Consider the following 72,089-nt stretch of genomic DNA (forward strand, 5'->3'; position numbering starts at 1 on the left):
CATTACTAGCGCATCACAGTGTGCGATTAGGTCCGAACCCTTGGAAAATAAATAATGCAGATTTTTTTCTTAAAAAAGGACGATTTTAAAACTATTTACATCAAGACTGTGGTTCGTTTGTGTAGATGCGGCCTTGAGGTTATTAAGAAAAAGAATGGTCTTCCCAGAAAAGTCTGCGATTAATATATTCGTATTGGTATATATATATATATATATATATATATATATATATATATATATATATATATATATATATATATATATATATATATATATATACATATACATATACATATACATATACATATACATATACATATACATATACATATACATATACATATACATATACATATACATATACATATACATATACATATACATATACATATACATATACATATACATATATATATATATATATATATATATATATATATATATATATATATATATATATATATATATATATATATATATATATATATATATATATATATATATATATATATATATATATATATATATGTATATAATTTATAATATTAATATGTACATATATATCTATGATATCCTTTTTCACGCATACGATCCATCATTTACACGTCACTATCACGCGCACCCCATCAGACACACCGCACCCAGCGCATCCTGATCAGGAAGAGATGCAAAAAATGGAAATAATAATTTAGATTTTTCGTATTATTATTTATATAATCAATTGCAATAATGATAATGATAATAATAATAATAATAATAATAATAATAATCATAATAATAATAATGATAATAATAATCGTAATAATTTCAATTAATCATAATATTTTTTAACATTGCATCAGAGCGCAAGAAAAACACTAAGATTGTTTTAAAAGTTGATATAACATAGATGATTTTAACCCGCGACGCTAGATGGCGCCTTGTGTGTGAAATAGGTTCGTGGCTCCATGGACAGGGGCGGATCCAGCAAATCATTTACACCCGAAACTACCGCCGTCTAGCGGTAACAACCATGTGCATTAGATAATTGTGTATATTGGGGTTTGGTTTTTGCGGTAACTCGGATGTACAAACGCCAAAAGAATCTTCCCTGCGATGTTTTCAGAATATTTCAAAATATTTATCAATATTTCTCTAAGAAGCGCACCGCAAACGTAAATATAATTCGTCTAGTGGCCACCAGAGGGTGTTACTGCCAAAGTGAATAAAGCTACGTTCAAAGCCAAGTTATTTGATTTGTTTGCGGTTGTACTTTCTTTTTAATTTGATTTATCAGCTGCTATAGAATGTAAATATATAAATACAACTTTTACAAAAATGATGTGCAATACGTTATAATAATTACATTCTATGCGAAAATTTCAATTTTCTTTTCTCAGTAATTTTATTGTAAATAGTGTAATCATCTACGTAAGCGTGTTTAGAGTGTAATGAATCTTATCTTTTCTTGTCTTATCTTTAAAGTGGGCACGTATGATGTACTTTATTACAATATAGCACGGTTAATCGCTCAACGCAAAAGATTCTGGCAACTTTGTCAGTAATTCACGCCAAACATGTCGCAAAACTAAATTTCATCTTTTTCGGAGAAAGCTTGCAGAAATGTTTGCGCCGAGCCATCGTGTAAAATAAATCCAACGCGAGCCTTTTGGATCCGACCCCCGCTTCAAGAATGCGATTATCATGCGATAATAATGATATAGCAATTAATATCATTTAGTAAAAAAAAAGTCGCCACTGACGACGACGCCATAGAAATCGATTTTAAGAAAAAAGTATCAACGTCCAAACCACGCAGAAACACTAGAGTTCGCCGAGGTGTAAAAAAACATCAGATATGTCGATCCTCTAATCGGCCATTTTTGTTTGCATGTCTCTTCCGGTTCACACGTAACTGACTTCCGGTTTCCAAGGCCTTTTGGCGTTTTCAAGTCTATTTCTGTAAGGCCACGTGGTTTTAAAACTAATCGACGTCATCTTTAAAGCAGCGTATTTTAAACACGAAAACCGGAACCACGTAGGACATCATAATACGCGCCATTTTGTTGACGTCTTTTTTTTTTTGTTCAACGGATATGCATCGGATATGATATCTAGTAATATCTGAGCGCCACGCCACGTTACTTACTGAAATGCCTGAGCCCCTTCCCATCGAGATGGTTAACCCCTTCATAGCTGTACCCGAGATGGTGCCGAGTCACGCGCTTTAATGTTACCAGTAGAGCATGCGCGCGGCTCTTTAGTAACATCCGTTCGATATGTTCGTACGTATTGATATATGAATGGTTTTGATTGACAAATCGCGACATCCGCTCGACCGCTTTTAAGACGGCGCGATTTCGGTTGAAAAATAGCTCCGTCGTGTTAATGGTGTCGAGTTTGTTCGTTGAGTTTTGATTGAGCACGTGAGCTTAAAATCGGAGAAAAATATCGAATAAAAAGGAATCGATCTCAGACATATCGGATACGTCTCGATAAACTTCGGCAGATTGTAAAATGCGCTTATTTACTTAGTGCCACACCGAACCAGTAAGAAAAATATCTTCAACATCCTTCCAACATCGAGTGCGTCGACCTGCTGAGTTTGTATTTGAAACGCGTCAGCCATTTTATTCGCAATGCTAATTCCGTATCTCACCACCAGGGTTCGCCGCTAGCTAACCACGTGGTTCTTCGCCTACATCGCCGACATTTTTAAATTAATTTTGCTAAGGCCCCATTCGTAATTGCACAGTGTGCGATTGCTTCACGACCGTTGACTGGCCAGTCAACCAGTTCCGTTTGAACCAGGACATTACAAGCATTTTGTTTGGATTCATGATACATAACAAAGATACCATTTTACTTTCTTCTTTAAGTCTTTTTTCTTTCTAAACAGCTCATCGATAAGCTCGCCGCTCGTTCGCGATCAGCAGAACCATGAAAAAAATGACGTCGTCGTCGACGCGCTCAACGACACGTCCGGTCGCTCGTTCGCACCCAGCAGAACCATGAAAACAACGACGCAACGTCCGAAATGACGGATTCATCCGCACGCGTCATATTTTCCACCACCAGCAATTTTTATCACAGCTTTTGTCAACAGGAAAAACACAGAGAATCACCCAGAAAAACAATCAAAACAAACAAAACCAGAACAATCGTAGTTTGTATCTTGGTTGTGTTTGCGTCGTTGGCGACCACATGGTGGCGCTTGCATCTGCGCGAGGTCGATTCGATTGTTTACTGTTAGATGGCGCCACCATGGCGGCGGCTGATCACATTAGTATATAGCATCGGCTCAACTCGATGATATAAATGTTCATAACTTTTTATTCCATACTACACGCGGTCGGTGTGTTATGTGTTCACGGCGACTAATGCGTTTTGCGGTCTACTGCCGGTAGGTGACGCTCGTTGATTGCTGATCGATCGTCGACCGGAAGTGGGAGTGTTCGGTTTAGTGCCGCCATCTGTCGACGATTCGTTGACCCCGTTGACACCTGGCGTTATCGAAGTTGGGGACGCTGAAACGAAAAGACAGAGACATCGAATTAATCGAAGAGACAAAGGAAAATTAAGCGGCCATTTGAAAAGGTTTTTTCTTGAAATCTTCTAGATTACGAAGCGACATGGTTTCCGAACCAATGGCATTTTAACTCCTGTCAAAGAATGGACGAACTCTTGACTCCATGCCACACTTATAAACTTTTACCCTTAGTACTTTTACACAATTGACCCTTCAGTAGCTATAAAGACACGACGGATCAATCGAACCCCTAAACCCACGCCTATTACGCATACATACCGCAAGCTACGCCACCTATATTTCTAAACCTAGATTTTATATTGATCTACTATGCGTTATCTAAGGTGTGCTGCGTGAGTCGATGTGCATTGCGTGATCGATATTCTGGCGTTTCAAAATAACGATATTTGTGTATACTGGCATTTTATTTCGTAATCTAATAAATTCCATAGCTCCTATTTTCTGTCTAATGAATTCAGATGTCTTTTGAAAAATAGATTTTAATGGCAATTCAGAGGTTGTTGTATAGCACAATAAGTGAATATCTCTGCGTTCGATTCAATTCGACATAATGAAGTTCAATTTGAAACTTTTATTGAAACTATTTTTACTCAATATTCGAACGTTATTTCTGACGCTTTGAAAAAGTCTTGATATTGCATTTGCCGATGATGAATAGTATATAATAAAATAGTATAGTAAAATAATATCAAGGATAAAAAAAAATCGTTTTTTAATGTGACTAAGTTCGGCTTTCCGATTATCGGTCTCGATTAGTTCGCAAATAGTCCCCAATAGACAACCCATCCCCCGTCGGAAGGGATTCGAACCTGATGGCATCGCGTTAGACTCTGCCACGGCACATACCCTGCAGATGCCATCCTCGCTAGCCAGGGCTTGATAACCGCCAGCTGAAGCTCACGCCGACACAAACCCTGGCCGCAGACCCTTCATCGATCTTTTACACCGCCCACGATTTCTTTGGCGGACAAGTTGCCGCTCGGCGGCCACTAGTCTTTATATCTAGCCAATCAGATGCCGGTGCGTGGTATTTATAAAAAAACAACGCCGCTGATTGGCTTTATATGTAAACTAGTGGCCGCTTACATGAATATTTGACAGTGTAAATAGATTAACAGGGTTTGCGGCCAGGGTTTTGTGTTGGCGTGAGCTTCGGCGGGAGGCAAACAAACCCTGGCAAGTGAGGATCGGGAGGACGGGTAACTCCGATATAAAACCGTATGTCAATCTCCGTGCGTGTATATGTAAATCGGGTTTCTAGGCAACGCGTTAAACTCAGGTCCTCTGTCGGCGAGATAGAGAGCTCTAGCTACTACTACTAATATGCTATAATAAACAGCGGATCGTTATAATTGATATAGATCGCCGCGTGCGCGCAAGTGACCTTTAAAATACCAGGTTTTATCGCATGTTAATAATAAACGCTATCTATGCGTGGTAGTTTTCTCTCTGTGAAGCGACGAGTGTCGATTTCTATAATGTCGCGATGTGTTCATCGAATCGAGAATAATTCATATATATGCCGTTCTATTTCAAGAGAAAGGTCACATTTTCACCGTGAAAAATGGGCGCTTTCTTATTGATAAAGGACATGAAAAAAACATGAAAGTTGTATCGAAATTTTAAGAAATATCGACCTGAATTTTCTTACGCTGACTTTTTGAAAAGCACTTAGAAGATTTTAGGGGGTTCGGGGGATAACCCCCGACCCTCGGCACGGGCCTGCTATGCACGAATGTGTTTAAGACCCCCGCCCCCGTTAATCTCCCTACGACATCTTCAATTTACTCCCCTACTGATCCATTCTAGTCCGACGCACACGCAGGGAAACAAGAACACACGAGAGTAAACGCTTGGAAACATGTTTCTGTCGCTTTATTTCGACGAAGATGGCTGTACCCTGCACGTATCAATACCTCGTCATGAAATCGCTCGCTTTCAGTCTCTTCAAGAAATGGCTGTCTGCGACGTCGCTTAACTATCTCTATTGCCCGAATTTCCCCTTACATGCCCCTACTAGACATTTTCAGTAGGTGCCTCGATAGATGCTCCTAAGATATCATCAAATGTATTCTACAGAGCCTTCTAAAATACTGACAACACGTTCATCGTGGAAGGCGGCCTTTTAGAGTGACTACTTTTTGTGGATCTACGGTTCTGTTGTTTTTTTTCTTTTTATTCTGTTTTTACAAGTGAGTTCATCTTTACCGGATTTTACACGTCATTTATTTCCGTTCATCCAAGCGACCTTTTTACTATTGGAACCTACAGTCGAGAATCAAAATAGAATTACAGTTCAAGTAATATTCATCATTATCATCCACCAATCGGGGATTCGAACCTGATGGCATCGAGACTCGTTACGGTACAAAACCCCGCCACACTAAACCGAATGCGCAGCTACACGCGCAGCTTAGAGAATATCCTCATTAGCCAATCAGAAATCCTGATCCACGGGTTTTGCCATTTACAGTTCGTCCGTGGAATTCGCTCAGCGATTACACAACGAGCAATCTGATTGGTGCCGCAGGTTTTCGCGCAGAAAACCTGCGCACCTGGGCTATATAGTGTGGTTGGGGTTCGTGCCGTGGCTGAAGGTAGCGATGCCATCAGGTTAGAATCACTGACGGGGGATGCACCCGAGTCTGATCTGATCAACTCAGATAACCATTCGATTCGGATGTCTTTTAAAATATTGGTTGTGACTCTTCATATGAAATACATAAAATCCAACTCGTACATCACAGAAGTCGGACAGATTTTTACGGTCCCAAAAGATCAGACTTTTGCGAAGTCTAACTGTATCTCATATCAAGGCGGGAGCGTTCGATTACGAACGATTCTCATCAAATCACGCGATGTTTTAACAAAATCCTGGAGTTGTCATACACGTTCCTAGCCCGTTGGTATATTCGAACTCTAAACCTCACGTTTACCAGACTGGAAAATTTAACACTTCGCTTTGGCGAACTTCGGTTTTGGTTAGTTAACAACCACGCGTACGACCTCCTTTACCATTCGATTCAGAATAAGATGTATGTATACATTTATGAAGTAGGCACCGTACGTGGCACCGTACGTGGCACCGTACGGTGGAGCCATCTATACTTACCGTCAGTGGTGGCGTTCGCGGCGTTAGTCGTCGGTGTCAAATTGATCGTAGGAGCAGCATTCATGTTTATATTGGAAGATAAAGTTGTATTCGTCGTCTGTCCATCTGTAAACAACAACGACGGCAAAAGATTTAGATATCGTTTCAGGTTGTTCGATTCTATAATTATCCCGGATGAGGTCGATAATTTATTACGTATAAACTTGTTGCGCGTTCCCTCATTTTCGTAATGCATATATGCAGGTATCAAGTTGTAGCGCAGGAGCGCGGATTTAGAGGGTGGTCTCGGGGGTCGGGACCGCTGCCTTTCCATTGAGGTTGCACTTTTCGTCAGTATAGAGCTACCGGGTACCGTAGGCCTAGTTAAAACATGCAAATTCGACACTCACGTATCGGGAATTTGCATCTTTTAGGATTAATGTCTTAAGAAACATCTTAATACCGAGGGCAACTCCCGCTGGTGGCCTTTGTCATGGCTTCTTAATCTTATTTTCTTCCGGACCCAAGCCTTCAAAATTTTCCTATCCGCCCCTGTACAATCCGTTCGGACAATTCGGCAGCCTAGATACATCTTCACAGACAATCGTACCGAACATACAAACAAGAAGTCTGGTCGATGAAAGTTGATGAGCACCGAAATAATGGCGACAAAGTATCGAATGTTTGAGAGGTGCTGGTCCAGGTTGACTGCAGAACGATACCTACATAACGGAAAACGTTTGAGGATATCGCGAACGTAATAAATTGAACGACGTTCTTTATAAACTAAAAACTGAAAAACTAAAATATATAAAACATCCAGAAATGAAAAACATATTACTAACGTACGCATGAACATATTATGCGAAAACACCATTTCGAATCTATATAATGGAACACATGATAAAAGCCCAGCTGGAGGCCAGCAACGGAAGAAAAAACATTTGTTTACGATAATGAGGACCAACAAAAAAGTGAACACCTTCCCCTCAAAGGAAAATTTAACGGCAAAAACCTAGCAAATAGGCGCAGACAGAAAGAATGACTACAACTATAAATCTTCAAATTACCCCTGAAAACACATCTAGTAACTATGTCTGCCATCGATCCCCTTACGACATCATCAAATAACACCTAGAATCTTCTAGGAAAAAGATCATTGCATCAATGGATCCCCATTTGACACTATCAACAAATCACTGCCTTCGTAAATCCCTCGTTGACACCACCAAACAACCCCTGTCCATAATCATACGGGAAATATGGCTGGCTTCATTTTATTCCGCTAACAACTTCACCAAATTACCCCTTTAAACGCTCCTAGACAAGATGGCTGCCTCGGTTTAAATCCCACCATGACACCATTAAATCAGCCACTAATGGCGGCTGTGGTTTGATTCACTTATGTAAACCGCGTTACCGTAGAACACATTTTCCGCAGCAATTGACACATCTATCTTTGGAAAAAACGAGATATTTTTATATTTTCATCAGCAAACAAATAACAACTGGGTGGGGTTAAAGACTGCGCGCAGTCGTATCGAGTTTCATTTATCAGATATTGCGTTGTATCTTTTTTTTAATGTCGAATGCATTTATCAGATTAAACAATCACGGAATATGCTTCATTCGGCTGCGGGTAGCCACCTCGTTCAAATTTATATAAATATATATATATAAATATATATATATATATATATATATATATATATATATATATATATATATATATATATATATATATATATATATATATATATATATATATATATATATATATATATATATATATATATATATATATATATATATATATATATATATATATATAGGATTCCGCTAGGACCCGACGGTGTGTCCCCATTCCTTTAAAAGTATTAATGATAATAATAATCTTGAAAATAATTATCTTTGAAGAGCGCCTGTTTCGTTTATAAACTGTTCACCGGAGCGCTTTGTGGTTAGTGAAAACTGCATCTATACAGTCCATACGCTTTACAGGAAAGCAGAAGTTTCAGAAGTTTTTAATGTGTTCAGATCAGCAGTTTTCCAAATCTATGAATCGAAAGTAGGTCACTAATTTCAATTTCGACGACGAGTCTACTATGGCAGTCTTGATAAATGATTTTGAATCCCTGCGACGAAGGATTGTTGCATGGCGCCACCAGGTTTAAATGCTTGCAAAGGGACGATGGACTACTGGGGCAGAGGCTTGTGACGTCACTGTCTTGTAATGCCATCATTTTCTGGGGAAGAATGGGTCTACAAGGCCTGTTGTGAGGGGAGGGACGCGTTAAATGCGGCAAAGCCATCAGATTCGAATCCCTGCGAGGCAGGAATGTTGCAGAGCCTCACGACGATGCTATCGGTTCGAACCCCTTCGAAGGATGAACGTGGCTGCGTCCCCGATGTCGTCGGGTTCGAATCCCTGCGATGGAAATACGCGGCAGAGCCTCGCGATGCCATCAGGTTCGAATCCCTGCGGCGGAAGAACGCGACAGTGTCTCACGATGCCGCCAGGTAAATGTTAGAGGAAGGGCGTGGCGATTAAATCAAAGCTGATATAGAGCATCGGGACTGACCGTGGATCTAAGGCCGAGCCAAATGATGTTGTCAGGCTTTATGGCTACCTAGGCTTCCACGAGTAACGATTCAAACATTTCCAGAGAAAGAGATAGATTTGGTGAGAAAAGTTGATACAGTTTAAAGAACGATGATTAGAATTAGTGAACACGAATGGTACATATACACATATAGAAAATTACACATTTAAAACATCTACAGAAAATTCATCGACCCTACACAGAAAATATGACTGCCTTCGTATACTCCCCCTATGACGTCATAATCGTTTTGCCTATAATACCGATATCACCGCATATACCATAGAATTAACAGAAAAGCCCGTATTCGTTTCAAATCACCGTGAAAGTTTAATGTGGCTAATCTATGACGTCATAGGGAGATTATGGGTAGGCGCGCGGCCATATTTTCATGAAAGGTCTCGCATAGTGATCGCGAAGTATACAGAAGGCCGTTCACACTTGCTGTCGTGAAAGGTACGCTAAAAACCCGTTCCTTTAAAAAAACGAGAAATCCCACCACTATTTTACGAGAAAGGAAAAAATGTGAAAGTTTTTAATTTAACGCAAAGTCCTTTTGCGAACTTGGTCTGGAAATATTTTTTTTGTTCGGCATTTTAAATACAAGATTTTTAGGGTCGTCGTAGGTATGGTATGTAAATGTACGAAAGTGATAATCATAATAATTATAATCATAATCATAAAACGTCGAAATACCACCAGCACAACACCCAATAAATATAGATAAACTATGAAATATTTTAAGAAAAGTACGAAAAGAGTTAACTACCATAGAACCGATACAAAAAGCGAAAATCGAATGATTTAGTTGTAGGTTTTTTTTTGGTTGAAGATTTCGAAGAAATAATAGAAAAGGCAGGATATATAAAAATATAGACAAAAACCAAAATAATGCTTTAAGCAGCAACGAGCCTCGTAATAGCGGAAAACCGAGCCGAACCGAACGAATATAGTGTCGCCCCCTAGCGCTTTCGATCGGAAACGTTACGCTAACAGCCCTTATGAACGCGAGAAACACTTCAAATATCGACCCGCAGAGTGCTTCCGTCGTGCGCCAGGTCACGCACCTGTTTTCGTCACGTGGTACGTTGCTTAAGTACCACAAGGGAAATTTTCGCAGCTTTCACAGTCCAGGACCAATTCAATAGTAAAAACATTTGAAATCATATATTTCGACTTGAAAGTCAAATCTAACCCCACGAGATCCCTTTCCACAAATGTCGGTAAGATTTCGGCTAAAAATTGAAACCTGGTTTCTCATTTCTGCTGTGCTCGAAAGCTGACCCAGCCGGCCGCCTACATGCCCTGTACATCATTTTTTTAAATCTTCAAAATATTTTCAACTTTTACCATAACACAACTATAGAAATGAACTGGATTAGAAATTTTATTCGGGTTTATAAAACGACCCGGTCGATTAGGAGAAACGAGGTATCATTTTTAGCTTTAACTCTAAAGTAAAATTTATTGATTTCAAACTCTTGAGTCGAACAACCGTAATTCCAACCCAAAACTGTCGAAACAGGTTCGTGAGCCAGCGGGTCCGGGACGTGAAATGCAAAATATTCCAACGGAAATACACGCATTTTACCTCGGATTCGGCTCCACAGTCGAGTGGATTAGATTTGTCTCTGAACCCAGATTGTGAATTAGATCAACTACGAGTTAAAACTAGTGCTTCATTTTCAGTTAACTACTAGTCGAATCCTAACTCACAACACAGCAACTAGGTCATGATAATTAAATTCGATATAGTGTATTTTTGGAATCTTAGATTTAACATGAATCAAAATTGATCGTAAATTATTGTACAGCTGACACGACTGTGGAAGTGGGTTTTTTAGTATCGAAGCATAAAAAATGCGTATATTTTATAGATTTGTGGGGTTTTTTCTAGTACGACTCGGTTTTCCCCTGTAAGCAGGCGGCGCAGTTAATACCTGGATTAGACCCAACGTCCAGAAGACGAGGCGCCGAGAGTTTATCGACCGTCCCAGCACTATTACTCTGAGGTCGGGTCCTTTGGTTGTTCGAATCATCACTTTGATGATTCAACATCAACATGGGGATCATTTCTTCACCATTCCCTAAAGATTATATAAACCAATCAGTATCGTCGAATTATCATTTATCGATTATCGATTAGTAAGCTTTTATCGGTTATTATCGATTCTAGGCTGAATATTCCGCCTACGACACGGAAAGAGATGTCCGTCGATTTTCGTTCGAATTTTCCTTCGAATGCTGGAAAAATATCGCGTCGGAAAAAACGAACAACACGGAATCGCTGATGCGATCGGTTGTCGCAATCGACAAATCGCGTGCGGTTTCGCGTCGTTTCGGCCAATCAGAGTTGTTAGAAAAAAATTTCGACCAATAGAATACATCGTCCTAGATCATTTACATACACGGAAATTCGAATTCAGAAAAAAAATTGAATTTCATTTTTTCTATTAATCTTAAATTTGTTTTTTCTTCTTTTTTTTAATTTCGTCGATCAAAAACAAAATCGATATTAATGATAAGTTTATTTGGAAAATGGAATCAAAAAATTCTTCAATTTCTCTTTTGTCTAGAATGCATGCGAATTCTAGCAAGCTTGTTTAATTTCGAAATTCTTATCAATAAGTTTTTTGAAAATATGCGATATGCAATTTAAAAGAATTTCAAAATGCCGTTTTGCCATAAAATTTGCTGCAAGGTGTTTCGCCGACGCCTCATAAGCGGAATGCCGTTTCGTCGAATTAAAAAAAAAATTGATTACATTCAAATTAGGAAAAATTGTAGTGTAAAAATTACCATTGAGTGCTAATTTCTAAAATACAATTTTCATTTTAAGAAATTGTTTTTCTAAATACATGTAAAATCGAATAAAAAATGAAGTGCCACCATGCCAAGGAGTTAGATAAGTATGATTATTTAGTGATAAGTGATTGGTAAGTTAGCGTTTTAAAGATAAATTATTTCGGGTTCGGAGCAATGCTGAAAATTCCGTTCATCTCAATCGAATTCGCATTAAAAAAAAGAACATTTGAAAATTGGTTTCCTAAAATGTAATTTTTGGGGTTTTTAAGAACGCCTGCCCAATTACTACGGGCTAGTTACTTCAGTAAACGATCAATTAACTTAATTAACAATCGGTTATTAACTCGATGTTCAATTAATTAAGTCTAATCAATTAGGACTGAGTCATGTCAGCAAGCGTGTTCCAGCGTAAAGAGCGAAAGAAGTTCTAGCAATAAATATAGATATCAGTTGATTTACGGTTAACAGTATAGGGTGCGCTTCGATGCGATATGCAACAGCGGGGTACCGGCACCACTACCTGTGGCAAGCGGAGATTTTGGAAGGATCCGCTAGGTTCACCAGCAGTTATTACATTGAAGGTTAAATTTCTTCAACATTTTTAGATACGGCGCCAGGGCGAACTTTGGTTTTCGTAGTTAGTCGACTAACAAAGTGATCGGAACTAATAACCGAACGCACTATAGTTCGGCCGTACCGCATTTCAGTGTCGGTCTGAAACTAGGTCTCCGAAATTCAGCGTCCGTGCTTAATCCCGCGGTCGACCATATCCGCAACATAGTTCCGTCTAACTGAACTGACATTCGCTTTCGCTTTGAAACCGATAACCGAAGTTTGTCCGGACGCCGCAGTTCGAACTATAGAATTAATTTTGACAGCATTAACCAACAGTCAGTCACGCCATCTCGTGGCATAGAAATGTCAGCCTTTCATGTTTTCGTTGCTTGCTCGATAATATTGGAAATTGGGGAGTCAAAAAATACAGTTCGAGGCTTTTCATTCTAAACTAATTTTCACAGACGCCATCTGGTGGTGAGTGCTGGTACCCGATAAAAAGTGCACACATACAACTTAATACTACCGACATAAATAGCGATTTAATCCAGATTTTTTAATACGTGCATATCGAAAAATTTTGTATCGTGTCATTTAAGTTTTAAGTGTGTTGAAAAGTGTGTTCAGTCTCATTCTTTGCTATAAATATTTACTCTCCGTCTCAAACGGCAGCCATTTTGTTTTCGATGAGGTCACTTGACCGAGAGCGCGTGACCATACACGCTAGCAAAAAACAACAAAACAAAAACAAAATGGTTTGCGCCGAACGCTCACTTTTAAAACATCGATCGCAAACGAAAAAACACAATAGCTTTCGGAAAAATTTGAATTGATCAACAATTTGTGATAAAAGTAGGTAATCAGTGGTTAGCATATACTCATAATTATAATAGATAGTTAAAGAGTATAATCATAATTGAAAAAGTGATAATTTTCTGTGATATAGTTTTCGGGTGATATATTGAGGGTGTTGATAAAGGAAATAGATAATGGTAGCAATCATGATGATAAAAATGATGATGATGATGGTAACGGGAAGATGAAAGCCGATTCGGCGGACGGAAGCAAACGATGAAGCATGCGGGATTTGATTAACGTTAGGAACACCAGGGGGCAGTATAATACGGTACGACAGATAGATTTAACCTACGTTAAAACGAAAACCAATTCCCTAAATGATGAAATAGTCACCGGGAAGAAAGATATTTCTCGAAACTATTCTGAAATTTTAAAACTTGTTCAATCGATATTGACAAAATTGCCTATTCGGAATATCAATCTTGGCCGGGTATTTTTTCCAGATTTTTTGATTGGTCGGTTTGCGAAATAACTAACGCGCGAAGCCAATCAGTCGGATGTAGTGATACTCTTCCCATTGGTGGTTATATTCGATGATCTTGCCAATAACAGGTGGTTTTGCTTCAAATGTGAAAGCTTTGTGTTTTCAGTTTTCATTGGTCCGCAGCTAGTAATGATCGTAATCTAACCAATCAAGTCACCTTTACAAAGAATCTTACTTTTTCCCCAAACAAAAAAAAATGAATGCAGGATTATCTTCATACAGTATGGGTGACGTCACTACAGGAAAAAATAACGCACAGAAAGAGGACGAACAGAAAGGTTGTAAACTACATTTTCGACGAGAACAGATAGAAAAAGATTAGAAACGAAATCTTATAAGTGGACAGGGATATTCTTGGATTTCTTCGACGTTCAGAACAAAGGTCTTAGTCTTTATCTCCAAGGCTTCGGGGTTCAGTTCCACAGCTTCAGCTGTGTGAACATATTCTGACTCTGAAAACAGTTCCAGAGCGGACTGGGTTTAATTTGACTTAAAGGATCGATTCGACACTTATGGCGGCTTAATTTGACTCTGGATCTAGTTCCACAAATTGTGTGGGTTTAATCCGACTGTGGATGCAGTTCCACAGTTGTGCGGGTTTAATTCGACTCGGATACAATTCAACATTGTGTGGTTTTAATTTTACTCTGGATCCAGTTCCATCGGTTGTGTGGGTTCAATCCCATTCTGGGCCCAGGTCCATAGGTGCTTTGGACTTGCAGATGTTATGTAGGTTTTATTCACTGGATCCAGTTCCACAGTCATGTAAATCTGATTGGACTAATGACCCAGTTCCACTCTAATTCCCTAACTATTCGGTTGAATTTTCAAGGCAAATGAACAACACAATTTTCTCATCTCATTCTCACGAGTTCATTGATCTATGGATCTAAGGAAAAATGTAAAAATATACAGTTTTGGGAATTCAAACAAATTGGGCCCGTTTAGGAAATTATGCAGTATGTAAATTAAGCAAGTCAACATCGTTAACGCGCGCGGTTATTCTTAATTCAAGTGTTACTCAGAGAACTAGATATCCGTCGTCAAGTTGTGTCTGTCAAGTTTGTAAAATTCCCTCGAAGATTCCGAGGAGAATAAAGATATGAATAATAGAAATGATGATTAACGTTATTAGAAGTGACTTAAGGGGCGTCCAGCCTCTTTTCTAGCGGGAAACCCGGGGAATAAAGAAAAAAGGTTAACCGTATTTCTAAGGAGCTTTGGAAACGGGTTTGGGAAAACCTAAAACTAATTCGGTAAACTCGCAAACCAAAACTCAGTTTTGGAAAATAAAATGTTTGAGGTAAATTTGTTGAAACGATGAATAGCATAAACCAGTGTTTGAATAATACGGCAATTATATAGTATAATTTTTCGCATGCATTTGGGTATTAAGCACTGGTGGGTGTTAAACACCCTTTCATCCGGCAACTGTAGACCCATGTTAGGATACAATGGAAAATGGTGATCTACGTAATATGCATCTAAGGTTAGGTCCTTTATGTAGCAAGCAATTAAATCATAAAATCGTTTCGTGCACGGATGAATAATACCATCTTCCCTGAGAATACTTTGAAATTACGTCGAATTTAGTTTAGAGCTGGAGCCGACGGTATCTATGTAAGTAAAGGATTTAAGGTGAATATGGAGATTTTCGCAAATTTGAAGCTTGCCACGAGCCTCTGCGACGAAAATTGCAAGGCGTTCATAGTGAATGAGGCCCCTGGATCCAGGTCCACGTGTTGAATTCGACTTTTAGACGCGATGTATTTTTCGCGATGTCGCCAACATAGCGGCGACCAATTTGTGAATATTCTTGAATAATTCTACCCTAATTGAAATTGAAGGCCGGAAATTGTATTCAAATTCCGACTAATTTCCGGTTGCCGGGCGATTCTGCTAAATATGGTTTCAAAACAAAATTTTCGAAACCATTCATTTTCATGAATATTGAGATAACAATTTTTATCTCTCTAAATAGCACGCTATAGTATTTCTAATACAGCCTTGTTAACTAAACAAACGGGGCATCCAATTTCACGATACATGAGTAGTTCTTAATATGTTCAGAAGTTTGGCGAAATCTTCGAAAATCGACAACTGACTCCGGAGTCAATATAATAGTTCGTTTCAGTCAAATTACTCAAAAGTTAATTTCAAATATTCAAATTTGAGCAAAGTCTCTGAAAAGTCATGAACCAGGTAAGATAGGGTGTTTACTGCGACGCGGTTCTAAGCCCACCAGGGAAGATGGTATTTTGGTTAAACGAGTAATCATGTTAGCCAAAAATTGGTCGAAAATCCGTTTCGATTCCAACCGAAAAAAAAAAATCAGAACACAATTGAAAAAAAAACTCTGGTTTTCATCAACAAGCGCCTATAGCCAAATATTAGTGATGCAAACAAATAACAGGACATGTCACTATGATACGATAGGCGGGCTCGAACTTAAGCGAGTAAGAGACAGAGCATCTGTATTTCCCAAATTCTTACTCGGTATTTGACACCAATTAGGGTAGAATTTTACCTAGTTTAGACAGTCTACCGTATTAATCATAGTTACAAGCTTGCGCATTCACCAAAACAACCCAAAACAGCCTTCCGGTTCATAGAGAATGATATAGGTTCGTCGCCGAACGTTCAGATGACGAACTAAATCTGTATCCAGTACAAGATTTAACAATCTATATTTTCTTAATGCTATGGTAAATTTTATCCAATAGGTCTATAATTCTGAATATGTTCAACAACCTTTAAGATTGGCCACGATAAAATCATATTTCAAACATAAAATTTCTAATTTTAAATTCGTCAAAACTTTTGGGATTCGAACCTGATGAAACAGTTGCAAATTCGAAACACTTCAACTCCCTGTGTTTTGTTTTAAAACATATCTCGAAACGTCTGACTAAAATGTCACTCAAAATTCATTTCATTCATTTTTAAAAATTGCCAAAGAATCGTTGAAACTACAGCACCCTCTACGACACCGGCGAGGCGTTTTTTTCGAATACAAAAAACCGATTTTTTTTCATTTTGTCATTCATTCATTCATTTGCATAAATTTGCATATACATTATATATTATACCATACCTCTTTCTACACGGGTGGTCAAACCTGCGTAGAGAATAAACAACAAATAAGAGAGAAGAAAATAATAGAAAAAGAAAGACCGTCGATTTCGTTTCTTTTTTCTCAATACAAAATATATATAATACGTAGCGACAAGTTCACTGAATATCACAGACGAAGAGCGGTAAGCAAATTAATAATATACGTAATCGATATTTAATTTCTATATATATATATATATATGTGAATGTTATTCGTACGCACATGTTACGCTACAGTGTTTTAATATCAATATCAAGATATGTATGAATATATTTGTAAATAGATGCTGTTAAATGATATTATCGTGATATGCGATATTTCATATGAATGATAGCCTTATAGAGAGACGGTCGTAGTTCGTTTTTATCACCAAAATTCATGTTTATACAATACGCGTCTTCCTTTATGACTAGTGTGCGCCTCGAATCGGCGAGGGAAGGGTATTTCGAAAAGGGGTATTCCGACAGATAGAATGACGTCACAGCAGAGTGAAGCTCTTACACGTAAAGAGGTGAGAAAAGCCGAGTAACGCACGCAATCGCGCAGACGAACAGATAGACGCGCTGACCGGTCCGTAAAAGATGGCTGCTTTCTCTAAATCACACTTTGACGTCACCAAATCTCCAACGTGCGATCAGATACACAGGCCCGACAAAAAAAGGAGAGTTTGGACCATATCTAATCACTAGAGGGCGATTCGATGAAGTGTCATTACGGTGATCTAGGAGGCAGTCACCTTTTACATAAGTGTCTATTAAGTGATAATCAATATATATATATATATATATATATATATATATATATATATATATATATATATATATATATATATATATATATATATATATATATATATATATATATATATATATATGAATCATAGTTAATCGTTATGTTTTAGGTTTATGCATTTATTTATTTGTGTTTTGGTTTATTCTAAACATGTATAGTCATTTTAAATAGGATCTATCTTTAGTCCGTGTGGTGTTTAATTTCATCCAAGTCATCTTGGATTCATCTAATTCAATATATATCATTTTAAAGAGTATTGTGACTATTTCGGTTTGAACACTGGGGCAACGTTCGGGACATACGTGACGTCATACGAAGCGCTGTCTACCGTTAACGAACGAAACGAACCACGTTCGAATTTTCCTAAGAATTTTGTTTTTTTCTAAGGACTCTAACCTTTATTTACACTATCATATCTAATATTACAACTTGCAACTAGAAGGCGCTAAACAACATCAAAAGGTACCAAGTTTTAGTGAAAATAACGAGCATCAATTCAACTCGCGAGGAGTTTGACACGACGAGGATGAGGGGCGTGGCTTGAATTATGAATGATAGATTAACTTCCACGGGCAATCGATCGAAGTCACATGAACTCGAACTATTCGATTATTTTACGTATATCGATTTTGACTCGGCGTAATTTGTTAAAAAAGTATTTCAACAATTTCTTAAGCGATTATCAGTGGTCATCGTGATAGTCATCTCGATAACACATCACGATAACATATTGTCTCAATTCAAAAGATCATTCTCTTCAATGCATTACTAATTCGTTGTAAACAAGTCACAGAAATACATTATTTATCTTTACGTATTAAATCTTAAATCAGTTTATCATTTGATTAACTTTCAACATTTTTAAATCGATTATTTTTTGAACACTTACTACGGAAAGGTATCATTTCCTGTATGGCCCCTCCTTGGGCTTAAAGAGAAAGAAAATAAAAGACGATAAAGCAGAGAAATCAAAAAATCAATTTCGGTTCTTACACATTCACAAGAGGGATCGACGACCAACAGACAGAGACGCCATTTCTAATAATAACTCGCCTCATCACCGCTAGAAGGAGCCAGTTTTAGTTACTACTGCCGTACGTTTTAAACAGCACAAAATTTTCCGAATGTTCAAACAAAGGCAATCGAGGGATACCATGTAAGCTTAAGCGCAGCATGGTAAAGTTTTTTTTATGTCGACTTAAAATACAGAGTACGCCATTTACGCCATCTGGTGGCAGAGTTTGATAATTTGTGCTTATAACTGCAAAATTAGGCTAAAACTTGATAAATTGTTTCTCTTTTTAGCTGAGCTTAAAAGGTTACCCGGTCAACCGCCTATATACCCTGTACAGTACTCCTTTCAAAATCACGATAGAGCAAAACAATAACACACCCGGTAGCTATCGAAATGAACTGATTACAAATTTTATTGTAGTTGTTACGAAATGACCCAGCCGATTGGAAGAAGCAAAGTATCTTTTTTTAGTCTTATGACATAAATTTCGGAGTATTTTTCGAATTCACGAACAGCTCAGATTTAGGGCTCCTTCTAGTCTCGGTAACGGCGCGACTTACTGTTTTATAACGAGGAGTCACATCGGTTCATACGACGATTTACGAACAATTTCGGGTTTTTACGATCGAATTACTTTTACAATTATTTTTCAATGTTTTCAACTAGTTATCATTTCGAACGATGAACGATGCACAATAAACTTTATGTTTTATGCAACCACGATTCGAACAGAAATAGACAAAAAATAACGGAAAACGAAAAATTTGAAACGTGCCTTTTTTCAGAAAACATCAAAACAATCAAAATGGTTCGTTTAGAATTTAGGATTTTGAAGCACCATTTTTTTTCACTTGCACACGTATCGAGTGCAACCTTTTCTAAAGATGGCAACCACGCTAGGCTATAGCATCGTGCGCCATTTCATACAATACGATGGTGTACCGCAAGGTTACGACCAAATACCACCTAATTTCATTTCCATAGCATAAGATACTTATTATAGAAAATTCATGCAAGGAGGGATACATGCATACATGCCATGCAAGGACGAGCTTCCAGTGATCGACATGCTGACATTTTCTGAAGGCTTTTGTCAGAGGAACTAAGGATCTAGCGAACGATTTAATGTCAATTTGAGGTCAAAGCGAGGAGGCTAATTTCTTAAAGACGATCTATTTTTGTTCATAACAGAATTTCACACTTTATAGTCTGGTATTGTTAAAACCACGCGGATGAAATTTATCTCGATGGGCTGAGCACGAAGCTAAAACACCGTTCTGAAACGAGCGACCTTCGATTTTAAGCCGATGGCAGTGGTGGTGGTAGTGGTAGTGGTAGTAGTAGTAGTAGTAGTACGACAACTACAATTATCACGTGATTCGTTGTTAATTATCAAGACGTTGACCTTCGAAAAAGATTCAAGGTCGTTGAGCGGCAGTTGTTATCGAATATAGAAAGACTTTCTTAATCAAAAGCTAATGACCAATTCTGATTTCAATTCGAATGCGCTGCTCTCTAGCGGCAAGCCAGAACACTGATAACGACGGTTACAATATTCACAAATTCAAATTCCGTTTGAATTCGATACCATCGGTATAACCGGATTACCAAATCGCGTCGGGTTTTCTTAATCTCGCGGAATATCGCGTTATCTCGCGGACAGGGAATGAGCGGAAGTCGATCGCATGCACGTGTGCACGATTCAAATAGACTACGGTTCGTTCTTGAATATTTGATGCTTTGAAAATGTCACTTAGAGCGTTGATAAACCGCTCCTGCGCCAGACACAATTCGATATCGAGTAAATTTTTAATATCGGTTTCTCCTAAAGTTTTGCGACAGTTTTCCATATCATGACGACAGAAATCCTGACGAAATCGACAGAACATAGATTCAATTCATTCAAATTTTTGGATACGCGCAATTTCGGTTCACAACAATACCAGACTGCGGTGTTTAAAACGCAGGTAACAATCTGCAGCCTGAACCATTCGATAAGACATTCACAAATTCTTATCACCATATCTGCATGATTACTTTTTGGGGGTCAGCGGATAAAATATCTTCAGTCCGTTGTTTGAAGTTCATTTCCGACGAAAAAGTGGTGATATCGTATCGAACGTTCAAAGGTTCTGCAGGTTCCAGATTGATACCCGTACTAGATCCAATACGAACTAATCTATATAGCATCCTCAAACCTATTTGACTTTCGTGTACGCTCGAACGACAGTGCTGACACCTGTCGTACGTTTCCTTAGTAACGCGTTGACAGATGATCGTGTCAGGTCTTATTGTGCCTATCTTTTTTCAAATTTAAAACTCAACGGGCGATAACGTCGGAAATGCCCCATTTGTCAAATGCAATCATGCCAAGGATTAGGGAGAGTAGTGTATGTCACGAGATTGAATCGTGTTCGTTAATTCAAAATCACAACTAGAGTTTTTAATTTCGTGCGGATGCTATTTTCGACCGTAGAAGATAACGTCGGATTTCATCAAATTAGAAGTGTTTTATCATATATAGATTGTTTGTTAGCAAGTTAGATTTTGATTGTGACAAACTGAAGTATCTGCTTACTGGGCTAAAATTGTGATGTTTACGATGAGGTTTAAGGCGACTTTCGCAATATCGATGACTTCGACGATTCGATAAAATCACGTTTTTTAATCCCATATTGACGACCTTCTGATTCTCGACGACCACAACGATTCAGTAAAGCGATTTAGCGTTAGTGTCACGCCAAATTTCTCCAGACTATCGTGCATTCAATCAAATATAGATCATCAGTGGCAGATCCAGAGGCCAAGTTTGAAGGGCCACATCCCAAAAAGGGCTTTGTGATGACAATAGGTTGTATTCCCGCACAAAGGGGATAATTTTGAAGATCCGCCCTGAATATTTGATTCAATGGATGACTCGCGAAATAACAAAATTACAGTTCTCGCGTAATACGAGATCTCAGCCGATACAGTGTAATATTGTCGTCTGGCCGTATTGACAGATCAATGAAATCTATTTGACCTGCAGGGATGATATATATTTGCGTAAGCGCCGTCGAAAATAGAAAATCGATTTTTCTAAATCATACGCTCTTATCGTCTGCCAATGATGATACATATTACATTCGGTAGTTTTTGATAAATCCGTTCAACTCGCATCAATCTTAATATCATCAGTAATTGAACTGGACGTGATACAATCGGTCCCTCTAAGCGAGCGTCGATCAACCAATCGCGTAGCTAGCTGATTGCCGTATCCAATCAGAATACGGCAAACGAGGTCTTTTTAACCAATCACGCGTGCAGATATTTTAAGCTTATTCAATGATCCCGAACAGAAGTTCACCAATAAGCGAAAAGGAAATTTGATTCGTTTACGAATTAAACCAATCGGTGCCATGCACTTGACACGTAAACCAATTAGTGTTACGTTGCACATTTGAGTCGTTATTAAGCCAATCAGCATTTAGTAGTCATTACCTAGCCAATCATATATGGCCGAATATTAGCGTATTCATTAGCTATCCATATCGCTTAGATGAGACCGGAAGCCAATCGGCATGTTAATAGAGCAGCCAATCAGATATTCGGATAAGGAAAATAAACCAATCAGCAGTTCGAAAAGTCACGCATCAGCCAATCAGGTACGCAGATACTTAAGTTTACCAATTACGTTGCAACACATGCAAGAGAGTTTGAGATTTTTCTCAAGAAGTGGAATATTAGGAAATATTCAAAATACGGTTACACTTTAATTTTCTGGTTTAATTCATCAACGTATAATTGTATATTATTTTATAAATCTGAGAAAAGTTGAAATAAAGAAATTTCGTTGAAAAATGGTTTGATATTGGTTGTTATTCATTATCATTATAATTCTTGTAGTACATAGATTTAACATCAAAAGATATATTTTTAGATATAAGATAAAAACTGTTTCGACAAAAATAACTCGAATAATATTCGCTCCAGCGCAAAAAATGAAACCCGAGTCAGCGACTTGAAAAATAAAATGAAATGCTATCCCCAGATTTAACAACGGGCGATAGGTCGGCCCTGGTGACCTGGGGATAGTTCAGATGCAGCCTCAATTGCACAGTCATGACTTAATGTCGATCTTCGGTGTAATGATGAATCTTGACTGCAACCCCGTTTTAGTCAGGACTTAACATTCGACCGGTCTCGTCTAGTTTTGGTTAGCATTATCCGACCTTTAAGATCAGTCTTAGGTTACTTCACTTTCTAGAGCCGATCGTACAAATTAAGACCGGTGTTTGAGCCATTTTGGTACGTGAAACATACTAATTTGAGACTGAAGTCATGCCTGCACAATTAGGGCACAGATGTAGTAACATGCAACCAGCAACATTCCGCAAATGGTTGGAAAACCGTGGCGCAAGAAACCGATAGGTTATAGAAGGATAGCGAGATGAGTGTTATAGTAAGTATCGATCAAGCTATAGATGTAAAGTTTTAACAAGAGATATCGTTAATCGAAGGGTGTTCTTGCTATGCAGAATTTACAGGTAAAAACATTTGAACATTAATATATTCGCCGTCGATCAAGGCTAATGCAAGTATCAATCCGCAACTCGGAGCCACCCTTCAGATAAACTACAATCCGGAACCTCGAGTTCAGACGTTTATAATAATTGGAGATCTATTACTGGAAGAAGGAGGAGGATCTAACGTCAGAAGGTCCAAGCAGCAGATTGATACTTGCATTAGACCATTCATTGTGGGCCCATTGCCAACGTTGGGCCTCGGGATATTACTGTCTTGGTTGGTTTCGGTTTTAAAGAACTCTCGGGAGCTATACGTTTGGAGTGTAAATTCAGACTAGTTGCCAAATCTTCCAAATCGCAAGCATTTCTCAATTGTGTTGGGGAGTTTCATAACTTTAGAGCCAGTAGCGTAGACCAGTTTTAACTTTGTTATAGGGTTGGAAGTCAACTTACAATGAAGTTTACACTGGAGCTTAAGTTAAGACCGATCTATTAAACTGGTGCCAGTGGACTATCTTTCAAATGAACAGTCAATAAAACCGAACCATATACGACACAAAAGCGCCAGAATTTGTTTCCTGACACCCTGGATCATGATCTGGATCCAAGGAGCCGCAAACAAAAGGGCGTCGACAGGAACAAGGACGTTTGATAAGTCGATTTGAATTTCCACAAAATAGAGAAGAAATTCATCCGACTTTTCGATGACTGTAGACCTGAAAATGAAATCTTTCTGTAGCATTTTACAGCGTAGAGACATTCACCATTCAATTTTACCCCATTTCCATTCATTCACACAGTAGAAATAGAACTCCAGACACATTCAACACCGGCCATGCTTTATCCAGAAACAACAGATTTTATTTCTACTAAGTGTGGGCGATATCACCGTTTCAATCGCTAACTCAGGACCCAGCTTCCAATGACATATAGGGATAGAGGTTACTGAAAATATAACCTAATCTTTATTATAACTTAGAACATTGTGGAACTGGGACAGACAACACTATTTGGCCTTGATTGTTTTGGCTTTGGCTTTGAAAGTTTCGGAGCTGTACAGGCCGCGGTATTGGATTAAAGCTCAGGTTTGATTTGACACTAACGATCAAATTTAGTTCATTTTCGAATGAATGCCCGAGTTAGATTCATCTCAGATTCTAGAGAAACTGGGTCCTGGTAATACATGTAATACACCGTTTATTGATTAAATGAACAAAAAATCAAATTAACCCTTTAAAACCGAAATGCGTTAAAATCGGACAATTATAACTAGAGATAAGGGTCACGATTGGGCTCAAAAATGTGTCCATCAAAAATGTGTCCTCGAAGCCAAAATTCCTGATTCAACTTTCGACACGTTTTCGGTGTTAAAAGGTCAAAACATCTGAAAAGATTCCTGAAAAAAATATCGGATTCTGAAACGCGTTTCGTCTGGGATTAGTTGCTCATTACGTCACCAGCAGACGGACCCGACCTTAACGTCGTCGTTTTGCTTAGTTCTTAATTCGCGGTACCTTTATCCCGGCATGCAGCGTGTACTTTTAGAAATTCTAATTACATGTACAAGTCTGATTCAATTGATGATTTTTTTCCCGAAGTACTTCTAGCTAGAATATCCGATATTCGACTCGCAACTGTAAACGTGGATCACGCACGACGAAACGCTAATGATTTTTGTTTCTTAGAAATGCTTTATGCTAATCATACATGCGTAGAACGAACGCGTTTGTTACGCAGAAGAGGTACTTATTGGTTCGAAAAAAAATCGTTCTCAATAGAAAGTCGAGGGTTTAGTTTTTTTTTATTTCAGTCACATTCAAAATCAACAACGTGCATGCATACCATAGAATGCGTACATACCCACCCACCATGCGTGTGTACAAAAATTAAGTGTTCGATGTTTGAGCAGCGCCACCTAGCGCTAATTGAATACAGTATCAAGGAATAGGGGAAGTTAAGGTGTACCGTGTAAGGTATACAGCATTCGGTATTAAACTGATTACTTCACTCAGTCAAAATCAGTTCATTTTCAGTAACTTTAACTATGAAGTCAAAAAATGAGTTCATTTTCAATTATTTTAAATCTACAGTCAAAATCAGTTCATCTTTAATTACATGTATACTGTAATCCTTCAGTCAAAATCAGTTCATTTTCAATCACTTTAACGATACAGTCAAAATCAGTTCATTTTAAATATACTACTTTCACTGTGAAGTCAAACATGAGTTCATTTTCAATGACTTTCATTTCTCAACTCACAGCTACAGAACTGACTGTAAAGACTGGACCGACAAATTGTGAAAATCCGCTTACTACGGATCCAAATCCAAAAATTGAGTCGATGTTTGAGTCGAAATGTTAAGACTATAATGTTGAAACTAATTTTGACTCTTGAATCGAGTTTAAACTCACAAGTGTTGCAGTGTGAAACCAGCTAATCTAGATTTTGCAGCAAATCCTGGGCACAATAGCACTTAAAGTGTCTTTATGTCGCATGTGTTCATAATTAGTCACTCGATATTCGGTAGTTTGCGTGAAAGCTGAATTGCGAAAGGAAAGTCAATGATCAATGTGAATTATCTACACTAGATATATACATATAAACATAGAGCTTATTCACTTAATTGATTGTCTGTAAATGTGGTTATACTTGAAACTCGTGCATGTATCAATTTGCTGTCAGGACCCAACCTTTAAAGATAAACTGCAGACTGGAACAACCCCTTAATTAAACAAGCTGCAGCCAGGAGCCGCCCATAAGACAATCTCCAGTGTGGAACCACCCCTTAGACAAGTTACAGTCTGGAGCCACCCCTTAGACGATCTGACGTCTGGAACCACCCTTTAGACAAGTTGCAGCCATGAGCCACCCATTAGACAATCTCTGGTCTGGAGCTACCCCTTCGACAATCTGCAGTCTGGAGCCGCCCCTCTGGCAATTTGCGACCAAGTTCTCACAATTTCTTTCACAAAGTGAGCTGATAATGTTTGGCGTCTCAGATGAAGTTCTGAACGATCACAGATTTGAGGAATGGCGCAAAAAGAATCGAATGTCTGAGAGGACGCGGGGTCCAGACAGCAGATTGACACCCTACGCGAAAACAAGCTCTTCCGGTATTCCTTGATACGTCGTGCGTTAGTAGAATCAATTTGCGAAGTGGAACCTGGCAGTCGAGGCCAAACGACCTTCGAATTTCCGCCTCGACCGACACTCGAAGATCGATTATCAAACAGCTCTTCGAAAACCTTTCGGGATTCGATATTTGAGATAAACTGTTCGATGTCCCGCCGCGGATAAGTCGGAAATAGAAAATGAAAGAGGGTCGGGTTTCCGGGAAATCTCGCGGGTAGAATAAGTATCGACGTCACCGAATTATGTTAGTATTTGCGTTATTGCACGTAGTTGAGTGTAGTGGAGAATACGAGTAGTCTACGAGCAATCATCTCTTCTGTGATGAATGCTCGTAGATGTAGTACAATGTAGCATAATACGTATAGCCTAACCGATGTAGTTGAATATAGTATATATGATTCAGCATACGCCTACAATGGACTACAACGTAGTTGTTAGAATATACTGCACGGTAGCATGCTATATACAATTTAGTATATACACCTGCACAAAAACGTGTTTAAGTTAGAATATTGCAGCACTAAGTAGAATAATACATATACCAAACGTAGCGCCGTATAACATGTACTCTGACAAGTTGTATAATATTAGTACAATGAAATACACAAATGTACGTTCTACTTTTTAGTCAAGTTGCCACAGTGGCAGGCCCGTAGCGTAGAGGGGGGAGGGGGCGGTAGAGCGTAGGGGAAGGGGCGTTTACGGCGAACAACCCAAAATCCGAAAAAGGTCCGCTGGATTAACCTATGTACTCCCGGTCTTATAGGTCTACGTACTTAGGACTTGCTTTGGACTCCATTTAAAGCCTTCAATCGCAAACGTGATTGTCGTTACAAAGCATTTTCACCTTTGAGCGGCGCAGTTTCCAAAGATGCAGGTCCCCATTTAAAGGAAAAGGAACTGCCCACAAATTCTGCCACGCTACGGGCCTGAAGTTATACAGTGTATACGTTATACAAAGTAGTAATATGTAGTACTTCATTGCGGAGTATTATATCAAAATACGTTATTTTTCGTGTTATATATTGATTATGTCGGAAAATGAAGTAGAATCGAGAACTGGAGGGTATTATCATTATTAGTATACGTACTGTTTGCGTACAGCGATCGTGGATAAACTGAAATAACGGTTGAATACAAAATAACTGCACAAAAACGATTACAACAACACATCACTCTGAAAGGGTGGAGGGATAAAACATTTAATAGGGAGGAGGTAAATATATGAATTACAAACGAGAACATTTATTTAATGAGTTATTTCGAATAGGCAGAACAAATTATCAATACACGTATGGTCGTTACTAACTAATCGATACATGGGACGTGTTAGCCGATTATTCAAATAAAATTTCAGATCAGTTTTCGTTTTTTTTCGATAACGGTGCGTTTGCGATGGTGCAAGATCGGGGAGAGGTACCGCGAAGAGCAGACGAACTCAGTTTCTGAAATCGCCGTTTCGATCAGATCCCAAATTCATTACACGTATTTCGCATTCATTCGACTTTTCTTTCGCGAGTTGATGGAATTTCTGAAATATATATATTAAAAACGCCCCTCTATCACCCGTAGGCTACCCTCCAAACGTTTACGACTAAAGACAGTTTGGTCGGCTGGCGTGCGTGGTCGTTCGCCCGGCTGAAAAGAAAAACATTCAGGCCGAACCCGTTTATCGATGACGTCATCACACCGCACAACACGACAACATTGAACATGGCGAACGACAAGCTTAAAAAGAGATACGTGATGAAATGTATATCAATAGAGAAGACATCTTTTAAATAATATACCAGGACAGACGCGAGAGTATTGCGGCTAATTTGCATGAAATAGGATTCGATCGATAATATCGACTTTTCAGTACACCTGTTTAGATTTGAATTCTGGAACGGATCCAAACGAACTGAAAAGACGATTCTCAGCAGACGAACAGATACAGATTGAAGAGAGCGTGCCCACGGACTATTCCAGAATTCGATTCTGAATGGATCCGCGGGCAGCCGTGAAGAAGAGATGCTAATTTCGGAAAGATGGCCATCTAAGTTTTTAACTATCAAATTGCATTTTCAGGTAATCGTGTAATATAGTAAGAAAATACAATGTGACGTTAGACACAACATGGCGGCCGTCATACTTACCGATGCGATTCAGCTTGGAGTCTAAAGCACCCGGATGATTATGTTTGATAGCGTTCATGCGACGATTCTGCGGCGCACCGGGTCCGCCGGGTCGATTAGCCGGGGCTTTCGGTCGCACCGCCTCGACGGGCAACACGCGCCGACGTTTCTTCGGCAACTTCGACCGCGCGGTCGTGTGACTGTAAACCATCGCAAAGTTACTAACTATAACGGGCACTGGCAGCGCGATGGTTAGTACGCCCAGCAGCGCGCAGAGGGCGCCGACGAACATGCCGAAGTAGGTCTTCGGCGTCATGTCGCCGTAGCCGACCGTCGTCATCGTTACGATGGCCCACCATAAACCGACTGGAATACTATTGAAATCGTTATCGGGGTTGTACTGGGTGCGTTCGGCGTAGAAGATCAATGCGGCGAAGAACACGATACCCAACGTCAGGAAAAACGTCAATAACGTCAACTCCTTGGCGCTGGCTTTGAACGTGTGGATGAGAATTTTTAAGCCCGGCGAATGCCGCGTCAGTTTGAACAGTCTCATAATACGTATGATGCTGAAAAACTCTAAAATATCGTTCTCCATTTCCAGAGTGCCTAGTAGAAAATCTAGATAAAACGATAGCGTGGCAACGAAGTCGATGACGTTGACCGGGGCGCGCATGAATCCCAGCTTGCTCGGCGCGACCACCAGGCGTATGATGATCTCGAATGTGAACCAGGCGTTGCATGCACATTCGATGTAGAAAAAGGCGGAATGTGGCTCGGTTTTCTGTTTGTCGAAAGTCCACGACCGGTTACTGTCGCCGAGGTCTATCGTTACGTTGCGGATGATCGGCACTCGCATGTCCGGGTGCGTTTTTAGGCAAAACGACAAAATCGAGATGAATATGAAAAATACTGACACAACAGCGATTATCTGAAACGAATAAGAAACGGAGAGATCAATTAGTTCATAGTTATTACCTAATCAACAAAACAGTGTTATTCACAAAATGAGCTAAAAAAAACTCAGGTCGTCCACCCATTTACAAATTCACTGAATGAATCAACAGAGATTTCTAGGTCTAAAATGCTAGAAAACACTAATTTTTCATTATAGAAAGACGTGGTCAATAGCACTATCCAAATTCTCTTCAAGTTTTCCTGGTTCTTGGTATAAAATCTATTAAATTCCCTGACTTTCTTTCTAAATGTTTCTGTGATTGCCTGGATTTTCCAGATCAGTGGCCACCCTGTTAATTAAAAGGAGCCATTGTGCAGTTCTTACTGGCCGCCATTTTGTTCGATAACTTCATGTTGTTATACGTAGCGATCGTTATCCCTCTACGAAATCATCGGATTTCCCCGTGTAAGATCATTCCAATATTCGATGATTGCTTAATCCCCCTATGACATCACGGGATTACCTCTGTAGTAGACACTTCAGAAAAAGATATCTGCCTCCATAAACCCTTATAACATAATACAAAATAACCCCATAAACACTTCCAGGAAATTTGGCTTTTGGCCTCAATAGTTCCCACTAAAAAATTATCAAAAATTTGCCTTTGCAGACTCTTCGACTTTTGGCTACGCATTTCAAATATCCGTATGACATCATCAAATCGCTCCGATAGACTCTACTAGAGAACTTCTGCCTCCTCATTCGCCCCTATGAGTTTGCCCTTGAAATCCGTCCCAAAAATGACACGCTGGCCGATAAAGCGTGGATATGGCCTCATCGATGAATTCCCAATGTCGATGTCACTTTCAAAATTGTCCCTGTATATGGGGATCGCAGGGAAAAAGATGTCTGCCTCGTACATTAAGTAGATGTAGACTATTAATTCATGCCACGTGTTCATGACACGATAGCGCGACCCCGATATTGGCAAAAAATGCTTTGCCGTCGCCAAAAGCCGCCCGGAACAATTCATCAGTAAAACGTTTTTAAGGAACACTGCTCTTAACTATCAGCGGATATTCGGGCCGGTGTCAGATGTTGGATCTCAGGAAGAGCTCTTCAACTGTTCAATGCCAGCAGTTAAGCGAGCGCCAGATTCACGAAATTGTCATCTTTCGACAACGATGGAAAACTCAACGGCCTGGTAGAAACGAGCGAATTGCAAAATGAGAATCGATTCGTTTCAGACATCGAAATGACGACAACGACGACGACGACGTACAAATTGGGCAAAAACGAGATAGAAGATACGGAAAGCGTTATCGATACAGATGTGCGTAGGAGGATCCGGGGAACGCGGCAGGGAACGCGGAAACGCGGAGAACTGGGATTTGTACACGTTAATTACAGTCGCCATATACTAAGGGGTTATCCATAAAAGACGTCCAAGGTTGAGGCAGTGAACTATGGACTTTAGTGGACAAGGGGATTTAATTCCCGTAAGCCAGAACAAATAATTCAGTGCAATACAAGGGCGATTAACCTAACTTCGAATTAGAAGACAAATATTCATACAATGTGGAAATTTCGTGGACATGGGGTCACAATTTTGCAATTATGTGCGGTAGTCGTTTATGGTCAGCCCCTAAGGCTACGAAAAATAGATACCTTGTTTCTCATTTTTGCTGAGCTTAAAAGTTGATTCGGCCGGCCGTCTATCTACATTGTACCTTAATGTTTTAAAGCCTCGATCAAGCTAACCATACAGACCCGGCAGCTATAGAAATGAACTGAAATTTTATTGCAGTATACGAAATGACCCGGGCGATCAAGAGAAACAAGGTATCATTTTTTCTAGCCTAACACTACACGTTCTCTTTCGTATTAACGCATATTCCCGGTAATTCTAGAATACATATACTTTATATGAAAAATGGCTCCGACGCGCGTGAAATGAGGAAATTGCTTTATAATTAAGTTCTCATAATACCCCGTCTAGATTACCCCGGCTACATGCAGCTATTGGATTGTCGTCGGCTGCGGCTTTGTGAAACCATCGGAAAAATGCAATAACGCCTTAATTACAGCGTCCTCGCTGCAGATAAAGCCGATAAGCTACTGCGGCAATCGATGACCCGTTAGGTGGCGATAGTGAGGTAATTTTCGGCGATATTTCTACTAGTGGTATCGCTTGCTTATACGAATTACAGGATCTCATCATCTTCGCTTGCCAGAATATGATTGTCTCCCGCCGAAGCTCGCACCAACACAAACCCTGACCGCAGACCCTTCTTACATCGACCAAAATTTCAAGGTTGCCGCCTAGCGGCCATCAGGTTATGTATCAAGATGCGTTGTTCTAAGTACCTAGCCAATCACCTGCGTTGTTTTTCACCGGTAGATACGTACTATCAATACTACGCATCTGATTGGCTAGATATATAGAGTGGTGGCCACTGAGCGTCAAACAGTCAGCCTAAGAAATCTCGGGCGGTGTAATAGACCCGTCCGATAAAGGTCTGTGGCCGCGGTTTGTGTTGGCGTGGGCTTCGGCGAGAGGCAATCAAACCCTGGCAAGCGAGGATGGGATCACGAGTGCGCTGGCCGACACACAAGCATCCGACTTTTATTAGCATTCTATCAACACGTCTTTCAAAAACTGATCGTTCAAACTAATGACGCGTCTTCGGGACTACACCTGAGACATTTCACCTAATCGAAACCGAACTCGAGACAAATTTCATCGGTACTTTCAAAAACTGATCGTTCACGCTTCACATTACAAAAGATGAATGTCTGGAAAGGTAGTAGTTGCAGGCTGTAGGTAGTTGATGTATAAGTTCCATCACGGGCGGGGTATATTTGCTGCTCAGATTACCGTCTGCTAATTGGACGTTGAGAACTATTGTTTCGGACAAGTTGTTTATCACTGATATAATCACCGGGGAGCTGGTGCGTGCTTGGTTTATTGAGGGAGAACTTTTCACCTCGTAACGTTCACGGATTACAGATTCTACTCGCGGAAAGATGCGGCGAAAGAAACGATGACATTAAGCAGGCAGAAAACATACCTGGAGACATTGTCTATTGCAGCGTTAAGCGTTTAGACGATCAGGTTTTTGAAAATGTTCTGATAAAATGTCTGTCTGGTGTTTGTAGTTCATTTTTATGAAAATGTCTCAAGTGAAGTCCTGAAAACATGTGATTTGTGGACGATTTCTTGTTTAATGTGTGCCGATTAAGTGTCTAATGTCTGGTGTTTGTAGATCACTTTTTTATGAAAAAATAAATGTCTCAAGCGAGTTCCTGAATCCATGTGATGTGAGGACGATCTCTTTTAGAAAGAATGCCGATGAACTGTCTAATGTCTGGTGTTTGTAGTTCCTTTTCTATCAAAAAATATCTTTTCGAAAGTGTGCCGATAAAATGTCTAATGTATGGTGTTTGTACTTCATTTTCTATCAAAAATGTCTGAGATGAAGTCCTGAACACTTGTGATGTGTGGACGATCTTTTTTTGAAAGTGTGCTGATAAAATTACTAATATCAAGTGTTTGAAGTTCATTTCTTATTAAAAATGTCTCGGATGTTTGGTGCTTGTAGCTTGTAGCTGGACCGGGTTCCACAGTTGTGAGTAATAGAATGAGCTCCGAGTTGAGATTAGCTTATCTTCAATGTTCCAAGCTCTAGGGTCAAATTCAAACCCAGTGGAACAATCTGGTCCTTGAGTTAATTCGTTGAAAATCAACCGATTCGAACTCAAGACCTGTAACTCACAACAGTGGAATTGGATCTTGGTGGACAAGTACGGTGGAAACGATGTAATAACAACAGTCATTAAACGGCATCTATCTATGGTGGCTGATTCGGGCCATTACATAAAATACCTGGTATGCAAATAAGGGCGCCAGAACGTCTTTAAAAATCCGTTTTGGCGAACTTTCATTTTGGCGCACCCGCCAAAACAGCGAAAAACGTCGACATTTCTCTGAAAGTTCGTTTTGGCGCCCCCGCCACTTTCAACCACGTAAAATAATTCTATATATGCATATTTATGCAAATTACACACAGGATCGACGCGCAAAATTGAATGATAATTTTACGTGGTTGAATGCTTGTTTTGGCGGGGGCGCCAAAACAGAAATAACCGCGCCAAAACGGAATAATCTTTGTTTTGGCGCGCCAAAACGGACTTTCAGAGAAAATTGGACATATTTTTCGTTTTGGCGTTCTGGCGTTCTGGCGCCCTGATTTGCATACCTGAAATTTTTCGCTTTGGCCCTTATCAGCTACCACATCTATCCGCCAGTTCACATGAACTAATGTTTGAGCAACTCGCATTTCGGATACTCCATTGACGATTACCACCTGCATATGAAAGCAACTCGTGGCCTGTCCAGAAATCTGTGGCATCTATTTCAATGGTTTCGTTAAAAATTCAACAAATTAAACCTAGCGTCAAATACTATCATTTGACACTATAAGCATTTTTGTACTCGGTGCCATTTACATAATTATATGTATTGCTTTCCACGATGAGTGGTGCGCGCAGCATTACATATATATACATAAATATATTTATGTATATATATATATATATATATATATATATATATATATATATATATATATATATATATATATATATATATATATATATATATATATATATATATATATATATATATATATATATATATATATATATATATATATATATATATATATATATATATATATATATATATATATATATATATATATATATATATATATATATATATATATATATATATATATATATATGTATATAATATATATATATATATATATATATATATATATATATATATATATATATATATATATATATATATATATAACGCTCTTGAGGAAATATTGGAATATTCCATAATTTTCGATTCACTGTTAACTGCGCACATTCAGAGCAGAATCACACTTGACAATGCTTTCTCGTTGCATTGTTCGATATTAACAGTGTAACCGTGTATAGCGTTTATGGAGGTAGAGTTACATACGCGTGGAAGGGTCTATGGTGGCTGATTCGGGCCATTACATAAAATACCTGGTATGCAAATAAGGGCGCCAGAACACCAGAACGCCAAAACGAAATAAAACGTCAAAATTTCTTTAAGAATCAGTTTTGGCGCGCCAAAACAAAGAAAATTCCGTTTAGGCGCCTCCGCCAAAACAAACTTTCATTTTGGCACCCCGCCAAAACAACGAAAAAAGTCGAAATTTCTCTAAAAATCCGTTTTGGCGCAACAAAACATAGATTATTCCGTTTTGGCACCCCCGCCAGAACGAACTTTCGTTACGGCGCCCCCACCAAAACAACGAAAAATGTCGAAATTTCTCAGAAGCGCCAAAACAAAGAATATTCCACCAAAACGAATTTTCAACCACGTAAAACAATTCTATATATGCAAAATTATGAAAATTACACACAGGATCAACGCGCCAAATTGAAAAATAATTTTACTGTGGTTGGATCTTTTTGTTGGCGGGGGGCGCCAAAACGGAAATAACCGCGCAAAAACGAAATAATCTTCGTTTTGGCGCACCAAAAAACGGATTTTTAGAGAAATTTAGGCATTTTTCGTTGTTTTCGTTGTTTTGGGCGCGCCAAAGCGGACTTTCAGAGAAAATTGGACGTATTTTTTGTTTTGGCGTTTTGGCGTTCTGGCGCCCTGATTTGCATACCAGAAATTTTTCGCTATGGCCCTTATCAGCTACCACAAGGGTCCGTGGCGTCAACGTTCTTGAAAACGGTGATCGAAGGCGGTCGTACGAAATGATTAGTTTCAGTTTCTAATCAATCGACTTCGACTAAAATATCTACACTTACACGTCGAAGTATATCCGTATGGTCTGTCTACAAAGTTTATAGCCGCGATCGTGCGGATACGATTTGTCCTGGGCCGAAATGGCACCGATCAGGCCCGAGTCAAATTTGGCCCGTGTCTAATAAGAGAGAGCGCTCAGGCGTAAACCACTCACTCGATACTGAACAATGCTTAAACAAAGCGAAGTGAGTCACTCCCGGAGCCTGTAGCAATTCGTCGGCAAAAATTCGACCCGCCCTTAAATTTAGCTCGGGCCTGGTCCGACGTTTTTGACCGATCTGAAATCAGAATGGGCCCGGCCCGGAACAACTGTTCACACGGGTGCCAAATGGGCCCGGGCCCATTCTGATTTCAGATCGGTCAAAAACGTCGGACAATCAAGAATTAGAAAATGATACCTTGTTTCCCCTAATCGACCGGGTCTGTTAGTTTGATCATGATTGTAAAATTCGGCCCGGGCCTGAAATGCTCGCGTGATCGCGGCTTATGTCAGTCTTTCGAAATCAACTTTCTCATCGGGTTACGCGCGAGAGACCGAGCGAGAGCAGACGAGAGAGACTGAACTGCACAGCTATCCGACTCGGAAACATAAATTCTCTCCCAGCAAACGCCAACAGAGCGAAGATATTCGAAGCCGTAGTTTTCATCACGGTAGGCAAGAGATTATCAGTGGTGTCAACGCACCAGATCTCTTCGGCAGCAATCACCATGGTAACCAGAAATATAGCATCTCAATCGTTTCATCCGCACGGCTTTCTCCACGATACATAAACGCGCGAACAAGAGTGTCGCTCGGGCACCGAAAAAAAAATACAAGCATTACTATTCCCAATGCACAATGGCATTTTAAGGATGTAGGCAATCTCCGCAGAGGTTTAAATACATGAGGAAATTTAGTCTTGTTGCAATTATTTTGTTTCAGACGGATTAAGTAATATATTATTTTGTTTTGAGTTGGTATCAAAATGCTGGATGCGAATACAAAATGTGCCCCAAAGGTACATCCTTTATTTGATCGAGGGAAGATAGAGATAGCAGTTAGTGAACCCTCCATCCCCTCCCCTCACAGCTGTGGTTGGAGTTTGCGACTAGAGCAGACACATCGGGCTTTCGTAGAACTCCCCTCAGAGTTCTGGTGGTAATGGCGAACTGGAATAGTCACATGGGTTCAAGACAGCTGGGGTTGGCCCGTGAGCGACGGGAACAGACACTGGTTCTGGGGAACAGACACCAACAGATGGGTTCTTGGAGAAGTGACTGGTACAGACACGAGTTCTAGATTGACCCTCGTCACAGCTGTTATTGGGGACTAAGTTAGTAATACAGAGGTACTGGTTCTAGAAAAACTGTCCTCACAGCTGTTGAGGGAGTGAGCGACTAGAAAGTGGACACATGGATTTTGGAGAACTCCCCTCACAGTTGCGCAGGTCCGACTGGAGACCAGGCACATGGCTTCTTGCAGAACTCCCCTCACAGCTGTAGTGGGAGTGAGCGACTAGAATTAAGACATAGGTTCTAGGCAAATTCCGAAGCCGTGTCGCAGACAGGGCCAACTTCGGTTTTCGTAGCTAGTCGACTAGTGGTCGCAACCAATAACCGAACACACTATAGTTCGGTCGTAACGTATTTCACAGTGTCGGACATCTTGAACTAGGTCCGAACTATAGCGACCGTGCTCAATTGCATGGTCGACCATTTCCGGAACCGGTTCCGACTAACGGACATTTGGTTTCATTTCAGTTCGACTATGGTCGACTAACTCCGATAACCGAAGTTGGCCCAAGTTTTCGCGGTCCGGCCCATAGCGCACATGTATCATAATTCGGCTGGGTAGCTTCCGAATAATCTATCATTGGTCGCACTGATTGAATTACTGGACAGCAGCCAATCAGTCCGACAAATCGATCTCAGGAAGAGAGGAAGAGAGAGGCGGAGAGCAGCTCGGACTGTATCACACAGAGAACGATTGTTTCGCTTTTAAATGCGACGATCCGTTGGCCATTGTCCGGCGCTGATGGCTTCTCGACGCGCGGACGAACTGGCCGGTGACCCGATCAATTTCCTCGCTATCTCCGGTACCTTTAACCGTCGGGAAATGGGCTGCGTATCGACCAGTAATGAATTGTTTTGCAGCGACGCCTGACACAAGCACCGGACCTACGTACACCACCACCGGGCGTTTCCGAGTAGTCTGGGCATCGACCGTTCGCACGCGAGACGACCTGTTGACAACCCCCGACGCGCAGATTTCCAAGAAATTCGATCAAAACATTCATCCGCGAATAGAAAGCATTAGAAAATACGTGTTCCTGCAGTTCTAAATGCGACACGAGCTGAATCCTCTATGACGTAAGGGAAACCCCCAACTTCCTCAATTGTGAACTGATGACAGTGTCGCCATGGCAGCGCATCAAAACATGGCACGTATCATGTGTAACAGGAGAGGAGTGACAGGGTAGCAAATAAGGGAGGATAGCCGCGGAGGAGGCTTAAGGCGTGTGGGAGGTAATGGAGAGAGGGAGAGGTAACCGAGGACCAGTGAGAGGGTCGGGACTAAAAGGGAGACTAAAGTTGTAGGAGTCGGTGGAAAGGTAGAGGGGATTTTGAAAGTGAGGGGAAGAGAAGGAAGAAGAGGCTCAATGGAGGATAAATACGTCATGAAATGCAATTTGGTACCTGCAAAACCAGCTATCCCGCCAGAAGGTCGTCCGTTGTCAGAATTAGTTCATTTTCAATGAACTATGAACAGGATTTCAGACTCCCAAATCCATGTTTTATCACAGCGCCCACTTAATAAAGGCCTACAATACTTTCATTTATACTACTCGAATAAAGGTAAAGTTTTCATAAATAATTGATCCATTTCAGAGAAAAGTTCATTCAGTTTTAATTGAGATGTAGATAAGAAATCGAACGCGGACGACCAACTATAGTAGATATATCTACTAGCGACACCTGGCGGATCCTCGCCTGCCACACGTGGAATCCTCGATTGCCACAGTAGCGCTGCGCGGGTACCCCGTCCCGGATTGACTTCTGCACGATCGCGTCGTACGAAGGCGAAGCGCGTTAAGGCGAAACGAGTGTGAAAGAACGTCACTTCAAGTGCGCGGCGTGTGTGATGGAGAGCGCACGTAGAACCGGAGACTGAGAGAAGAAATTAAAAAATACGACACACAACTACAAGGTGGTTGGTGGGGATGATGATTGTGCCGTGCCTGGGGAAAATTGAAATTCACAGAAATCGGGCGGTAAGCTGTCATAACTAGAAGATTTACACTCAACGCGAATGTGCCGTTCAGTAGACACCTGTAAACGGCCAGATATCGCGCGTCGACACCGCTCGCTCGCTATCTACCTCCCTCTCTCCATCACTGCAGCGGATAGGTTTTCGCAGAATTGTTTTGCCGTTCTATTCGCGCGCAAGGCGTTTTTGCGTCGACGATATCGGAACGAAAACACACACGATTTTTTTTTGTCCGTTCCCAGGAATCGACGTGAAAAAAACAAAAAACGCCATCAGCGTTCCGAGCGTATACAATAATGAATGAGTCCTTACGCCGCCATGACGTCACGACTGCTGCATCAAATCGCACACGTTTCGAGGCGTACGACGTCACCATTTCGTGCGTACAAAAAAAAATCAAAACATATTCAAATCCAAAATTCATTGTTCATTTATAATATGTTATCAATATTTTATTGATTGTCGATAAAATCGAGCGATGTGTTACTTTTAAAGGCGTCAATAAACTTTCAAGGTAATATTTTCGTTCTGTTTTCTAATTTGTCCACTCTCAACCATGTTATTTCTTTTTATGCTTACCTTTGTTGACATATTGCTACAACGATCCTATTGTAAAAATTTATTAGAGCCAATAAAGAATTAAATTGAAATTGAAAATGAATTGTCTACGTCATCAGTTCGTGCGTGCACTACACACGGATCGATACGCCGCACTACGATGACATCACGCTTGTCGTTTGGATGCCGTTGTCGGCGCGGAGCGGATGTGTGCATGTTCGGAATCTTTAATTCCGAGTCGTGACAACATCTCCTGACAATGTCATTAAAACATACAAATCTATGATGAATTTCAACTCAATATATTATTTCTTACTTTCCATCTCTCTTTCTCTCTCGTTCTCTCTAGCTCTCTCGCTCTCTCTAGCTCTCGCTCGCCGCCTGTTCCGTGTACTGTAACCATGGAAACAGTATCGGGTGCGCGTGGCGCTGCCTGAAAGTAATATCATCTTGGTTCCCGTGTCTGAACCAGCAGCAGCGGCGGCGGCGAGAGGAGAGAAAGCGCGAGAGGGAGGGGTGAGGAGGGTTGCGATTGCGATGAAAATTATGGGCCGCAAATTACGAGATAATAGAATTATGAACTTGTTACAGCGGCCAATTTCATCGCCCGATACAGCAACAGCAGCGTACAGCGGAGGCTGGCTATGAGTAGCCACCGACGCGTGGTGAAATTCCATCAGATATATACATGTACATAATATATATACCTCAGAGGAGGTTTGTATACTGAATTATTTATGCAACACAAGTTAGACAAAACGGTCATTCGATCGGTCTGTTGTAGAAAGTACATACACCGGCCGGGATTGATTTAAAGTTTCGAGTTACAAGTCTGGGCGGCACGTAGAAAGATGAACCTTTGAAAGACTTCGAAGTTTTTGTGAAACATTATCTATGGGTCAGTAAAAGGGTATCGGTATTGCAGGAATCGATTGATTACCATCGTCCTGTAAGCTTGTTATCTAAATACCTCGGCACGAGGGTCAGTTGTTGTCAACCATCTTAAGCAATGGGCACCAGGTAGTGCCGTACTGCACCAGGTAGTGCATTCCAACAGTCTCTAAGCAAACGACCCAGTATCTCGGGATATTGATAAGCTTTTGGCCATGAACCAAAACATTTGATCAACCTTTGGGCAACCTGGGTTACATTTCAAGAATTCGGAAACAAATTGCCCTTTACGACGCTATTTATCGACTTAAGGCCACTGACACCTGAAAATCATTCCTAAGTAACCGGCAAATGTACTTAGAATCTGCTCGTCGACGTTCATCAGCACGAGGCTCGAGGACGTGTATAACCGTGTAGACACTTATTCAGAAATATATGTTTATCTACCGGTTTCCGATAGATTGGAAAATCACTGAACGACATTTCTTCAAAAACCGATCGAAAACCGGCAACAACTTAACGAACATAAAGGCCCCGATTGTCACGATGAGCTTGTTGTTGCTACATGGAGAAGAGCCGATGCCAACAACAGACAAAAACTTAACACACATACATGAGCGCACACACGGTCGCCATGGCACCGCCACGGCCGCCGCCGAACCTCTTTTTTTATAAACGCGGTATAGATAAACGCCGGAATAGGAATCCGCATTGTAGTGCGGAGGCCGAGATTTCGAGTACCCGTGCTCGGCACAACACTCGATCAGTTGACATCGAAAAGGGGTACTTATCCAGGCTGCGATCGCAGGCCGTGAGTGCGGTTCTATATACGACCGAGCGTCGTTAACCCGTACCATCGAGGGTTCTTCACGTATACGCTTACATGGAGATTAACCCGGCAGTGAGCGCTGCTGGAGAGGCTTATGACGAAGATGATCTCGAGAGATTAGCCGATAGTATACGTAAACAATAGGATAGCGACGGACTGCAGTATGTTGCAGACGAAGTTGTGGATGGTTAAAACGGGAAACACTTATACTAGGCCTAGTTTGTAATTCTGTAAATGCATGTACGCGCCAGTAGAATTGGTTGAAATATTCAATAGAGCGCTATCGTTGGTTGAAAACGGAGCGTCAACTGTCGGAATGGAGGTCACTGATTGGTCGAAAAGTGAAATGAATGTTAGCTTGGCTGGTCAAGCAAACGGAATGTCGTGATTGGGCAACGGTAGAATGAAGCGCGCTGATTAGTCAATCTGTAGAATCATGGATGAAGTGCACTGATTGGCCTAACTGTCAAGCGAAGAGCACTGATTGGTTTAACTATAGAATGAAGTCCAGTTATTGGTCAATCTGCATGATGAAGTGCACTGATTGGTCAAACTGTCAAACGAAAAGCAATTCTTGGTTAAACTATAGAACTATAGAAGTCCTGTGATACGTTAAACTGTGATATGGAGGGCACTGATTGGTCGAGATATCAAAAAGAAAGCATTGATAAGTTGAACGGTGGGACGCAGGAAACAAAGAATACTATAATTTGCTGACCGATCTCTCATTCCTAAATTATTGCCTTCCCACCCCACTCCATCTCCCTCTCCCTTGCCTTTTCCCCCTGAGATCTAATATCCGCAACACACGCGCATACATACATGTATACATGTATATAGATAGATGTCCGCGGTAAAAGCAAGAGAGAGTGGAGAGATATTTAACTGAGTTTATTAGATTTCATCTTCAGCGCAGACAAGATATGCCCGCAGTTGATTACCATTATACAGAGCGTGAGGAATATTCGATTTATCAGTGACACGTATATGCAACGCGATGTACAGTAGATCCCAAGACTCAGTCAGAAGAACGACGGAGGTTATCCAAATGATAATAAAACCAGAATTGAATTTAAGAAAATCCAATCATTTTATATTAAATTGACATGATACAGCCTTCATTCACTATCGACTCGGGGTTGATTTATGTAAGGGTTTTGTACAGCGTTTTAGTGTGAAATAGCTGGCGTTTGTTGTTTGATTTGCAATTAAAATGTCTCTGGTGAAATTACGAACACACGTGTGGATTATTACTTTTGAATGGGTGCGTTCACGCTAAGTTATTTAGAAAGGTCTTAATTTTGCCCATCCCCATTGTTGGTAGCCAATTCGGCAATGCGTGTGCACACTCTGATATGATCCGTTCAATGATCCGTTCCGTTTGAAATGGTCTTACTAGTGGTAGTGTAAGGGGCCGTGCATAAAGTACGTACATTTGACTTCTGGGTATTTTTAACCCCCTCTCCCCATGTACGCTCTTTGTACGTTTTTTATAACCCCCCCTCCTTGCGAATATACTTTTATGATTGACCCCTCCTTGTAAAAGGGAATTAAAAAAGGCAAAATTCACCAGCATTCATCAGAGCTCCGACGACGATGTACCGTATTGACGAAGTGAAAGACCGAGGATGGGGAATTCCTAGGAAACCCCAACAAATATAGGGTAGATTTGTAAAAATCACATTGTATTTCGACGTCCCCTCTACTACTATTTTCAATTTAAGAATATCTCAGGTGCCGAAGCAAAGATGTCTCAGGTAAACTCCTGACAATTGCAGGGTGATGGCTACAGGTTGATTAGAACCTCTAGCACGTCGCATTTGTGTAACCCTGGATTTATATAAGCAATAAAACAATAACCAATTGTGTTATGCAAGTGCGCGAAATACAAAAGGGTAAAGAAATAATGTACGGTCTGATTGACAGCCAGTTATAGTTTTATCGGTAATTTTATGGTCGAATTCGCATCGACTGCGAACAGAGCTTTTGTTGTTTGATGGCGTTGAACATCGCGCATACTGACGCGTGCACCGAACACCGCACGAATCTCAGGACGAAATGTTCAGGAAGAAAATGCCAGCGCGAACCTCCGGCGAATCTAATTAGTCGGATGTGGGGCAAAATGGCGTGGGGTTTTTACTCCGGCTCGTTTCAGTATTTCACGGCATACGATTTTTAAAGCACGTGATCAGACGACCGTTTTGGTGTCTACGTCGTAAGTTTGTGATTTTGATTAAAATGAAATTCTCAACCAGGAACGAACGTAAGATGATTCGACCTAAAAGGCTATTGTTGAGACTGAGGGCAAAAAGAGATGGGAACCGAAGAAGGTTATCAATGGAGAAAGACGGTATTGGCCGAAAAAGGATATTCAATTCAAAAGAGAGCGCAAGAGACGAACACAGTATAATTTATGACGCCGTGAATTATCGAGTACGCTATAATAATTACGATCGGATTTAACGTCCTCGGTATAATTAAATATTGCGTCTGTTGTACTCGCCGCCACCGCGGCTACAGCTACTGCTGCTATTCAATTGTTCTATTATTAAAAACGGTCCTCGCCGCGGCAATTAAAACGCGTATGACGCATCAATTAATGCGCACAATAGATTTATATGGCAATCACAGCGTCTTCGAGCAGCGACCGATTGTGACGGGAAGCGGTGATTCATTTTGAATCTCCGGTCAAGTTCTAAATCGAGTTCAAGATCAAATATATTTCTCGGAAAGCATAAGACGAGCTATATACAGATATTAAAGGAGAAAAAAAAACAAACAATACAATTTACAATTTTTCCACGAGCACAATCATTAAAAGAGAGAAAAGTAGGTTTCTGTGTGGGACAAGGCTTAAGGCCGCTGTCGCAAAAGCACCTAGTAAAAGGGAAACGGAAATGAAGGAACAATGGGAATGGAAGAGAACTAATAAATTTCAAGTCTAAGGAGAGGGCATGAGTAAGCTAGAAAGTCCAGAACAAGAAGCAATTGTAGAACTATTGGTCGTAAGATTGTTGGTCCTTGAACGAGGTATCCAAGATGACCGACCAATCAGAACCAGTATACCGAGTCTTCCCAAACGTACAACGTTATCAGTCGAAAACAAAGATGGTCCCTCGAATTTCAGGAAATCGTCTCTTATCATTGCTTATCATTGTAAAAAGACGCTTGCCTCCATTACTTGCCTATGGCGTCATCAAAAAACTTCAAATATAGCAGCCTCGATATCGCCCTGTGAAATGATTAAATTATTCCTGTCCTGTTTCGAAAATATGCCCCTCTACGTGAAGCCCACTTCGACGTGTTAAAAATGACATCATCAAACTGCTTCTATCCCGCCGAGTAAGATGGCAGCCACCATAGATCCTCTGATGACATCGCCTCGATTATAGACCTTCTAATTCAACTTCAAGTCACCATAATGAATAAATGATGAAATAAACATTCGGCCAAACAAACATCGATTCAAATATGTTCAACTGAATCGATATGATCTTATAACGTTATACATTAATATCCATCGTGCATATATAAACCTAGGTACATATTCGGTTACCAATAGGAACGAAGATACAATCGAGAGAAATATGGTTAATTGTCGCATGCGTTCGTGACTTCAGTGTAAATAATGATTAGTAATATTAATGATGACCGATAACGTCGTTGCCGGGTAACGAATAATATCTATAATATTTGCGGTCGTCTGTTGCGTTTCGCTGCGTCGAGTTATATAAGTGACAACGCATCAACCAACAAACCGGCTGACACGACGAAATCTGAACAAATAATCATCCGCCTATGACATCGTCGTCGTCGATTATCGCTCGTTATTCAATTCGTTAAAAGGTCCAAGGTTGGATCCAAAAATTACATAAAAATTTCATAAAGTGCGAATAATTAACTTTTGTTTCAATATCGTATGTACATGATGTATTTATAACTTTGATACATCAACCAACTAAGAATAAGAACAGTGCTTAAAGCAAATTTAAGCCTCGGCCGCAAGATGTCTTAACATCTATTGAAGCGGAGCTTGGAGTTACTATATTATGTTTCATTATCCTGTAATTTAAAATTCAAATATTCTATTTTCTAAAACTGATCAGTCCCCCACCTGACTCCAGTGGGTGTGATTTAGTTTGTTATGGAGCTACAACCGCTCAGCTTTTACAGCAAATAAACTTGAGATAAAAAAAAAAGAGTCGCATGCGGAAAGCGGATGTTTAACTTCGTTCATCTCATTATGACGTCATCATCAACACCGTAAATCTCATTTTGACGACGTCACCATCGCATTGCTCACATATTATGTTAAAGAGAAGATGGCCGGCTGGCTCCGTAAAAATATGATATAAAAAAATTCAATGGTTACTTGCAGAATAAGACGACTGCCTTCATGAATTTCGTTATGCATCATACATAGACACTTCAGGAAAAGATGGCTGCACCCATAATGTCCCAATGGCATCATCAAACGACACTTACAACTCGCCAAGAAGATATGGCCGCCTCCGTTTACCAAGACATGTCAGGGATAGTCCTACAGTTCCCACTTTTAAAAATAGGTTAAAAACTTTCATGTTTCCTAATGCTTTTATTCTTTAGCATGCTACAGTGTTTTAGGTTGGGGTAGGAATTAGTGTTTTATGTAAAGCGCAATAGGTCTTTTTTTAGAAAATAGCGCTATATAAAAGCATATTTAATTATCATTATTATCATTATTAATATCATCATCATTACAATTATTATTATTATCATTATCAAACGCCCCATGACATCAACAATTTATACTCATAGATTCTTCTAGAAATGATTACTTTCTCAATGATTCTCTAAATAACAACAACAAATTGCTAGATCGTTTTAGAAACTATCGGAGCAATGAGTGCCATCTTCTCCTGAGAGGTCCAAACCCACTTGGATTGACCGGAACAGGATTTCCATTGGAGCTTTTGGTAATGCCAGCGTACCTCTAGATGTTGAAAATGCAGTAATAACTTAGGGGGAAGCGACCTTAGGTATCATCTTAGTTACTTAAATGTAAAAGCAAGAGAATGCTCTATCCCAAGATCGGCAACTTAATTAGATGAACATGAGCACTTTCAACTTGAGTTTTAGACTAATGTAAAAAAAAGTTGTTTTGGACTTGCAGATCTAGACTTGAAGAAGCAAAACCTTCAATATCCCCATCGCAAAGTTCCCTGAATGTAAGAGTATTCGGAATAACTAAAATGCAAATAAACGCGTTTAGCAAAAGAATCCGAATATCATTAGGCATCCCAACTCACGAAGGCACGTTCACTACTAGCCATTATCCGCTCGACAGAATCAACAAACCGGTCTATCGGATTCTACTCGGTCGGTTGGGGGTTACTGCCTCGTGGCGCTGAGTTACCGCAGACCGTGTTAGTTCTACAGGTAAACAAACACATTCATAGTAATGCAGAGCGCTGTTTACTAGCACCGCGTACAATCCGGCATCAATCTATAGATTACATGTGTTCACGTCAATTTTTACGAGGCGATTATTTCATTCCTTATCTGTTATCGGGGTGACTTCTTTATTCGTTTCCGACGCCGCAATGATGAATGTATCTTCAGCAAATTGTCAGACAAGGAAGCTCATCGTAGTTCAAATAGTTGAACGAATTCTTGCCACTACGTCGGCATTAGGTAGCCTATCGAATTCAACGAACCCAACCTACCACATTTCATAATAACGACGAAATTGTAATGATTATTTTTACCCTCCACCCACTGAGCGCCACGCGGGACATTAGTAATTGTTGTAATGACTATGGCTCTTGTAATTCGGAGACGTTCCCATTCGGAGATTGGACACCTCCAACAAGTATAAAAACGTATGGATGAATTCATATCAAAATGGATCCATTTGACATCCTTTAATGAGGTCCCAGATTCGTTGAACAGACGTAACAGCCTTCACAATCCAAATGACTTGATCAAAAGCGAAAATTATGATTATTCACTAATGACGAACTCCACATGCTCGATGACCTCGACAATATATCCAGCTTCGTCGCATTCAAGAATTTGTCAAAGTTTGACGTATTCAATATGCTGATGGTTTCTGGGGTAAGAGGCCATTTAATAGTTTGAGTCGAACCGACTAATGGAATGTTCAAGTGAAATATCCATGAATTAAATATCCATCCACGTTACAAAATGGAATCGATAAAAGGCAATATCCTTTTGTTGTCCAGGATTATATGCCATTTTCTGACGGATCGGGGTCGAGCCGTTTCGGAGATTGCCGCTTATGCGCGGCGCTTGGAGTGTCCTTTAAAAAGCGCCAGGCATACACGTACACATGGGAAAATCCATCGAGCACCGTGCGCGACAATCAAGAGGCCTCCAGATTCTCAAGGTCGTGACGTCATCGCAATCGTTATAAGGAGAGCGATGGAGAATGTCAACAAAAAGTCGATACGAGATGGCCGTTTGAATAAATCTGTCGATGACATCATCACGTTGCTAGACTCGTCCAGGAAACATATACCTCGCCATAAATCCCCTTGGATATCGGTGACGTCTATCAGCACCTTCACAAAAGATGGCTACGTCTTTAAATCCGCCTATGACATCGCCAACTTACCCCGATAGACCCTTTCATAATAAGAGGTACCTGGTAATAAATTCCACTGACATCATCAAACTGACCTTTACACTTTTAAAGAAAAGGCAGCTGCCTTCATAAATCCCCATGACATTATCAAATTGCTATTGCGCAAACTTCCACAAAAGATGGGACCCTTTTCTAACTTCCACAAAGGATGGCTGCTTCCATAAATCCCTCTATAACAGTATCAAAACTGTCAAGTACTTTTGGACAATTAATAATCATGTCAACGATGCCCCGCCAGAAACCAACCACTCTAACCCCTCCCCGGCAACAATTATGTCTTTCTATCGTGTGCGATGGAATGGCAGGTTACAAAATGAGCTATCGCGTTACGGAGTGAAGGAACAGCCGAGATCTTGTACACAATATTCACCGAAAGTAACGAATACACACAGATCTCCATTCCATATCTCACTCACAACAGACGGCACGAACAAAATTGCTTGTATGGTATCCATGGTAACCGAATAAGACAATTTCACCGAGCGTACACGGTGTTGTAAAGCAACCGGTATTTTTTCCATCCATCCTTTGCATCTATCTATTTTCCGACGAGAGATGACAAGTGCTCGGCTTGTGTCTGCGTGTGTGTGTGTACAAGATCTCTTTTTGATGACGTCGACATGTTTACTTCAAAGATGACCTCATTGCAGACGATATAAGAATACGCCGTCATCCGAACGCTAAGTCTGAAGTTTCAGCTGACAACGAGGACCGAAATGAGATTTAAATGGTCATAGCTTAACAAGCCTTTACCATAGCAGGACTGTGCCAAAATCAGCTTGTGCTTTTTTGCATGATCTAGAATGGGCTTAACCTTATGTCATTTGAAATTCCGAAATGGAACAAAAAGCATTATGTGGACTTGTCCCAAAATTGAGCTTAGTCCGGTCTTTTGAGACCGTGGAACTGACTCCAGCCAGAATTCGACTCCTAAAGTTCTACATAACCGATATTACAACTTTATTTCTTTCTGTCGGTTTGTCGGTGTCAGCATCGAGCCACTTGTCGTCTCAGAGTAAACTAATTTATATTCGGAATATAGAGCGAATGGAAGAAATTATTTGAAGAATGTTAACAAACAACGCCCGACAAACTTCACCGACACCGAGTGACACCGAGTCTAATCCTCAAGCGTGGGCGGCCGAGAATTAATATTTAACGAGCTCGTTCTCAAGACTGTTTGTTAACGGGGGAGAGTATGGAGGAGCGTTCATCTAGAAGCGCAGAGCTTAATACGAGAGACTCTTACCGCAGTCGTGCGCTGATATGTGGTCACCCAGAACCAACGAGTTCATTCTAGTCACTGCTCTCCCTCAAAAGCTGTGGGAAAACGAAGACCAATGGCGGGCCTAGTCACGCCAAGAACCTATTTTACAAAGGTGAGGAAAGAGAGACGTCAGATGATACACGAAAAGGACTCGTTGTGGGCGTGGTGTTGGCCGCGGCGAAAGTCATCGTGGAAAATTGGCAATCGATTCGGAAAATACAAACATGTACGATTGAGAAAGACACCGACAGAAAAGCAGACGAATTTTTCTACGAAATCTTATACCACGTGACAGAACTGAGACCGATCAATAATTCACTGAGCGTACATAATGAGCGTAGGTTTCACGGACTATATACAACAGCGAGGCGGCGGAGGAGTTAATAGGTTAATTAGTAGCTGGTAATTAGCGCTCGAAAATGTATATATATTATATATCTACGCACAGAACGCGATGTGGTGTATGAATGGGTGTAACCTGATCGAGGCCCGACTTGTCCTGAATTATTGACTACATTTTCAGACTAGATACCAGCAGCAAGAGACGTATATCAATCTGCAATCGACTGACTACGAATAATCAGTGTAAGGCGGTACCAAGCATTGCGAAGGCAGCGAAAACGCCTCGCCTTTTGCCTATCCAATTCGGTGTTTCCGCGAGGTCAGAACTAGTTCATCAGATGTCAGCCAGCAAAAAAACTTCTGAATTCCATGTGCCTTGAGCCTTTTTTCGGAGCAGTCAATAACAATACATATAGGTATCCTCATACAAACAACTGGAAGGCGAAAAGTGTCAATGTGGCATTATATTTGACGCAAAGAAAACGAACGAAATTTCTTCTTGCGCCAAGGTTTCTTCTAGTCTGTCATTCCTCCCGCGATTGGATGAATCTTCGATCTCAGTCCCGTGGAAAACGGATGAAGGCTTTGGGCGCAGAAAAAAGCTTCTGGATAATCTTAGATCGGAAGTGTTTCGCGCAATATGCTACGGCGTGCACCTTTCATCACGCTCTCCCCGAGGGGTGCTTTGTAAAGTATATTCCTTGTTCCCAAAACCATGCAAGGCGGCCTTGGATACCCGAGCATACTTTGGGACAATCTATGTTTGAAATTAACTTCTGCAAAGCAGAACCCTTTTGGCCTAGCCCGGTACTTGTGTTCCTGTAAATCACATTTTCGTTCCCAATTCTGAAATATAGCATTCTATATTTTGGACCATCTACATTGGCAGGTGTTATTCTACCTGTTTGGCATAGCTCTTCCTCAATGGGTACTGCTTTGTAAATCGTTTTTTCTAGTTCGCAGTCCTGAAGAGGACAGGCTCAAAAAGGTCCATAAATCTGGCAGCGATGTCTCAATGGCGCTTATCGGCACAGGAGGGAGGTGCGGCAGGTGAAAGGATAGATCGATGCAGTGCGAAACCTCTCGAGCAGAATTCCCATTGTGGCAACGATAAATCGAATCGCTCGCTGGAGGAAACCACTGCCGACAAAAGACCGCCGCATTGTCTGCAGGTCAGACGACTGAGAAAACCGATAAATCAAAGAAGTCCCTAATTATCATTAATGTTCGATCTGTTAACGACGATATATAGCGTTTAAATGAACAATACTTGAACGCGGAATGGTTATCCTTAAGATGAGAGAAATAAATCGATTAAATCGATTTAAAACGTCAGAATTCAAAAATTCAAACCAGGCATTCAACACATTTTCAAAGGTAATCGTCGACACTTCACACTACAATGGCAAAGCGGCGTTTCCGGGCTACAGAAACATTTTTGTTCTAAAAATACACTATGGCACGCAATATTTACTCAAAAAATGGATTCCTAGGCAATTCTGTGCTAGGTTTCCAGTTTCTGCGATGACTTTCGCGGAAGCGGTCTGTCGCTAGATCGAGCCCTAGGATACAGCGTGTCACTGCAGTCAGGAGAAAGAGGCGATACAGATATTACACATAGTGCAAGCTTAAGAGTTGATTAAATGCGAGAAATGCAATCATATTATCAGAGGACGACCAACCTCCCGCGGGAACAGTTCATACCGTAATCTTACAGCGGCTCGGAGCGGTTGTATCAGTACAAAGAACTGAAACGAGTGAAACTTTTAGAAGGTGCTCGTAGAGGCAGAAACTAACATGCTAGAAGGTCATCAGAAGGACACTACTCAAACTCCAGTCAGAATTAGATCAATGATAACCTCTTCACTTAACGCAGATGGGTGAACTGTATTTCACAGAAGTTGGGGTATATAGACAGTTAAGTAAATTTGAGACTATAGTGAAACTCTACCCCCAGTTCGTGTCCAAGTACTGATTTACAGAAGAGAATTCTAAGAATAGAGAAGATCCGACTAAAGAGTTACCTCATTGAAAATGAACTAATATAGCTCATCAGTTAATTCACAACTCTGGAACTGGTTCCAGTAGACTGCGGTTAAGTTGAGGCTGTTGAGATTCTACCCAGTCAAGTACGAGTATGTATAAGTTTTGAGAAATCATCAAATGAAATAGACTGCGTGTACGGATGAAAAGCTTTTCCAAACAGAAAATTCCCACCGAGACGAAATAGGAGAAGCAGTGTCTACACTGTGTATGTACGATGTGTTATTACGCCGTTGAGATGATCGAAAATCTTTCGCCCGATATTTATATATAAATCTAAATCCCTCAGCGTCGACAGTTTGTATCGGGATTGATTTCGAATAATTGTAGCCGATTCGAAGTCTGTAAAATCGATTTGATCTCCTCCTCCTGCGGGGATGTGCGTACCAACCGTGGCGGAACTGGGTCAGTCGTGAATACAATTCCTCTAGAAATGTACCAGTCCCTGAAGCCTGATTAGGCAACAAAATCTCCCAACCTGATTAGGGGACATAGTCTTCCATATTTCCTAAACCCCTTTTCAGTTTTCAACACCAACTCCGGGAAGGATTTCACCAGTCACAACTAAGTCTTTCTTACCCAAGACTTTGCCAAATGCAGCTGCTGGGAGATCATAAATATATCTAAGGTTGGGAGGTTTTATTGTGTGACCGAATGTGAGCTTTTGTAACAACAGAAAAAGGTCAGTATAAACGCTCAGTATTCTACACCAACGCCGGGTATAATTTGACCTGTCTACCTAAGAGATAGGTTCAACATTATTTCCCAAGGTCTATCTCAGTATTTGACAAAACTCGAGTTTATAGAATTCCACCTCAACGAACTCTTACCCCAGAATGTTGCCTACCGCAGCTGCTAGGGGATCGTGTTTCTAAGGTTTGGAGGTCATATTGTAATAAGAATCTAATCTTTTTTCAACAACAACAGCAAGAAAAAGTGAGAAAAAAACTATTGTTGAACACGTGTACGGAATACGTATTGACTAAAAACAACACGCAGAAAAATTCGTGACCATCGAACAAGAAAATAAAAATGCCCTCCTAAAAAAAATATGAAACAATAGACTGCACCGGAGGTATTCGATTCGCTGACGGCTGTAAAGGATACCACAATATTACCGCTGAACAGAATCCGAGAACAGCCTGAACTGTGAAAGTAAAACGTAATAACGTAATCTCTGGAATGCGGAGATCTATATATAAATCTATAAATGAAAAATATGCGCGTTATATCTTAAGGGACGATAGACGTCCCTCAATACCACCGACCCTACCATACCAGATGGCTATATATTTATACATAGATCCTTCTCATACCATCGTATCATCTTTATTTCATCATCATTATCATCATCCATCAAAATTGTCGATGTTGACCACTTCGGGAAATATGGTCATAATCATCAAAACTTCCACAATAGCTATTTCCATAAACTCCCCCATTCGACATGGTCAAAATTGCCACCGAGACACTTCGGGAACAGAAGGTTGTCTTCATAAATCCCTGATGGCATCATAAATTTACCTACAAGCGCTTCAAATAATTGGTTGCCTTCGTGAATCCCCTGATGACATCATCATTATATAAACCCCAGTATATCCTTTTAGAAAATAATAGCAATTCTCATAGACTAACTTGAAAAAGAGGTTGCTTTTCGGCATCTATATATCGCCCAGACTCCATTTCAAAGAAGCTTTGTGTTAAGAAACTGGCCCCCGAGTAGGGGGAACTTTATTAAAGATCCCTTACCTTAGCATATGTGGAGGAATAAGGCTCGTCGAACAGGGCCCAAATTTTCGGCTTCACCTTTTGCCAACAGGTCAACGAGCTTTCATTGACCTCTTCCCAGCCGAATTTTTTCATGATTTCCTCTTCGGTCGGCTTGTCCGTGTCCAATTCTAATCTATCCAAAATGGCCAGCGTTTCCTGCGTGTCGCGATGCGTCGTGTAGGTCATCCAACAACACGGCTCGACCTGATTCGAGTCCAGACCCCAGAATTCGAGCTCCTCTTCGAAAAGAGGGCCGCACACGTCGGTCGGGTAGTGCAGCTTTCCTGTGCGATAGTAGTTCAGTATTTGAGCGAATACGCCCGGGTGACGGTCGAAGAAGTACTCGTTCAGGACCGGGTCGTAGTTGGCCAGCGCTTCGGTTAGACGAGACAGTCTCGTCGCCGGGATCTTCTTCAAAGTGGCCTTGTAAGTTTCGTGACGGATCCCGCCGACATTTATGATGACTCGGTTCTCGGCGTCAGTCATCGTATCGTCGAGTCCCCGGGTCTCCTTCGCAACAACTAATAGGCGGGCAGCGGATTATTCGACTGAAAAAGCCGTCTACTGAAAATCCGTTAGAAAACCGTTACGAATCACGCGTATTTAAATATTCGAATATTCGAACCGCCGCCGGGGAAAACCTTTCGAACGTTCTAAAGCCGACCGTTAATACGCCGGTGGAGATTTCTATTTTCGTCCGGTTCTAAATCCTTCACAAATTCCGGCGTCGCGAATTTCCTGCGAGCCCGATTTAATCGTATATATGGATCGTCGATCAACGCGGGTAAATGCAATTTACAACGCGACGACTTACAGAACTATAAATATCCATCATCAACTCTCGGTGTTCGTCCGGCGAGTAACGCCAGTATTCCCTACCGTATCCGCTTCCCATAGCATCTGATTTGCTATTATTATTATAATTCTTATCATTAATATTTCAAATATTAATATCTTAATATTGTCGATAATATTTTCTATTTTCTTATTCCGTGTACATTAAACAAGGCACTCCTATCACAACACAATATTTATGGGGGAGCGGGCCCAATCTTCGCGAGCATCGAATTTCCGAAATCGTTGGCGCAAAACAACGACCGTTTTTTCCGATTGCAGACGTCGTGGGTCGGCATCAGCGTCGTAGTCCGAATCCGCCTCTGGCAGGCACGTTCAATCCGTAAATGCCAAGATCACTGTTGGGAATGTCGTCTGTATTACGTCGCCGCCGCTGCATGTTCACAACCTGAAAAACAGAAAAAAATGGAAGGAAAGAATTAGATAAGAATTTCGGATTTTAGGGGGAAAACTGGCAAAAGTCTCGCAAAAAGAGTAAGGAATGTTCGGAAAATTTGAATTATCGTTCTTTCACTTCAAGCAATGTACGACTTGTTTAAAACCTTGCATCAAAATTCCAGATAATACCTCATCGATGGAAACTGTCCTCCTTTATTATTTCAAATCCTAGCTAGGCTTCTACGTCACCGTCAGTGGATTTACGGAAGCGGTCATCTTTTCTGGACGGGTATAGGATCAATTTGATGACGATATTGGGACTTTGAAAAAGGCAGCCGTATTTTCTAAAGCGTATGAGTAATTTGATGATATCAATATCATCGTGATGTCATTGATTTACGAAGACAGTCTTGTTTTCTAGAAGTAACGAAGGGGAAATTAGATGATGTCGCAGGGGGAAGTATGAAGTCGGCTTTATTTTCTAGCATCGATTTTAAGATACCATACGGTACGCAAGCGGCCATCTATTCGGGAATCAGGACCATAATGAACCATAAAAAATTGAACTAATGATTAAGAACGATCGATATTCGAATGCGCTAGTTTTCGGACACGCGTACTGAATAAAAATGAAATCAACCGTTCGCAAACAGTTTGAACAGCGCGCGTGCACGTGAGTGTACCTCGCAGCAAAGCACCGGTGTTGACAGCTTGCCTGGATCTAAAAACTGTCACTCGTACAATTCAATCGTTTCCAACAATCTGTCACATCCATGTAATAGCAATAATTAAGCCGGATTTTTGTTATATTTAGTTTAAAGGCATTAATACGTCGGAATGGATAGGGAACGAAATCAGCTTAGACCGGTCTTATAGAGAGCCGAAATGGGATTAGAATGGTCATTTAGTTTTTAAATTCGCCGTAGAATCTAAAAGAGCTTAGACTGGTTTAAAATCACTTAATTGGCTATAGAACCAAAACGAGCTAAGACTGGTCAGATAAGCTTTAGATGAGCTCAAACGGGTCATAAATGATTTCCGATTGGTTATAGAATCAAAATTAGTTTATGCTGTCGAATGTCATCTATAGAACCAAAATGAGCTTAGACCGGTCTTAAATTATTGTATTGGTAATATAACTAAAAACATCCTTCTTCTGATTTTCTGATCTAAATGATACGTATGTTCATAATACAGTGCGCCGGTGCAGGGAAGGAAGCAACATCAAATATAGAACTGACATTTAAAATAATCCCTGGGTTCAGCCAGATTTTCTTGGATTAACGTTGTGACTACGGAGTCACTCGTACGATGAATAGATAAGAAATTCTATACGTGAAAAAAAGCAACAGGTGTCAAAAATATATGTATTAATATTCCATAGATTTGTTGAAATTGCCTATCAAATCCACTCCCTCTCTCCCTCTCTTCCTCGTCCAAAAATTGACCCCTATCTTACTCTCTCGCCGTCCTCTTCTTAGCCCTATTCATCGTTTCTACACTCATCTTCACTTTCTACCCTTCCTCTATCTCCCTCTCATTTCCCCCCTCAATATCTCTCTCCCCATCTCCCCTCTCGTTCGCCCATCTATGACTGTTTGTTCGCTCCTCCTTTCGTCCCTATACCTCTCCCTTTAAACCATCCACTCACCAAATCTCTTATCTCCCGCTCAATTCATATTTCTCACTCTCCCTGTTTCGGCTCAGAACAACACTTTCAATAATTCCCTAAGTTCACTTTTTGATCTCGTCGATAAACGATTGTGAACGATGATTTCACACGATATACACGATCACGATATTATATTACAATATAAATATATACGCGTATAGAGCTTACCTGCCGTCGATATTCCAACAAAATCCAAATACATAAATAGGCCTAAATAATCGCCTGAAAATTCGAATGAATATATATGATATATTTCTCCGATGATAGATAAATCGTATATATATATATATATATATATATATATACATTTTATATATATATATATATATATATATATATATATATATATATATATATATATATATATATATATATATATATATATATATATATATATATATATATATATATATATATATATATATATATATATATGTACAATCTTTCGAAGACGAATAAAATTCGATCGTCTCCCTTTTCAACTGACTCGTACGCACTACGCTCTTTGCCTCTCTCGTCTATCTCAGTGTAACGAGCGATATTCTTGTGTGTGTTGCGTTGCTGCTGACGTTTACTTGTCGAAACGTTGCCGTTATTATAACATAGCGTGCGCGCCGCTGCCGCCGCTCTGTGTTGAAAGCAAGCGGTAGCGGCAGCGTTCGTTGCCAGTGGCAACGACGTTGAAAACCTATCAGTTACATCGACAACACGCACACAGGTTGGAACCGCTGGCTGCGGAGAAGGTTTGCTACGACAATAGACGTCCTCGTCAACGCGTTAAAACACTCATCCTCGTGTTGTATATATATATATATATATATATATATATATATATATATATATATATATATATATATATATATATATATATATATATATATATATATATATATATATATATATATATATATATATATATATATATATATATATATATATATACATGTACAATCTCATACATATCCTAATGGCATTATTGCGTAGTACAGAGATATTGAGCATCCGCCCCCGACAGGGGTGGCTGCCGAGTCTAGCGATGCCATCGGGTTCGAATCACTGCCGGTGACTGGTGGGTATCGATTCGCTTTTTTTGTTGGATGACGGGTATCTAATTACGGGTTTTTTGTCTGTAACGATGAGCCAGTGGTGGATCTAGAAAATATGAAAGGGGAGCCACTTGAAATAAAAAGAGATTTGTTGTTCTCAGACAATAGCCGCTTCGACGAAAATTTGTGGGGTCCTAAGCCAGAAAACTTGATGATGCTGTTAGATGGTATTTCCTGCATTCAAAATAAGTTTTTTTCAAAAGATCCCTTACACTTTCCCGATATTTTTCTCATCAACACTCGATCGAAAAAGGGTTGGCATACCCAATCCGCTCGTGAGAAATGTCTCATTGGTCATGTAAGATCGGATCCGATCAACTCGCATAACATTTTAAGGCCCCAAAAAGATGCGATGCAATTGTAACCAAGCATTTTAGATTCTTTCAACCAAAGAAAAACATATTATAGAAGGGCCGTTGGGCGTCCTCAGTTGGTACCGAATTTTTTACGGGAATGGTTTTCGGGGAAAGCTAAAAATGTAGAGGGTAGCACGTGCCCCATGGATCCGCGCCAGGCTTTGGTAATAGGATAGACAGAAGGACCCCATATTATAGCCTAATGTATACATAATTCGCAGAGTTCCATAATTCAATGGAGTATGTGGGAGGTGAGAGAAGATTGAGGAGTGTGACGGAACGTGAAGACGTCAAGTATCATGCAGTACATTTCTTTGTCTTAATTTACATTTTTCGGAGTGTATATTAACGTTTCATGTGGATGTGATATTGTTTAATAATGCTAAATATAATTCTCTTGTAAATTCATCAGCCTGATACTGATATGTGAAAAGGGGCATCAACATCGATGAGTTGTTTGTATTAATTGGATTAGGTTATTAGTTGTGCTCAAAAGTAATATCAGTGTCACGAACATGTCAGTGTCAAAACATGTCAGCAGTACTCATACAGTAGTACTCTCTCCATTATATATAAACAAAAATATTGTAAAGCACACGGTTTTCTAGTTGGAGTTGTAAGATAGAAGTTGAAAATAAATCATCTAAATTCAAGATCATGACGTTATTTCAATGATGAGAAAAGGATAAGTTATTCACGCGGATGATACGTACAAAAAACAGCGAATTACACAATTTTAGGGACCGAATCGTGGGCGGAGGGCCGATAAAGAAAGGATGGTAAAATGGGGGATGTTGCGAAAGGAAGGAGCGGGTGATGGATATTCTTCCTTCAAATATCCGTCGGGTATTTGAAGAAGTGCAACTCTTCTTTCATAGATATTCCCGCTCAAAGAGAAACTCTATTCGATTCGCATCAACAGTGTCAAATCATGCGTACAGCAGAGAGATACGCGGGTGTTAAAAATGTGATTAAGGAATTACCCGAAAACCATTCGCTACGTGCAGTAGATTGGTTGGGATCGGTCGGAAACGTGATCTAGAACGAGAATATTTCTTGGTGAACTATTCGTTCAACAAGGAAACTGGATGCAGAGTTACATTAAAAGCCTGAACAACTTTGCAACTGGGTTCAGAGATATTTCAAACCCACACAACTATGGAACTGGGTCCAGAGTTATATCAAATCCACACAACTGTGGAAATGGGTTCAGAGATATTTCAAACCCACACAACTATGGAACTGGGTCCAGAGTTATATCAAATCCACACAACTGTGGAAATGGGTTCAGAGTTACATCAAATCCACACAACTGTGGAAATGGGCTCAGGGTCAAATCAAACCCGCACAACTGTGGAACTGGAACCAGAGTCATATTAAAAACCACACAACTGTGGAACTGGGTCCAGAGTCAAATAAAACCCAAACCACTGTGGATTTGCCGCATCTAGAGTCAAATTAAACCCGAACAACTGCGGAACTGGGTCCAGGGTTCAAAGATTCATTAGAACCACAAACAGACACACACCGTCGAAAGGGTCTAGATTCATTTTAAACTCATATAACTGTCGCGGAATTGGGCCCAGAGTCAAATTAAACCCGTACGACTGCTGAACTGGATCCAGGCACGAACGGATTGTGTTTTTTTTAGTAAACGACACAAAGAAAAATAAATGTGAAGCTCCATCAATTTATTATAGTCTGTTACACGTGGAAAAACACGGCAAAGGCGTTGCGCAGAGCGAGAGAGTGAGAAAGCCGAACGGGCGATGATTTCTCAGAAAAACTGACGACATTTATCAAAGGAACTAGTGCGAGAAGATGTCATCACGACGAGAGTGGCGAAGGTTGATTTATCGAGTAAAACGAGAACCAACCGACGTCACTGAAAACCCGACAACGACGCTACTGCGGCAATCTAGAGCGTTCTACCTGTAGCCGAAGGAGATGACCTGGTTAACCTAGTTTGGCGTTCGCTCTACATTTGAAATAGGCCATGGCGCGGCTATTGTGGCGATCGAGGATTCCACTTGTGGCAAGTCACCGTGGGCAAGTAGGGATCCACTGGGTGCAAGAACATGAACGTAATGGAGAATAAATGAACGGAAATTGTCCAGGTGTCACTATAGTGTGCAGTAGGACTCTTACTAGTGCGGATATAACGGATTCCACTTGTAACGAGCCAGAAGGACATTCTATGCGATTATGTTAATTTTCTTTTCTTTGATTTTATCGTGAATACTGTAATCCACGTTTTGCCACAAGTGTAGTTAGAGTGTATTAAATCTTATCTATCTTACCTTTCATCAACTATTGCGGCAATGGAAAAACTCACTTGTGGCAAGAGAAGATCCACCAGGTGGGCTAGTGTGCAGTAGGACATCAACTTTTGCGACAATAGAGAATTTCACTTGTGGCAAGTGAGGATCCACCAGGTGTGCTAGTGTGCAGTAGTAGATCGTTTGCGGTATGTAGGAATCGACGTATAGCGAATGTACAGGTAGCGCTTGTGTGTAGTACGACATCGACTACCACTACAAATTGCGACATCCACCTGTGACAAGCCTGGCAGGGCTAGTAATTGAAGTTAATAGGTTCTCCGTGATAAGAACAACTCATTCTTGCTGCGAAAGAACACGAAGCAAAAAATCCCGTCCAACCGATCGGGTTTTTTTACCAGACTGCTATCAGGTACGCATTCAGCGCGGAGATGACTTTTGTAATGGTGAAATCGCATGATGAAAATAGTTCGCCCTGTCGTTTGTCTGGCCGCGCTGAATTATGGGTATCGTGTCTTCTCCGAGAGTGGTGATCAGTCAGTCGGCAGATCGGAGGACGCGCGCGCGTTACCGTCAACGACTGATGTTGTTCGCCGGGATTAGCCGCTTTTCGCATCCCGCGTGCAACACTTTCGACGTCGTTGCCTGGTTACGATAAACACCTGCGAGTAACAATAGTCGCGATGTCGGGTGTTTAATTGTTCTATGCGTGTGAGACGTCAATTTTCATTCCGCCGCTTGCGCAAGAGTTAATTGAGTTTGTTACTGCCAGTGAGACGGGGGCCCTGGACGATGTTGTGGAAAATGGAAAATGATGGCACTCCTATGAAAAAAACTGTCGTTTACTTACTGATTTAAGATTAATTTCGTCCAAATCTAAGTACGACATTTCAACCAACTAGTCAAAAAACCCGTTATCGCTGCATTGCAGCTATATTTGAGTTTATTACTGCCAGGGAAACGGGCCCTGGACGATGTTGTGGAGAATGGAAAATCTGTTATCCTTTTGGGGCGATTCGCGATGTTTTTGAAAATAAATCGTCAACGAGAACAAAATCCTGCCGAAAGATAAACAGCCGTCGGTAAACGAAGTTGAAAAAAAAGCGTCGACGCTTTTAATTATATGATACCCCCTAATTTGGGGTACACATCTCCCAAATAGTATCATACATATATGTATTGAGAAAGGGCGTCCCAAAAGACAGCTCATCGGAAAACACAAACTCATTATTTTGGAATCAGACCCTCGACCCACCACTGTGATAGATTGTAGATTGCAGCCAGCCCCCGGCAAGCGAGGTCTGGGATAATCTCCGGCAAGCGAGTATATAATGGTATCGATAGCCAATTTACCTAATCGTGACGTGTAAATTAATCTGACCAACCGTAACGGATGGCGATAGCGGTGGTCAGCGAGAGATGGAGAGAGAGAGAGTACGGGGATAAATCGATGTGTATTCCCTGCTGGTGTTGATGGTTTACCAGCGATTCAATTGCGCTCAAGTGATGCTACGCGGTAATTGAGCATTTATAGATCGCCGTGTTACGAACAAGCTTTTACTCGATAACCAGAGGAAACAGGTGCCCGTATCGATCCGTGTTTGACCGGTAGGGCAATTATAGTTGGCCGCGCAGACGATCAGCGCCAGCCGATAGAACACCGAGCAGAGAAGTCTAAAGCTGAAAGCCGTATATTTTCAGAGTGAGTTCAGAGACGGAGTCTTGATATGAGTAGAAATAGGTTGCATTTTGTAAATCGCAATAAAATATATAATCACTTTAAATTCATCAAAAACCCCAGCCGCGATCACACGAGCATTTTCGGCTCGGGCCAAATTTGTACCGGCCGGATATTCGTATGGTCAATCGTCGGACGTAAATCAGAGAGGAAACGATGTCCTTCGTTGCCGCCGCTATACCCCTCCAGACGAAGTCTGGATGATCACTTATGTGAAGTGGAGTTGATAAAACGTCTATAGTGCCTGGTGTGTTTGTAGTTTATTTTCGATTAAAAACCTCTCAAGTGCTGATAACGATACACGAAGCCTGGACAATCGCTTTTTATTTTCATTCCTGGCTGCAGATCAATTCCTGAATTATATATCCAACGCAGTGATACGAGTTATAGTGTGTTCAGGCATATTCAAAAACTGATCAATCCTCAATTCAAACTGTCAACCGTCACTAGATCCATCATCCATCGCGCGCATACGAACCTTCGATGACGTCATGTATTTTCTGCCAACGTCCGACGATTTGTCAGCGCGACTGGCTTCCGGTTGTCGCGCAAATAATCTCTTACTCGCTGGCGCTGTGTCACCGGGAGTACGGCTGATCGCAAAAACAAACAAAAGCCACGGAGAAACAGAGTGTCGATATAAAACACCGATTGCGCTCGTGGCGAGGCTTGAACAGCCATAGTTCCGGCAAAACACACCATACAAACCGGGATATGACATTCCGTGAAAAAATATGGCTGCTTCCACAAATTTCACAATGCCATCGCCACAAAAGTGATGGCCCTTACTACGTTGATTTCACAGACCACTATAGATATGTAATTCACTCTTGAAAAGGTGCGTTCAAAAATACATCAATTATATTTTCAAATTACTCAATTAGTACTCGGCAGGGATTCGAACCTGATGGCATCGCTGGAATCAGCCACGGCACGAAACCCTGTCACATTAGACCGGGTGCGAAGGTACGAGCGCTGATTTCCGCAAGAAAACTTGCGGCACCAATCAGATTGCCCGTTGTATAATCGCTGAGACGCAAGTTTCATGGATAGATTAAAAATGCAGGCTTAAATAAAACAGGGTTTCTGATTGGCTAATAATTAAAAGCATCTGAGATGCAGATGTACCAGCGCACCTAGGCTAGTGAGGCAGGTTTTCGTACCGTGGGGAGTCTCGATGCCATCAGGTTCGAATCCCTGACGGGGAGGAAGCGGAGAAAATGACTGACTCCACGAATCCCTCATCGACATCAAATTACTATACACACTTGTATGAATGATGGCTGCCTCATTGAATCCCCGCGTGACATCATCAATTATAGGAAAGACGTCCGTCTCCGCAATCCCCAGATGACATCATCGAAAATTACTAATTGCATTGATCTAAACATTCTTTCGGGAAAAGATTGCCGCAAATAATGATAATTCTTAAAATGACATCGAATCTACTCGTATCTAGTTTTTCTAGATGCAGCAATTCCATTATCTCCTTATGATTAACTAACATTCTGGAAGGCTAGTTGGCGCACGGTCAAAGCCAGGGATCGCGAACCTGAAGATAATATCGGTACTACCGCACTGGGCCATGTCTAAAGGGTGGTTTCTATGGTCTGACCCCAGGTTCCAGCCACTGGACACTTGTCTCGTCAATCCGGGGGGTTCTTGGGTTCGAGTTCTGGTGGCGACGGGGATTCTACCTGGGTCGAAAGTTCATCTCTGGTCGTCTCACCCACTTTGGGAAAAAGGAAAAATCGAACCTGCTTATAGTTCCCTGCGTGGCTGCCAGCGAATTGAGCATAAAACCCCCACCCACTCTGCGTTGCCCTCTCATGTAAATTGCCTCTTTTCAGATGCATTTCTTCAGAAATATCTAATACGTATGGTGGAGACCGTGGACCTCGGCGTGGCTGCTTTATCCGATGATTTAGCTTCCTTTTCCTTTGGACCCGGTATTTGATTATATCGTAAATGTTTCCTGATTACGCAGAGGAATCCGTTACTCCTCGTCATATCGACTTACGCTACTACTAATTAATCATTATACAGTTAATGATAAGATGTTACATGAGATCTGAACTATCAACGCTCCCTGCTTAAAACGGTAAAGGTGAAACAACCACGTGCAAATTGCATACCGAAGGAACCGCATTTTGTTGTCGATAAACTATTCGTTTACGTCTTATTCTCCTTCTAAATTGCCAGCAACATTTCTAAATTTCATAGGGAAGTCATCTTTTCTAGAAGTATCTATAAGGCAATCTGATGATATCATAGGGGGTTTATAGACGTGGCCATTGCTTGTGTTGAATTGGGATTACCGGAGACAGCATACTGTCTGGCGCGGTCTTAAAATCAATCACGCCATATAGGATCTAAAAGCAGTCGTGAGCTTTACCCAAAACCGATCCAAAACGCGCGCAAAAGTGACGTACAGGAAATAAACAAATCGCGGAACCTGCTAAAAGCCGCAAACAACAGCCCTAGATATGACGCGCACAGAATTTCTGATGGCTTCAATAATTAATTCCGACATTTTCAGAATCAGTCGAAAAAATTTACGGCCATAAAGCCTCTGTACGACACGTCACGAATTGCACGCAGGCCACGCTAGAATATCGCCGAGTTTCAGCAGCCTTATCTCCGCTAGTCGGTGCACGCCAAGCACTCGGTTCGGTGGATGGGTTTATCTCGGTCTTGACTGCCACGAAAACAGACAAGAATATATAAACCTTCCCGAGACAACAACGCGAGCGCCTGATTTCGATCGGGAATTCGGCGCCGCCGTTTTTAGCGAATCTCGCCCGGCTTTCGTGAACGTACGTGACACTTTTGACAACCGAACCGGAAAATGTCATTCACAGCCAGTATATCGTTAAGCCACGCCTCATAAGCGCCGGCCGAATATTCAAACGACAAGTACGAACTACTAGCAATATCATCAGTCAGTGGCCCTAAAGATGGACAGACTCAGTGCACAATAGGTGTAATGAGTTCGAAACCTCATGATTCAGGACACTTCTTTCCAGCAGCCTTATTTGCGCATGTAAGTTAGTCAGGATATTAAGTTAGTCAGGATAGTAAGTAATCAGGATATTAACACAAAAAGGAGGATCCAAATCGGGCAACTGACAGCGAAAATAGAGAAATACATGTGCCAGGTTCAACTGTTGAAGCTCTTCACAGCTTCATGGATTCAAAGATACTGCCATGTCTGACACTGAATGGGCTTTTATACCACCAGTGGGCCTTTAATTCTGAACGACCACTTATTGAAAGTGTGCTGGTAATAGAATATCCAATGCCCGATGTTTTTTGTTCGTGTTTCAGACGAAGTACCGTACACAATTTGTTAATTCTGAACAATCGTTTCTTGAAAGTGAACTGATAGAATATCTAACATATCTCATTCATTTTCGATTAAAAACGTATTAGGAGAAGTACTGGACGTACCATTACCGATTGGCAGAATGGTGATGGAATTTCCGAGGTTTGCAGATCGATATCTGCGTTAGAAAATGAGTTTCCCAAGGCGGAGAGAATCGTGGAATTAACTACGAGCGTCCTGATAAAATGTGTTGTCGGAACCGGGAATCTTGTACGTCTGCTATTAGACCACTATTGGAACACATCCTCTGAGACGGTTAACGGGGCTTATCTCCTCGCAGCACATTCCGCCGATCCTCGTTGTCGACCCGCGACCACAATCTGTTGACAACCTGTGTTTTGAATGCGTGGTGATAAAATATGTCTTGCGACTGGCGTTTTTGCGTGTTTTTTTTAAATCAAAAATATCTCGAAGTTGCGAACACTAGTGAGGTTTGGACGATCACAGATCGAAGTATGTTAATGAAATTTCTAATGCCTGGCGTTTTTGCGTGTAGTTTACTTTCAATCAAAAATATCTCAGCTGAAGTCCTGAACACATGTGAAGTTCGGATGTTCACTTTTAGAAATGTCTTATGTCTCGTAATGGTAGTTCATTTTCATTTTGAAATGTCTCAGCTGAAGTCCTGAACGCAAGTGAAGTTTGGATGTTCACTTTTAGAAATGTCTTATGTCTCGTAACGGTAGTTCATTTTCATTTTAAAATGTCTCAGCTGAAGTCCTGAACACATGTGAAGTTGGATGTTCACTTTTAGAAATGTCTTTGTCTCGTAATGGTAGTTCATTTTCATTTTAAAATGTCTCAGCCGTAGTCCTGAACGCGAGTGAATTTTGGACGATCACTTTTCAAAGCGTGCCAACCAGGTTTCTAATGTCTGGAGTTTGGTATATAAAATCCGTGCTTCCGCGGCTGCTGGTTCGGAGTCTCTAAAAGTTGACACCATGGGACCATTTTCTGGGAGTGACGTCGCTGGTCGACAAACTCCGCGCTGCGCATCTGTGCGTGGAAGGATTGCGTGCGTGTGTGCGTGCATGCCAAGAGAGATGCATAAAACATGAATTATTTGACGAAGTTGCTCATCTGGCGACCATTAACAGAATATAGTAATAAATCGTAGTGTCGACGCCGTAGATATATCTACCACAGCGGGGAAGATGGAGAAGCTGATGATCCAGCAGCAAGAATATTGAAATCGAGAGTCATCGGTCATCTTGCAAGAGGGATTGTTATAATGACCGCGAGTGCTTTCTTTGCATATAAAGCGGGTATCAATCTGCAGTGTAGAACGTACGGCTTCAGATAAACACGATTGTTGTGCGAATTGGGTATACCGGCACACGCCAGATGGCGTGACGATATACTCCTATGTATTGTTAATAACTTTTAAGTATTTTATCAAGACAAGTTTATATTTTCTGATGATTGTAAATATTTCATATTTTATGGTCCCCCTTCGTGTACCATGAGTGTAAATAACATCCTTATCTTATTAATCCATTTAATACGTAGTGAAAATGTCGTTCATTTTCATTGAACTTTTCATTGACTTAAGCCTCCCAAATAGATATAAGATTGACTTTCCCATCGAGTATATGGTATTGTTAATAACTGGAAATTGATTTACTTATGAGAACAGTTAATTTGAATTTGATTGAATAGTAGAAATTGAGCGCGGTAACGGAGTAACCACTGACGCGCCGGGCGGATCGACACCGAATCCTCGCTTGCCACAGTAGCGGTGCCGGTACCCCACCTTATGAAAATGTACCGATAAAATGTCAAATGTTTGATGTTCTTAGCATATTTTCAACTCGAAATGTCTCCTGTGAAATCCAGGACGCGTATGCAGTCTGGATGAATTTGAAGAATGGTGACAAAAATTTCAAATGGGCCCGAAGTTATGGGCTGAGGTGATGATGTGTATGTAGGGTTCGGGCAGAAAACCCGCATAATGAGAGGCTCGCAATCCCTCAATCTACAAGTATAGTACGTAAAATTGTACCATTTGCGAGAGTAATTAAGTTTTCCGAAACACTGCGCAACTGATTTCAAGATTCTGTCGTATGAAGACGCTACGTAAACTTTCGCAGTAGTACTCCTGAACTGTAATATTTTATGAACTGACCACTATGCTGTATACGACCACTATCTGCAACAACGAAATCCACAACGTCGACGCCGCGTTTCCAATCAATACATAACAACACTCTTACTGCGGTAAGTCTAATTATGAGAAGTGCTGCGGTAGCTGCTTATCTTTCCACGAGGACCACGACAGTAATCCTGTATACACTAATTTACATCTCGTTGCGGTTGCTGAGACTGGGCGCAAGCCAAACGACGGTTTGCGCAGATTATCAGCTCCCGCACGGCGCTTGCTGAACTGTCGTTGATTCCTTTCCTCTTGTACGGATTTATCGAGGTAATGTTCTGTCACGGTTACGTTTACCTACGAGCAATCACCTCAAGTCGAGATGATTGCTCGTAGGCAAAACTCAGTCCAGCTCTATAAAAACATCGGGTAAACACTGAAGAGATCCAGCAAACTCGGTAGACATCTAGAAAACTCAGTAATCATCATTTTCATCGCCATCAAACCCGATCGATCCTCAGCAAACCTCAGTAATTAACAAAATCAATAACTAAATATCGAAGACTCCAGTAAACTTAACCAGCCGACATTCGGTTAAGACAGCCAACCTTGGTAAATCTCTGAACATCGAAAATTTCCAGCAAACATTGGTGAAAACTCAGTAAACATCGTTATCGTCGCCATTTAACCTCGTCAAACCTCAGTAAACCACAGACGACCCAAGTAAACCTCAGAATTTTAACAAATCTTAGTGCACATCAAAATCAATCACCATCAGTGCCTAAGCATCAATCTAAAACTCCAGTAAAACTTCGTTAAAATCGGAAAATTCAGCTGACATTCGGGAACACGACCAAACTTGGTTGATCTAGCAGATATCAAGACACTCCAGAAAGCGTCGGTAAACCCCAGGAAACCTGAACAAACCTTAGTAAATCTGCCCGTTTTCTTCGGTTCAGATTCACTAGAAGTCTACGGTGGTTCGAATCCGAAAGATTGAAATAAAAATTGTTCCGAAGAATGCCGCTACACAGATCGCTATCGTTCTTCTACAGCAACCAGAACGATATCATTGAAAACAATTCAAATCAAACCGTACACAATGAATACATACCGAAATAAAGACATATGGAACGGCAATTATTTGATCAGGCGGAATAAAGTGAACACGGTATATTTAACCAGTACGTAAATGGCGTTTGAATGTATATGTTCAAACTCAATAGTAGCTACCGCAATCGATATATCGTCGTATTATTTAGATAATTATTATAATATAATTATTCAAGTTATTGCAAATACGGCTGTTACTGTTTGAACTCCAGGTACATGTTACAACACTATACTGTAAGTGCCAATTCAAAGTGTTCATGGTAATCAACTAGTGATTTGAAATCGTGCCCTATCCCTTTTATGATGGTTGCATGGGAAAAAAGAATTTTCGAAATTAGACTTCGATTTCTTTTATGGAAAGTGTCCATAAGCAGGCCCATGCCTAGTACCCCACCCCGCTCTTTGACGCCAAATTGTAGCGAAAAAGCCAAATTTTCAGCCCAAATATGCTAGAAGTTCTGAAATCGTTCTCTTTTTATCTTTATATCTATTTTCTCTTGCTTCTCGAATATTCAAATAATTTCTGCGCGAGTATTCCCACCCGACATGCTTCAAAAAATTCCACTTTCAAGAAAATCGCCCCCGCCCCCAGACATGGCTGGCAACGGTCCTGATAAGGGCCATTTTATGATATGTCATGTGAACTACCCTCCGGGGCTAGCCCATCATTTTTTGAGAGTTCAAGATGATGAAATAAAAGGATTTGATGATGTCAGCTTTATGAAGGCAGTTATCTTTTCTAGAAGCGTCTACATGCGCACAATTTGAAGTCGTACAATGACAGAATGACAGTCACCTTGTCCAGAACCGTCTCAAAACAATATTCTGATGGGGATTTATGTAGGCAGCCACTTTTTTCTGGTAGGTAGAGGTAATTTGATGATGTAACGAGGAGATCATCTCTCGCTCTCTAAGCGTATACACAGATTTATGTATACCGCCTGTGATGTTCGCAATCTCGGTGCGAGGAGGAATTGCGGGGATAGGCGCAGGATCCATCCTTCTCGAGACTGACATCGCCGGACATAAAAACGTCGCATTTTACGCGTTACGATATTCGTCGATAAACACATTCCTCGAGCGATTTTACGACATACGATCTACGGCTTCGGAATATCAATCGGGTAACCCGGGCAACCCGGACCGCGCGCAAACGACTCCGATAGTCGGCTATATTGGATTATTTTCTATTTGATCTGAAAAGCGGAAACTAAATTGTTGTTCCATCATTGCGGCTATCATTCACGGCGGATGCTATTTTTTTCCAAAGAGGACAGCGTGATTTATTTTTAGTTTGTGTTGTTTTGATCGATAAATGGGAAGAATGGCGGCTAGTCGAAAATCAGCACAGTTCTAAAAGGTTATTAACATCAAACATCAGCCGACATTTGGAAATTCATTTACGACACCTATAGAGATTTCCAGAACAGATGGCTGCCATTACGAACTTTGGTTTCCGTATAGTTAGTAGACTATGTGGTCTGAACTACACTCTTTCGGTCTTGTGCATTTCACGGGTCGGCCACCTTGCAACTAGGTCTGGTCTACAGCGACCGCTCTCAATCCCGTCAACTATTTCCGGACTATATAGTTCTGACTAACAGACAATCGGTTCGCGAAGAATTAACTTCTATTAAGGCGAATGTCGACGTTCATTATTACCGCTAAGATATAGTCAATCTACCCCTATAGACATTTCCAGAAAAGATGGCTGCCTACATAAATCTTCAAATCTCCCCGGGACATCATCAAAGTAAACCTATAGACGTTTCTAGAAAAGACGACCGCTTCCATAAATCCCGCTTAGAACATCGTGTTATTCCTACATATACATCCCTTTAGAAAAGATGACTGCCTTCATACATCCGCCTATGATATCGTCAAATTACCGCTACATGCCTTTACAGAAAGATGCCAGCATCCCAATTCGATCGGGCTATGACACTTTAAAATAATGCCTAAACACATATATAGCAAAACATGGTTGTCTCCGTCACTTGATCAAATTGCCCCTATGACTTAAAGATTAGACGACTGCCTCCATGAATCCCCCCATGACATCATCAATTTATCCTCACAGGCTCCCCCACGAAAGATGCTAACAACCGACCTTAAGTAGGGGAATTTTGCAACTAAAAGGATTACAGATTAGACGTCGGTTGTATTGGCGCGCGGTTCTCGAGAGGGTCTCCACTAGCATAAAAATATTCTCAAGTCACCAACCGGAAAACAGCGCGCGCAGCACTTGAGAATATCATCTGACAAGACGAGATCATCGTAGAAGCAGACGGCTCTAGTGTAAGAAGCAATTACCGGACACGAGACAGAACGCGGAGACGGAGAGGGAGAGAGGGACAGATAGAAGAGAGTGGCTGAATCCATATCATTAGTAGAACTCGGGAGAGACGGTTGTTGTAGCGGTTTTCTATCATTACGCGCCACCGTGGTGACCGAGCGAAGAGGAAAAGAGACGCAGTGCGCGCGGTGAATTACAGGGTTTCGCCGCGTGAGTGAAACCGACGACGTTGTATATTTCTATAAGGGTCAATTATCCGGTGTAAGAGGACTCGATTCCTTCACTAACTTCATCATTCCCGAGCAGTAGTATAAAGGATTGTTGGCAACCCGACAAGTTTATCATCGGATGGTGGTTCAAGATTTTCAGCTACTGCTCGACCAAAGTGTTTACAGGTGCAATTACCTGTGGCATGCAAGTTACCGGGACGTCCGGTTGTGGCATGCTAGATTGACCTATTCTGTTGTCTAATACCCAAGTGCTGTCTACTTAAAGCAAGCGAGGTTCCCAGATGGACCCAAGTTGTTGATTGGTTTAACAGGCTTTACGTAAAACATTGGCGAGGTGCCCGATAGACCCATTACATACAGTAAAGACGTCTGCACTCACTTGCCACAGGCAGAGTCCACTCGTGTAACTCGATGTACTCTTGCACGCGTCTGCCTGTGGCAGGCGGGTACATTGTAATTTATATGATGTAACACGGTTGTTCGTTTAACTCGGTGTTTTATCAGTAAAGTTTATGCGTCTATAGTACACAATACACAACTCGCGGCTCGAGTCGGTTGGGAATCACGTCTGACAGCTTCAAAATTAACTACATCAAACTCTACCCGAACATCGACATCAATCGCAACCATTTGATCATCGAAGAAATTGTATAAAATTCGCATCCCGGCGGATTCTTCCGCTTCTTTTTCTCGTTACAAAACGGCAGATCTGCGGAGCTTGAAAGAAGACATCCATTCCCAGGCGTGCAATCATATGCAGCCCCGATCCAGGGTTTGGTCAAATCATATTCGTTCTTCGCACCATGTTCGTTATATTTTCTGTCTGGTCACCTACAAATGAAGCACTATAGAAAAAACTTAAAGCGGAAACCGCTGAAAAGTCCAGGGCGGATCGAGGATTTTCAAATTGGTGATGCTTTGATGGTCCCCCAGAAAATTCTGAGAAGTTCTATTCTCATTTTCGCGCATGCTGAGCGTTTTAAATCACTGTTTGATCACCTCATCATGTTTACAATGAACCTCGTATATTTGAAATGTACCGTTGAAAATCCGGGAATAAATGATACGAAGGATATTTCCAAAGAAAGGGTGTTCTAGGACCCAAAGCACTAGCTGGATCAGCGCCTTAAGTCCGAGTTGAAGATCATCCCGAGGGGAATCATAAAAACTGCAGTAAGAGAAAGTCCAACGGAGGGCAATGATTTCTTTGGGAAATACCGTAGGGTTCCAGAAGAGAGACCACATGAAGAAGCGGTCCTTGCTGTGGATCACCATAACAAGGGGGTTTCCAAAAAAGAGATGATGCCGTAAAAAGACAATCCCATTCGGAACAAAAGGTTCCTCATACAAATAATACCACCATATTTACCACTCTTGTAGTAAATAAATGTAAAGAAATAAAACATGACATAACATGGATCCCCGAAAGCGCAGCCGAACATGGTTGCATACATAAATGACAACTATGGGACCCATCATTGGATCTCAAACCAGGATCTTCCAACATGGGCGCAAATGCCATCGCGAGGTCCCTTTCACGAGCTATTCACCGTGCCTAGTCATTGGTGACGAACAGAGAGGTTGATCGCACTCAGACTGATGAACGTCGAGAGGGGGATACGAGCAATT

The 72,089-nt window shown here is 40.9% G+C and overlaps 1 protein-coding gene across 1 annotated transcript; it reads right to left on the reverse strand.

The window, feature by feature from the left end:
- Positions 1-2,971: 2,971 nt before the first annotated feature.
- LOC141909692 (potassium voltage-gated channel protein Shaw-like) lies at positions 2,972-53,498 on the reverse strand. The gene is made up of 7 exons (XM_074800266.1): positions 52,940-53,498; positions 28,625-29,534; positions 18,722-18,760; positions 17,020-17,043; positions 11,164-11,310; positions 6,642-6,746; positions 2,972-3,482 (listed from the first exon to the last, which is right to left on the reverse strand). The coding sequence occupies exons 1-7, from the start codon at positions 53,444-53,446 to the stop codon at positions 3,340-3,342; spliced, it is 1,875 nt and encodes a 624-aa protein (XP_074656367.1). The 5' UTR covers positions 53,447-53,498; the 3' UTR covers positions 2,972-3,339.
- Positions 53,499-72,089: the final 18,591 nt, after the last annotated feature.

Source organism: Tubulanus polymorphus, chromosome 8 (assembly GCF_964204645.1).
Source record: "Tubulanus polymorphus chromosome 8, tnTubPoly1.2, whole genome shotgun sequence".
NCBI lineage: Eukaryota > Metazoa > Nemertea > Palaeonemertea > Tubulaniformes > Tubulanidae > Tubulanus > Tubulanus polymorphus.

Coding starts and splice junctions, on each gene's coding strand:
- LOC141909692 (XM_074800266.1), bottom strand. CDS start 53,446: ATGACTGACGCCGAGAACCGAGTCATCATAAATGTCGGCGGGATCCGT. Junction 17,044..18,721: donor GGAAATGATACCTTTCCGTA/GTAAGTGTTCAA, acceptor TTCTCTACGCAG/GTTTGACCACCCGTGTAGAA. Junction 11,311..17,019: donor GACCACCCGTGTAGAAAGAG/GTATGGTATAAT, acceptor TATAATCTTTAG/GGAATGGTGAAGAAATGATC.